The 72089-nt window shown below is 41.0% G+C and overlaps 2 protein-coding genes across 2 annotated transcripts in view; one reads left to right on the top strand and one right to left on the bottom strand.

Moving 5' to 3' along the window:
* Positions 1-14913: 14913 nt before the first annotated feature.
* iqub (IQ motif and ubiquitin domain containing) lies at positions 14914-22899 on the bottom strand. The gene is made up of 8 exons (XM_075469288.1): positions 22760-22899; positions 22253-22463; positions 21975-22150; positions 18701-18871; positions 18424-18600; positions 15662-15910; positions 15333-15518; positions 14914-15089 (listed from the first exon to the last, which is right to left on the bottom strand). The coding sequence occupies exons 1-8, from the start codon at positions 22859-22861 to the stop codon at positions 14988-14990; spliced, it is 1374 nt and encodes a 457-aa protein (XP_075325403.1). The 5' UTR covers positions 22862-22899; the 3' UTR covers positions 14914-14987.
* A 41704-nt stretch (positions 22900-64603) lies between these two features.
* Positions 64604-72089, top strand: part of asb15a (ankyrin repeat and SOCS box containing 15a) — an 11758-nt gene continuing 4272 nt past the window's right edge. Inside the window, exons 1-9 of the mRNA XM_075470884.1 lie at positions 64604-64673; positions 65627-65738; positions 65835-65887; positions 66229-66360; positions 66818-66982; positions 68636-68881; positions 69140-69311; positions 69732-70257; positions 70604-70757. Coding sequence (XP_075326999.1) covers positions 65632-65738; positions 65835-65887; positions 66229-66360; positions 66818-66982; positions 68636-68881; positions 69140-69311; positions 69732-70257; positions 70604-70757 — 1555 coding nt within the window. The 5' untranslated portion in view covers positions 64604-64673; positions 65627-65631. The remainder of the gene's footprint in view (positions 64674-65626; positions 65739-65834; positions 65888-66228; positions 66361-66817; positions 66983-68635; positions 68882-69139; positions 69312-69731; positions 70258-70603; positions 70758-72089) is intronic.

Raw genomic sequence — 72089 nt, 5'->3', positions numbered from 1 at the left:
CAGACACAAGTGGGAATCAGATGGATTCCAGAAAACTGTCCTTTCAGAACACAGTTACATCCCTGCTTCCACAAATGCCAGTTAATACTGAACATGCACTTCACTTCATTAAAGGTTTGTTACGGTTTTTTAATACAAAAAATACAAATTAATCACTGCCCTGTTGCATGGCATCTGTGGTGGATGCTCTTACCACCACCACATATCGTGTTAGTATTTATTTATTCTATATTTGCATTTTAGATAATTTGAATGATTTACTTACACTTGTTCTTTTGCTTTGAGGTGCTGCAAAGTGAGATCGACTGGAGGAGGAAGCCTGGAACATACCACTCTTTCTAAAAGACTGGGGAGGGGAACTTTATTTGTTAAATTTGGCCTTAGTTTCTTAATTTTGTCACTTTAACATTCACTTATTATTTGTGCTTAATTAAAGTTAGTTTTGCTTTATTGGTTTTATATTTTGCTGTAGGTAATTTTGTAACTTTTCCCTTTTATTATGCTCCCTCGTGTGGCAGATTTGGGTTACTCCGTCCCTATTTAAGCAGCCTTTGGTTCTTTGTTTGGAGGTCAGTTTTTGGTTGTGTTAGTGTTAAATTAGTTGACCTAATTTTAGTTGGGCCCAAATGTTTTTGTATGATTTAATTGTTATTCATATTTGACTTTTTTAGATTTATTCATTTTTTGTAACTTTTAAATTGAAATTGTTTCTCATTTTTTGAATACCTTTGTCCTTTATTAAGCATGGTCCCTCACAGCATCCCAACCATTCTGGAAGCAGGATTATATCAAAAGTACAAAAGTAAACAAAATACTATCATGAATTTGAATGAAGGTGGATTTTGATCAACATCTTAATTAGATATTAGTGTTACATAATGTCTAACACCATCTCAGTCCACAGCTCTTGCTTATGGAAAGGAAAAGTACTGTGTTTTGACTGTATGTGGAAAAAGATACACTTGTGGTTTACCTTTGGAATCTGCTATTCTGAAAGACTTAAATTGTTGTGTGCATAACTTCTATTATGCACATTGAGTTGCCTGTGGTATGAAATGCGCTATATAAATAAAGATTGATTGATTGATTGATTGATTGATTATGCACAGTTTTAGGCAGGTTTATGTTTTTTTTTTCACTCTAGAAAGTTTAGAAGTTATACATTTTCAAATGAGCTGTCACCTCCCCATGAGCTGTCACCTTACCGTGGTGGGGGGGTTTGCGTGCCCCAATGAGTCTGGGAGCTATGTTGTCTGGGGCTTTAAGCCCCTGGTAGGGTCACCCATGGCAAACAGATCCTAAATGAGGGACCAGACAAATAACAGGTCACAAGACCCTCTATGACGAAGAAAACAGTTGGACACCGTGTGCCCTTGCCCGGATGCGGGTCACCGGGGCCTCCCCCTGGAGCCAGGCCCAGGGGTGGGGCCCGCCGGCAAGCGCCTGGTGGCCGGGTCTGTGCCCGTGGGGCTCGGTCGGGCACAGCCCAAAGAAACGACACGGGTCCCCCTTCTGACGGGCTCACCACCCGTGGGAGGGGCCATGGGGGTCAGGTGCAGTGTGAGCTGGGCGGCAGCCGAAGGCAGAGACCTTGGCGGTCTGATCCTCGGCTACTGAAGCTGGCTCTTGGGACGTGGAACGTCACCTCTCTGCTGGGGAAGGAGCCTGAGCTGGTGCGCGAGGCTGAGCGGTTCCGGCAAGATATAGTTGGACTCACCTCGACGCATGGCTTGGGCTCCGGAACCAGCCTCCTCGAGAGGGGTTGGACTCTCTTCCACTCTGGAGTTGCCCGCGGTGAGAGGCGTAGAGCAGGTGTGGGCATACTTATTGGCCCCCGGCTGTGCGCCTGTACATTGGGGTTTACCCCGGTAGACGAGAGGGTAGCCTCCCTCCGCCTTAGGGTGGGGGGACGGGTCCTGACTGTCGTTTGTGCTTACGCACCGAACAGCAGTTCAGAGTACCCACCCTTTTTGGAGTCCCTGGAGGAGGCACTGGAGAGTGCTCCTCCGGGAGACTCCCTCGTCCTGCTGGGGGACTTCAATGCTCACGTGGGCAATGACAGTGAGACCTGGAGGGGCGTGATTGGGAGGAACGCCCCCCCCGATCTGAATCAGAGTGGTGTTTTGTTGTTGGACTTCTGTGCTCATCACGGACTGTCCATAACGAACACCATGTTCAGGCATTAGGGTGTCCATATGTGCACTTGGCACCAGGACACCCTAGGCCGCAGCTCGATGATCGACTTTGTGGTTGTATCGTCGGACTTGCGGCCGTACGTCCTGGACACTCGGGTGAAGAGAGGGGCGGAGCTGTCAACTGATCACCACCTGGTGGTGAGTTGGTTCCGCTGGTGGGGGAGGAAGCCGGTCAGACCTGGCAGGCCCAAACGTATTGTGAGGGTCTGTTGGGAACGGCTGGCGGAATCCCCTGTAAGGAGGAGTTTCAACTCCCACCTCCGGCAGAGCTTCAACCATGTCCCGGGGGAGGTGGGGGACATTGAGCCCGAATGGGCCATGTTCCGTGCCTCCATTGTTGAGGCGGCCGACCGGAGCTGTGGCCGTAAGGTGGTCGGTGCCTGTCGTGGGGGCAACCCCCAAACCCGCTGGTGGACCCCAGTGGTGAGGGAAGCCGTCAAGCTGAAGAAGGAGTCCTATCAGGCCTTTTTGGCCAGTGGGACTCTGGAAGCAGCTGATGGGTACCGACAGGCCAAGCGGAACACGGCCTCGGCGGTTGCTGAGGCAAAAACTCGGGCTTGGGAGGAGTTCGGGGAGGCCATGGAGAACGACTTCCGGACGGCCTCGAAGAGTTTCTGGTCCACCATCCGGCGCCTCAGGGGGGGAAGCGGTGCACCGTCAACACTGTGTATGGTGAGGGCGGGGCTCTGCTGACCTCAACTGGGGACGTCGTGAGTCGGTGGGGGGAATACTTCGAGGGCCTCCTCAATCCTACCGACACGCCTTCCGATGAGGAAGCAGAGTTGGGGAGCTCGGACATGGGGTCTCCCATTTCTGGGGCTGAGGTTGCCGAGGTGGTTAAAAAAACTCCTCGGTGGCAAGGCCCCGGGGGTGGATGAGGTCCGTCCTGAGTTCCTCAAGGCTCTGGATGTTGTAGGGCTGTCTTGGTTGACACGCCTCTGCAGCATCGCGTGGACATCGGGGGCAGTGCCTCTGGATTGGCAGATCGGGGTGGTGGTCCCCCTCTTTAAAAAGGGGGACCGGAGGGTGTGTTCCAACTATAGGGGGATCACTCTCCTCGGCCTCCCTGGTAAGGTCTATTCGGGGGTACTGGAGAGGAGGATCCGCCGGATAGTCGAATCTCGGATTCAGGAGGTGCAGTGTGGTTTTCGTCCTGGCCGTGGAACAGTGGACCAGCTCTATACCCTCGGCAGGATCCTGGAGGGTGCATGGGAGTTTGCCCAACCGGTCTACATGTGTTTTGTGGACTTGGAGAAGGCATTCGACCATGTCCCTCGGGGACTCTTGTGGGGGGTGCTCCGGGACTACGGAGTGCCGGACTCCTTGATATTGGCTGTTCGGTCTCTGTATGACCGGTGTCAGAGTTTGGTCCGCATTGCCGGCAGTAAGTCGGACATGTTTCCTGTGAGGGTTGGACTCCGTCAGGGCTGCCCTTTGTCACCGATTCTGTTCATAATTTTTATGGACAGAATTTCTAGGCACAGCCAGGGCGTTGAGGGGGTCTGTTTTGGCGACCTCAGAATCGGGTCTCTGCTTTTTGCGGACGATGCGGTTCTGTTGGCGTCGTCGGGCCGTGACCTTCAGCTCTCACTGGAGCGGTTCGCAGCCGAGTGTGAAGCGGCTGGGATGAGAATCAGCACCTCCAAATCTGAGACCATGGTCCTCAGCCGGAAAATGGTGGAATGCCCTCTCCGTGTCGGGAATGAGATCCTTCCCCAAGTGGAGGAGTTCAAGTATCTCTGGGTCTTGTTCACGAGTGAGGGAAGAATGGAACAGGAGATTGACAGGCGGATCGGTGCGGCGTCTGCAGTGATGCGGGCTCTGCACCGGCCCGTCGTGGTGAAGAAGGAGCTGAGCCAGAAGGCGAAGCTCTCGATTTACCGGTCAATCTATGTTCCTACCCTCACCTATGGTCACGAGCTGTGGGTAGTGACCGAAAGAACGAGATCGCGAATACAAGCGGCCGAAATGAGTTTCCTCCGCAGGGTGTCTGGGCTCTCCCTTAGAGATAGGGTGAGAAGCTCGGTCATCCGGGAGGGGCTCGGAGTAGAACCGCTGCTCCTCCGCATCGAGAGGAGTCAGATGAGGTGGCTTGGGCATCTGGTTAGGATGCCTCCTGGACGCCTCCCCGGTGAGGTGTTCCGGGCCCGTCCCACTGGGAGGAGGCCCCGGGGAAGACCCAGGACACGTTGGAGAGACTATGTGTCTCGGCTGGCCTGGGAACGCCTCGGGGTCCCCCCAGAAGAGCTGGAGGAAGTGGCCGGGGACAGGGACGTCTGGGTTTCTCTGCTCAAGCTGCTGCCCCCGCGACCCGATCCCTGGACAAGCGGCAGATAATGGATGGATGGATGGATGGACATTTTCAAATCCTTATCAAATTAGAATAACCACAACCACAAAAAAACCCACAAAAACCAAGTTATTGAGATCGTTTTGTAGTAAAACTTAACCAGTGTGTAAAGCCAGTGTCTTCATTTAAACATAACAAATGTAATGCACAATATCAAATCATTTTGAACAAATTATGTCATTAAAAACTATTTTAAAACAAATCAATCCACTTAATTAATACTTGATTGAGAATTCAGAATTTAAAACAATTAAGCCACAATATAAAATTATAATCCCAGGTGTCACTAATATTGCCAACATACATCCGTACACACACACACACACACACACACACACACACACACACACAGACACACCCACACACACAAAGTGATGGATCCCCCTGATTTGAACAGATAGGCTGATTCAAAGCTTTGAAGCTGCCGGTCAGCCTTGAATGCCAACCTGAATCTCAGAACTTCAAGGACCTGCCCCTGGAGCATATGAGTACATGTAAGTCTGACATATATGAAAAGATGGGGCCAGTCCAGTCAAACACATAGAGTCATAAGCTTTTGAAAAAAAAAAATCCTGCCATAAGAGGGTAGCCAGTGCAAGAAAGGCAGGGCAGACTTAATGTGTTTGTCTGAAGAAAAATCAGGCAGTTAAAAATGTATGTAAAAGTAGCTTTTTGAAATTTTAGGGTTCACTAAAGCTTTTTGAGCCAATTGCAACCTGTGGTTGGCCCATTCAAACATAAAATGAATTGCATTAGTCCAACCTAGAAACAGTTAAAATCCAAAACACCATCTCAGAGTTTGACATTAACTACATGTATTACGTAAGAAAAGCTGTCTTTGCCAACAGATTTAACAAAGAAAAAACTGATTACGAACATGGTTTTTTTTCATGATTTTCACATCTTAACCCCCCAAAAAAATCTGTCTTTTCGCAGTTGCAATTATATCAGCTAAACATGACATGAAATAGTAAATTTTCTAAATACAGACGGTATATTTAAGGACAGTATATTTACTGAAAAAAGAATGGGACCAAATATAGAAGCTTGCCAAATATGATAGGTTAGGGAACACTAAAAAGGGTAACCAGTGATGGGAAGTGATCCGTCAAAAAATAATAAAACCTGGCATACTGCGCTTAGGATGGGAGAATAGATTGCCTTAGTTCCCAGTGTCAAACATAGCTGTGAGGTCAAGACCACAACAAGAACAGCAAAGACAGTGGCATGAGCAGCTGGAGAATTTAGAAGAGTCTCAATTAGTCTGGAAAGATAGTTTAATAACATAAAAGAAAGTCCTTTTTAAAGCTAGAACTGTTTATTATTCATCATTGATAGAAGAGAATAAGAACAATCCCAGGTTTCTTTTCAGCACTGTAGCCAGTCTGACAAAGAGTCTGAGAAGATTGATGGAGTCCTTCCCACTATTATCAGTGATGTATCATCAAGTACAGCAGCTTTAGAGGTATCTTTAGAACCTGATTTGTATTTAGACGACTTCTGTTCTTGATCTCTCTGAGCTAACAACAACAATAGTCTCTTCTAAACCATCCACATGTATTTTAGATCCAATCCCAACCAGACTGTTCAAGGAGGTTTTTCCCTTAATTGCGTCATGTAGGGTCGTGAAAACAGGATAGCCAAAATAAAACTTGATTTAGCTGAGCCGGATTACAAAAACTAAACTGACTATGAAAAACTTGACAAAACAAAACCTGACTATAGCTGTGAAAACAAAAGGACAAACCTTGACTTTGACTTGATATGATATGATATGATATGATATGATATGATATGATATGATATGATATGATAACTACGACGTTCATGAGGGACGGTGTAGGATCTAGTGCTGGTGCATTGGAAACCTGAAAACTAAATACTGAGGGAGTGATTGGTGAGTACAACTGAGGGGAAAAACACAGGTGTTGTGAGTGAAGGTGATGGGAGGGCAACAGAAAGTGGAAAACATGGCAAAACTAAATATGAGACCTAAACTTGAAGACTAACAACACTAAGACATGAGAGAAAACTAAAACATGGCAAAACTAAAAACTAAACAGGAACTAAAAACATGACAAAAACCCATAGACATAACAAATTGACACTTCCATATTGGATTTGATCAATCTGTCTTTGTTGACAGGATATGTACCTCAGCCTTTTAAGGTTGCTGTAATTAAACCTTTACTTAAAAAACCTACTCTTGATTCAGAAGAGTTGGCTAATTATTGACCTATATCCAATCTCCCTTTTATGTCTAAAGTTCTTGAAAAAATAGTTGCAGCTCAACTTTGTGATCATTTACACAGAAATAATCTGTTTGAAGAGTTTCAGTCAGGATTCAGAGTGCATCATAGCACAGAAACAGCACTGCTGAAAGTTACCAATGATCTCCTCTTAAACTCTGATAGCGGACTTGCGTCTGTGCTTGTCCTGTTGGATCTCAGTGCTGCATTTGATATGGTCGATCACAGTATTTTATTACAGAGACTTGAACATGTTATTGGGATTAAAAGAACTGCATTAGGCTGCATTCAAGTCATATTTATCTGAACGATTTCAGTTTGTTCTTGTAAATGAAGAATCTTCCTCACACAAACCAGAGTCATGGAGCTCCTCAGGGTTCTGTACTTGGACTTCTTTTCACTTTATACATGCTTCCATTAAGTAACATTATTAGACAGCATGGCATCAATTTCCAGTGGTATGCTGATGATACTCACCTTTACTTATCTATGAAACCAGATGAACCCAATCGGTTGGTCAGACTACAAGCATGTCTTAAAGACATAAAGACCTGGATGACTCAGAACTGTCTGCTTCTAAATTCAGACAAAGCTGAAGTTGTTATCTTTGGACCTGAGCGCTTCAGGGAGAAATTGTTTAGCTATATAGTTAATCTAGATGGTATTTTCTTGGCTTCTAGTACTACAGTGAGGAACTTTGGAGTAATTTTTGACCAGAATTTATCATTTGACTCACATATAAAACAGGTTTCTAGGACTGCCTTCTTTCATCTTCGTAATATTGTTAAAATCAGGAAAATCTTGTCTCAGAGTGGTGCAGAAAAACTGCTCCATGCATCTGTTACTTCAGGATTGGACTACTGTAATTCTTTATTATTAGGCTGTCCCACATATTCTCTGAAAAGCCTTCAGTTGATCCAAAATACTGCAGCCAGAGTTCTGATGAGAACTAACAGGAGAGATCATATTTCTCCAGTTTTAGCTTCTCTTCATTGGCTCCCTGTTAAATTCAGAATAGAATTTAAGATTCTACTCCTCACATTAAGATTAAGATCAAATTTATTGTCATGCATACATGCATACGCACGAAATTTGTCCTCTGCTTTCACCTGTTGATACACACATGCACAGGGTCACACACTCACAGAGACAGATGCCATACACTGGTATGTTACCCCCGTGTAATCGGGGTTCAAATTCGGTGCTTAAAGACATGCATGTTAGGTTCATTGGTGTCTCTAAATTGACCCTAGGAGTTAGTGTTAGCATGCATGGTTGTCTGCCTCTGTGGGGCCCTGTGATGGGTGTAACCAGCCTTTCGCCCATTGACAGCTAGAATAGGCTCCAGCCCCCCGGCAACCCTGAGTTAGATGAAGCGAGTATAGACAATGGATGGATGGATGTCCTTTGTCTGGACCCGCCTTTTAAAGGGGATAGAGAATCAAAATCGTCTTTTTCACGTTTTTGGTGTTAGTTCTGAGTCTCCCCGCTGTGGGGAGTACACACAGTGCCAGCAAGTGTCAGAACCTCTGTTTCAAGTACTCCCCTTTTTTGAATATCCCCAAGAATATCCCCCAATCCGTTTTTGTGAAAAAGTGATGTCACTTTTTCAGCAATCGCCCCCCCCCCCGCACCCAAGTCCACAGCCACCCCGTTTCAGACACTCCCCTTCGGCGAGAAACAGGAACTGGTGTGCCTTCCAAGGCTGTGAAAGCGGACTACGATCGTTATATATTCTTCCCCCGGAAATGTTCGCGATCAATGGCTTTTATTTATTTTTAACAGCATCCCCAGTACATACAACCGCCGACTTTTCCTTTGCTCTGCGCATTTCACGGAGTACAGTTTCACAAAGCTTGCACGATTCCGAGCAGCTCAGTAGATGGTCAGTTCCGACAGGGACAGACACAGACTGCAGCGAGCTGTGCGCTCCGCTGAGAAGGTGATCGGCTGCACGTCTCCAGGACTATGGGGCGAGCAGGTCGGATCACAGCTGACCCTTCTCTAATTGCACCACTCCCCTCGGGCAGGAGGCTTCGGTCCCTTCAGACCAGAACCTCCCGTCACAAAAACAGTTTTTCCCCCTTGCAGTTGGACTTATGAACACTTCATAATCACCTCATAACCTGCCCCAGTCACTTTACCATCATTAAAATTGCACTAATGAAGCTGCACTGTTGTTGCTCTGTATATTGGATACTGTGTATTGTTGTACACACCTTGTACATTTTATATTCATATCTTTTTATTCTTTATTTTTATTATTATGTCCTATGTTACAAGTTTGCACCTTACGCCGCAGCAAATTCCTAGTTAGTGAACACGGTTCACTAACAATGGCAATAAAACGAATTCTGATTCTTATGAGCTTCCTTTTCAGTCAGTGTATTACTCTGTAGCTCTGTTTTCAGTGAGAGCAAGGGCAACCAATCAAGCAACGGCAACCGAATAGCGCCAACACCTACCTGCATTTCATAATGAGGTTGCCAGATAAGCTCTGAAACGACGCCAATAAGGGAAAAAGACGCATTCTAAACCCAGCATAGTAACAGTTGTTTCAGAGAGCCTTTTAGGGAGGTTCTGAGCCATTACAGACCCAACCAATTTTTTTTGGGCTACATATCACATCACAGAACAAGGATTAATACCCCATTCAACCATTCTCTATCACCTTTAAAAGTGGTGTTTGGAAGGGACCAACCAAACACTAGCTGGCTGGTAACATCATAGATTACCACCATTTGAAAATGTAGAATAGAGTAGGAATGGTTAGTTTAGTTTAGGTTAGTAGCAATAGTTTTTTGTATAGAGGGGTATAGAGGGAGAAAAGAGAGGGGACAGAAACATAAAACAGACAACCAGCTGCTGCATCTGTAATGGTAAAAGAAAACCCACAGCAACTACGAGCAGGACCATCGGGAGCACCTGCAAAGAGACAAATGAAGAATAACACGAACAAAAAGAAAGAAACAAACGACAACAACATCACCAGCAACACAGAGCACAAATAACACACCCGATGACTACATGCATGGCGTTTGGTTTTGTGAACCTGTACAAAAATTCTGGCTTGAGGTATGTGAAGACTTATCAATGGCTCAAGTGTAGAATTCCTGTTTGCCCCACACTATGCATACTAGGTCATCTGGGGGACATCAGCATGGAAATTAACTTGGGACATATGGTCCTCATTACCTATTGTAAAGAAAATCATTCTCATGAATTGGAAACAAAGAAATAATCTATGTATTTATCAGTTTAGAAATCTTCTATCCTACCACAACAGTAATGAGATAATGGGGGAATCAAGTCCAATTGGAGTGCAACCTGGAACTAGTACTTTGTAGAGATGGTGCTCTTTGGTGACAGGCTTTGTTAAATCCAAAAGTTGTAGAATACCAAGGCACTCATCTTCTTTGTAGTTAAAATGCCTTTATTTTGTGGGCAAAACATGATTAAAGTAATACTATGTAACATTTCTACCTTGAAATAACTGCTTGAAAAAAATTGTGCGGCTAGAATGAGTTTTAATATTACGATTGGCCTGTCTCCTATGCCCTTCGGGGGTCTGAGTTGGAATAACTGCGCTATGTAACTTTGCTGGACCAACCCGGGAGCTGAGCGGAAGTACTTCGACTTGCTTTCTGGCACACCTACTGCAAAAACAAATAGACCCCTCTCACGTTCCCATTTCCATTTGATTACTCTTACCTTATCGGTTGACATAGCTTGCACCTTCTGACTCCTCACCGGTTCGTCAACAAACGTGAAACGTGAAAGCGAAAGGGTGTTGTATTTACGACAGTGAAACCGTACATTACCTCCAAGCCTGTAGGGGGAGCTCCATAATGGGCTTTTTGAGAAGTTACATTGTATTGCTTTAAAACACTTCGACGCATTTCGGCATGAAGCCTTCGTGAGGAAGTGAATAGTTTCTTGTGTGGCAAAACTGAATTAAAAGACATCCGTTCCATGAGTGTTCTCAGGTGTGTGAGTGGGACTAATTACCCAATGGCAAACCACTTATTTACAAAGGTAACCACAAAAAACAGAAAAACAAACAGAGATATCAATGGTGGTCAGCAGGGGGCCTCATTCTACAGTCTCTACAAATATAACAAAGTATTAGATAACATCAAAAAACAGACATGTAATACACATATAAAAATAATAAACATTTGTGCTTACAGAAAATGACAATATTCCAACTCATCATTTAAACCCGGATATAAAGTAGCTTTTAATTTAAAGATCCAGTAGCTTTCTCGCTGGTTTAATTGTTTCAATGTATCGCCCCCTCTCATTGTTTGTGGTATATGATCAATACCTAAAGCTTTTAAAATAGCAGGGTTGCTATTATGCTGGTCTTTGAAATGACGAGCCATTGGATAGTTCTCATTTTTTGTTTTAATCGCATACTTGTGTTCTGAGACTCTATCTTGTAACCTGCGTTTGGTTCTGCCGATGTAAAAAACATTACAGAGGGGACATTCCAGTTTATAAATCACAAATGTTGTTTTACAATTAATAAAATGGTGTATCTCATATGTTCTTTGACTATGTGTATCTTCGAAAGTTTTACCTTGAACTATAGTAGGGCAGTGATTGCAATGACCACATTTGAAGCTACCTTGCGGTCTCTTTGACAGCCAAGTGTTTTTAGAGGGTGGTGGTAAATAGCTATGGACAAGTTTGTCATTTAGGGTAGGAGCCCTTTTAAAGCTGAAAATAGGAGGCTCTTGAAAAACATTTGTCAGAGAAGTATCACAGTGTAATAAATTCCATTTTTTTCTGATCATGTTTTTAATGTGATTTGCTTCAGTGCTGAACCTTGTGGAAAAGAAAACTCTCCCAGAACTTTGTCTGGACTTCCCGCTTGTTAACAGGGATTGTCGGTCTAGGTTCTTAGCTCTGTCTTTGGCACTCTGGATGGTTTTCTTTTTGTAACCTCTTTTAATAAATCTATTTTCCATTTCATTTGCCTTTACCTCAAAAGAATACGTTTCATCACAAATTCTTTTCAATCTCTGGAATTGACCATAGGGTATGTTATCCTTTAAATGTCTGGGGTGGAAGCTTTTTGCATGTAAAATAGTGTTGCGAGAGGTAGGTTTTCTATAGATGGTGGAATGCAAGAAACTTTCCTTGTCTTTGTATATTTCCAAATCTAGAAAGCAAATGCTTTGTTTGTCGAACTCCAGAGACAGTTTGATGTTTTCATTAATGCCATTGAGATAAGCATGGAAAGCCAATAGTTCAGTTTCAGATCCATCCCAAAGTAGAAGTATATCATCAATATATCTCCCATAATAGATTATTTTATTCAAATAAGAATTTTTAGTAGAGTTAAACACAAAATCGTGTTCCCATTTACCCATGTATAACCCTGCATAGGAGGGACTGTAGCAAGCTCCCATTGCACATCCTTTAGCTTGCTTGAAAAGGCGATCTTGAAAAATAAAGATATTATTATTTAATGTCCATTTTGTTAACTTTATAAGAAAATGCGCAGGGGGAGTTTCTGTTTGTAGCTGGTCCTGTAGAAAAAACTCAAGTGCTGCTAGCCCTTCTTCATGTACAATTGAGGTGTAAAGTGACTCAACATCCATAGTTGCTAATAAAGTATCTTGTCCAATATTCCCTAGTTCCTGGATCTTATTAAGGACAGCTGTGGTGTCTTGTATATATGCTGGGAGCAGAGGTAAAATGGGCTTAATGAAATAATCTATGTATTTTGAAATAGGTTCAGTAAGGCTGTCATTCCCAGAAATTACTGGTCTTCCTGGGGGATTTTCTAAGTTTTTGTGTATCTTAGGGAGAAGGTAAAAAGATGCCACTTTAGGATGCTCATTGAAAAGAAATTTACATTCACCATCAGAAATCCAGTCTTTTTCTTTAGCTTCAGTCGGTATGTTTTTCAACTCCATTTTCAAGACCTCTGTAGGGTTGTGTTTCAAAACCTCATAGTATTCAGGATCATTCAGTTGTCTATTTGCCTCTTTTATGTATTTATCTTTTCCCCAAACAACCACAGCTCCTCCCTTATCAGCTCTTTTAATTATCAAATCATCATCTTTCATCATCTGTTCAAGTGCACAACGCTCATTTTATCTACTTCAAAATCCACTTTCTTGGTAAAAGTACTCAGAGTAGCACTTACAGTGACCGGGCAAAAGGTAGATTTAGGTTTAAAGGGAGTTCCTTGTGGAGTAGTGCGAACAGAGTCAATATGAGTCTTTGAAGTTTGACTGTTCATAATGTACCAGGCTTTAAGGTGCAAGTTTCTATAGAACCTGTAGAGGTCAATCTTGGTGTCAAATTCTCTGGATGAGTAGGTTGGAGCAAAAGACAAGCCCTTTGATAGCACATCGGTGCAGTTTTCTGAAAGAGGTTTTCCTGATATGTTGATTACTGTGTCCCTTTGTAACTCCTCGTAGGCCGTCTGGCGGTGTTTCTTTTTTCTTCCTCTTCTTGCTGGTTTCTTTTTGCATGTTGGGGTTTTCGTCCTGATTTGGTGGTGGTGGTGGCCTTCTGTTGTTGTTGCTTCTGCCTCTGGTCTAAAAAAGAGCCCCTTTCTTCAGTTTTTGAGTTTGTGCTCAAATGTGCTTCATCATCACTGCTGGTGATGTTAAAGGAGACTGTCCTTGGTCTTCTACGAGGCTGAGCGGAGTCCCTGTGTTTGTAGGTTTGATTTTTCCATATATAAACATTTCCCTTCTTGTAATCCATATCATCTCTTTTGAACTTTCTAAATTTTTCTTGTTTGAGTTTTTGTGTGAATTGCTGTAAATCTTCTTTCATTTTCTGCTCCAGGTGTGTGAAATGTTCCCTGTCTTCATATTGGGCAACAATCTTTGTAAGATTTCACTCTTGAGGACTTCTCTGTCTTTTTTTGGTCTCTTCTATGAGTAACAACATTAGGTCAAATGAACACTTGTTCAAGATAGCTTCCCACTTGTTCTTAAAGTCAGTATCGTCTGTTCCTCCATAAGCTGGAAATTTTCTTAGTCTTAGGCCTCTTGGAATTAGGTTTTTCCTCCAGTAGTCTGAGAGTGTGATTCCATGTAGATCTAGTTTGATATCCTTGATCATCAGGTTCTTGAGGTCTATGAAATTCTTCTCAATGTCTGGGTCAGGAGAGGCTGTAGAGTCCAGTTCTTCAAGGAGGGGGGAAGTACTGATGATCTGTCGGTCTTCTTCTGGGGTGTAGGAGAAAATAGTCGACATATTTGGTCCCAAAAAAGTATAAAAAGAAGGCTTCATGCCGAAACGCGTCGAAGTGTTTTAATCATGTTTTGCCCATAAAATAAAGGCATTTTAACTACAAAGAAGATGAGTGCCTTGGTATTCTACAACTTTTGGAAGTAATGACATAATGTCTGGTTACTCAAAACATAATTTGGCTGGAGTAAATTATCTCTGGCCCTCCTTTATTAGTTCCATCACTTAGTTGGGGCAAGGGGTTGTGATCTTACTGCTCTGGGGGGTTGGGTAGGTTCTGGGGATGTGGGTTTCTTGTGGTCTCTAGGGGAGGGGGTTGGGGGTGCTTGACTGGTGATTGTGGGGGAGCTTTGTGTCTGACCTGGCGGCGGGCAGGGTTGCCGTGAGGAATGGCAGGTGGTGGCCGCAGGGCCGGGTAGAAGGGTGGCTCTAGGGCTCTAGGTCAAGGTGTGGGGTCTGCGTCCTGGTGTCTTTTCTTCCACAGATGCAGCAGCTGGTTGTCTGTTTTATGGTTCTATCTCCATTATTTTTCCCCTCACTCTCCCTCTTTCTTTCATTCTTCCTTTCAATTAAAATTTAAACAAATAAATTAATTAATTAAAATAAAATAAAAGCTCACAAATAAAAGATTCACAATGGTGCTGCAAAAAATTATGAGAACACTGGCTGTGTGGGCTTCAGCTTTGCTGATGCCTGTGCCTCTGAGTATAGCGAAACAAAACAAAACATAAATGAATGTGAGTCAGACTCATGAGCCTAATCATTATGAACTGTCTTTTATATTTTTTCTCAGAATGTTTAAAAAAATTAAAGACTACATGAGCGTTGAAGGAAAACAAAAAGCAGTGACAAAAACACACAAAACATACACAGTGTTTTTAATGAGTTGAGGCTGGTATGCTGCCTGTCATGCTTGTCAGTCGCCATGGGGATGGGCTTGGAGACAAACTGGTTGCCCTGGGCAGCAGATGGCTAAGAATCCAGATACTTAACCATAACAGGGATCTGGCTGAAGTGCTGGCGAGCTATCGTGTGTTTGTGTTCTACCCAGCGGATAAATGTTGTCTCGTATGCCTGAATACAAACAGAAGGGGATACTAAGTCAGTGGAACAGCTGATTCTGGAGGACTGGACAGAATATTTTAAACTCATACAAAATTAGTGTAACAAAATTAATCTGTGTGCAGTCCCACCACTTTAGTTATGAACACCTTCTTCAGGGGTTCTTTCAAACTGCTGACTGAGAACTAGAGACTGTGAGCCAATAATACTAGAGGGTTCCTTGTGCTAAAAGCAGAAGTATTTACATGGACAAACCTTGTCGATGTCCTCCACTTCTAAGTGAGCTGAAGTCTCTTCTTTTGAGAGCAGGATGCAGTTCCAGGGGCTCCAGTCCTTCTGACGCACCCAGCGAACAAAGACCAGGTTGTAGAGGTCCACACTGCCATTAATAGCTGAGCGGGATGCCCATAATACTTCTACCAGATACTGCATGTCCTCCACCTGAGGATGTAGATGTGAATGTTTGCGTATGTGCATTATAAACATATAAAATCAAACTGTGAAGGAGAATTCACTTAAGGCACCTAGAGCATAGAGTGAAATCAATCAAAATTACAAAGACGCAGAGTGAAACCAGTGTTTACCTGCAGCAAAAATGGGATCTTAGCTTCCTTGTTCAGCCCCTGCTCATTGACTTGCAACCTCCTCAGGATGTTTTTGTACAAAGAGAATTCATCACGGGATCTAGCTATGTTGTTGAGTGTGGAGCAATGCTGGCACCGATCATTTCGACCGCCACTGGCAGACACAGTGAAGTCAGCAGAGCGCAGGTAATGATGACAGCTGCGGCAGAGGAACATGTCATTCCTCAGCTGGTTGGGATTCTGAGGAACCTAGGATAGATTATCAGTCGTAGTGAGACCTTGTTCACACATACATGGCATGCTTTTCTTTAAACATACCTTTTCTATGCACTATTAAATCTGGTCTAAAACGCACGCTACACTACTTGCAGAGAGAAAATGATCATAAACTGAGTTTGTAGTGTTGACATTCACACCAAGTATGCACATTCGCTGCCCAAAGGGTTCTTATCAGTCACTATGGGTACATTTTTGAATCGTCACATGCCTATTACAACTGAGTTATTGATTCTTTACTTCCTGTTAATATATGGATTCCAAGTGTGTTTTTATGAAAAAGCCATTGTTTTTAAAATGGTGCCAAACTGCTTTTCTGAACGAAGATACCTTTCACTTATAAAATATTGTAAAAAATATACAACCCCAATTAGAAAATAAAATGTTTGATGCAGTGTAAAATATCAAAAAAGGAGGAAAAAACAGAATGCAATGATGGTAAATCTCATAAACCAAAATTTCTTTCAAAATACAGCTTAGAAAATATATTCAATGTTGAAAGTAGACATTTCACTGTTTCATGATAAATATTAGCTGTCAAGATGGACAGAGGTTAAGTAATCTGCAAAAAAAACTGTGTCCACTAATTGTGGAGCAATTTCAAAAGAATATTCCTTTCATGTAAAACTGTGAAGACTTTGAAAGTTCCATCGTCTACACCACAAAGAGAAACCAGAAACGTCTCTGTGTGGATGGGACATGGCTGAAATCAATACTAGATGAATACTCTGGTAAGGTACTCAGTTGGCACTTCATAAAATAAAGACAACACAAAAACAGGCATCATTCTGTCAGGTTCAGGAACACTTATTAAATTATTGTCTGTGAACACAGTTATCCACAAATCCACACATCCACAAATGCAGCTCTAAGATAACAGAAATAAGCCATATGTGAAATGATCCATAGAAGCTGCTGTCTTCTCAGGGCCAAAACCCATTTAAAATGCTCTCTGTCTAATTAGAAACTGCCCAGTGGTTAGACAAATTGAAATTCAAAATTGTTTTTAGAAATCATGGACCATGCATCCTGTGAACAAAAGAGGAGAGACCATACTGCTTGTTATCAGTGCTAAGGTCAACAGCCAGCATCTCCAATGATGTGGGGATGCATTAGAGCCTATGGAACTGGTAACTTGTGGAGAGGCACCATCAATGCAGAAAGTATACTTAGATTCAGGAGCAACATATGTTCCCAGCCAGATGGCTTATTTTAAAGAGAATGCCTTGCCTCATCAAGGCAATGCTGAACTACCATAAATTCCGGACTATAAGCCGCTACTTTTTTCCCAGGCTTTGAGCACCGCGGCTTATCATACGATGCGTCTAATATATATTTTTTTTCTTTTTTTCCATTGCCTCGTAACATTAGACCAATAAAATAAATGAATAGTTCACAGTGGTCCAATGAAACTGTACGATAAATCAAACACACTTGCACTACTAAATTATTGTAAATCTGTCATTTGTACTCGCCCTCAACATGAAAAACAAACGAAGAAATCTCCCTCTGTTCAAGTTTTAACTCAAAACCCATCAGTTCAAGTGTGCTTACCTCCAGTGATTGCTCCGTTCCGTGTATTTTTAATATGGTATGATGTTTTAATTCCTGTGTTTTTATCTAATATATTGTTTGTACAATGTCCTTGACTGTTTTGAAAGGAGCTTTCAATAATTTGTATTATTAACATTATTACCTGTTTCCCATTTTTCTGAGTCTGGTCCTACGTGGGTGTAGATCGGATGTTTGTTAGGTATTGATTAGTTTTAATGAATACCATGTTCTTTCTCATTTAATTTCATGTTCAATACGTGTGTATAGTTGCGTTTCTTTAGTTGCACTGGCACCAACTGATTGATTTTTCGAGACAGTGAAAGTGGTGATATGATAACCAGTTTTTGTTTAGTTTTTTATACAAGACATGATTTGCGGGAGCGCAGAGTTCTAGATGGACATTTCTTTCGGGAGTCTGTTTCAGACGGTCGGACATTCTTTGAGACGCAGCTAAGCTAAGCTTCAACTTTAGCCTGCCCAGGAGCAGGCTAGTTCAGCGGCATAAGTTACCATGGTTACTCAGTGGGCATTCAAATAAGCCACGTTCGTGGAACAGAACTCTCTCTAAGATTAGCCAGAATTATCGAGAAAAGCCAGGCTAAACCAGCTTCGTGGAACACCCCTCAGGTTTCCAGGAGGTCCGGGGCAGAGTCTCGATTGCTCCTGCCACACACCTGTTCCTCGTTTGTTCTCATCAAGACATGAGCTAATATTTTTCATGAAATAGTAAAATGTCTCACTTTCAACATTTAAAATTTTCTATCATGTTTGATATTTTTTATGTTATTGTAAGTAAAATACCAGTTTGAGATTTGCTAATATGTTTGTTTGTTGTTGTTGTTTTTTTACTTGTGTGTGGACTGGACTTGAGATATTGATATTCAAGAGTATCCTAAGCATGAGACGTCAGACCAGTTTGAGTCTAAGCTTACTTTGAGATACTTGGCCACGCTAGGGTTAAATGCTGGTGTTTTGATGTACTGCAGGAACAGAGTACAGATTCTCTTCCTCAGACCCTCTAGACGGTGTGCCTTTACTCCTCGAGCCATCAGGTCCACTTCCCTGTCAATCAAATCCATGATATCTCGAGTCAGCTGACACTCATAGTCCTGTCCGAAAAAAATAGATGAATAAGTTACCAATAAAAAAGGACACGGTCTCTGTGCAGTCATAATATAGGAGTTGTTTGTGTATATTGTTGTGTAGTACCTTGACAGTGTTTTTAAGTGTCATCAGGAAATGGATTCTCTGCTCCTTGCCAGGGGTGGATAGGCTGATATTGTTGTAGAGATCTCGCTGCTCTTTGGCTCTGATGGTGTGCTGAGTGTCCATCTCGATGAGACGACCGTCAGCTGCTCGCCACTGATGAGGTGCAGCAGTCTGGGACAGATACACCAAATTGTCATTAGTGCTGAGTTGTTTCAGGATCACCTGAGCCATCCCTAACTATAAGCTTTATCAAAAAGGAAAGTTTTAAGCCTGATCTTAAAGGTAGAGAGGGTGTCTGCTTCCCAGACATTTACTGGCAGCTTATTCCACAAGAGAGGGGACTGATAACTGAAGGTTCTGCCTCCCATTCTACTTTTAAAAACTCTAGCAACCACAAGTAAACCTGCAGTTTGGGAGCGATGTGCTCTGCTGGTAAAATATCTTATAATAAGATCTTTAAGATGTGATGGAGCTCAGCCATTAAGAGCTTTATATGTGAGGAGAAGAATCTTAAATTCTATTCTGAATTTAACAGGGAGCCAATGAAGAGAAGCTAAAACTGGAGAAATATGATCTCTGCTGTTAGTTCTCATCAAAACTCTGGCTGCAGCATTTTGAAACAACTGAAGGCTTTTCAGAGAATATGTGGGACAGCCCAATAATAAAGAATTCAATAGTCCAATCTTGAAGTAACAAATGCATGGAGCAGTTTTTTTATGTGAGTCAAATGATAAATTCTGGTCAAAAATAACTCCAAAGTTCCTCACTGTAGTACTAGAAGCCAAGAAAATACCATCTAAAGTAACTATATAGCTAGACAATTTCTCCCCGAAGCGCTCAGGTCCAAAGATAACAACTTCAGTTTGTCTGAATTTAGAAGCAGACAGTTCTGAGTCATCCAGGTCTTTATGTCTTTAAGACATGCTTGTAGTCTGACCAACCTATTGGGTTCATCTGGTTTTATAGATAAGTACAGCTGAGTATCATCAGCATAGCAATGGAACTTTATGCCATGGTGTCTAATAATGTTACTTAATGGAAGCATGTATAAAGTGAAAAGAATCGGTCTAAGTACAGAACCCTGAGGAATTCCATGACTTACTCTGGTGTGTGAGGAAGATTCTTCATTCATTTACAAGAACAAACTGGAATCTTTCAGATAAATATGATTTAAACCAGCCTAATGCAGTTCCTTTAATCCCAATAACATGTTCAAGTCTGTGTAATAAGATACTGTGATCGACCGTATCAAATGCAGCACTGAGATCCAACAGGACAAGCACAGACACAAGTCCGCTATCAGAGGCTAAGAGGAGATCATTGGTAACTTTCAGCAGTGCAGTTTCTGTGCTATGATGCACTCTGAATCCTGACTGAAACTCTTCAAACAGATTATTTCTGTGTAAGTGATCACAAAGCTGAGCTGCAACTATTTTTTCAAGAACTTTAGACATAAAAGGGAGATTGGATGTAGGTCGATAATTAGCTAACACTTCTGAATCAAGAGTAGGTTTTTTTAAGTAAAGGTTCAATTACAGCAACCTTAAAAGTCTGAGGTACATATCCTGTCAACAAAGACAGATTGATCAAATCCAATATGGAAGTGTCAATTAAGGAGAAAACCTCCCTGAACAGTCTGGTTGGGATTGGGTCTAAAATACAAGTTGATGGTTTAGAAGAGACCATTGCTGTTGTTAGTTCAGAGAGATCAACTGGGCAGAAGCCGTCCAAATACAAATCAGGTTCTAAAGATACTTCTAAAGATACTTCTAAAGCTGCTGTACTTCACTGATAATAGTGGGAGGGACTCCATCGATCTTCTCTCTGATAGAAACAATTTTATCGATAAAGAAGCTCATGAAATCATCACTGCTGAGAGTTAAATCAATACCTGGCTCAGCAGAGCTCGGACTCTTAGTCAGACTGGCTACAGTGCTGGAAAGGAACCTGGGATTGTTCTTATTCTCTTTTATCAATGATGAATAATAAGCAGTTCTAGCTTGACGAAGGGCTTTCTTATACATTATTAAACTATCTTTCCAGACTAATTGAGACTCTTCCAAATTAGAGAAACACCACTGTCTCTCCAGCTTTCTTACAGTCTGCTTTAAAGCACGCAGCTGTGAATTATACCAAGGAGCCAACCTCTTCTGACTGATTACCTTCCTTTTCAGAGGGGCAACATTGTCCAAAGTTGTACGCACTGAAACTGTAGTGCTGTCAAGAGTCAAGTATTGCTGGAGTAAAAGTTAGGTAGCCGTCCTCTGTCATATCTGCACATGGCAGTGAAGAAAAGGATGATGGAATTAACTCTTTAAATCTGGTTACAGCATCCTCTGATAGACACCTTCTATATGTAAATTTCTTCTCAGAAACTGTATAGTCAAGTAATGTAAACTCAAAGGTTATCAGAAAATAATCAGATAAGACAGGGTTATGAGGGAACACTGTTAACTGTTCACTCTCAATGCCTTAAGTCAGAACAAGATCAAGGGTGTGATTAAGGCAGTGAGTCGGTCTGTGAACACTCTGAGAAAATTCAATAGAATTTAATATAGAATAAAACTTTATTTAGGCTGTCATTTTCAACATCTACATGAATATTAAAGTCGCCCACTACAATGACTTTATCTGTACTCATCTGTACACTACTCTATCAGACATCATGAAGAATTATGGAAAACTATTTGGAATCAGAAGACCTCCACTTACCAATGAACAACATTAAAACACAAAAATTCTGACACATGAAAGACGAAAGAAAAATTTCAGAATCTGAGCTTTTTTCTAAAAAACAACAAACAAATTGAAGCCTGCAAAATTTCATAATTTTTTACAAAATGTGAGAATTCCTTTGTGCTGTATTTTCTTAGTAAAGCAAGATTTACAGAAGTTGAGGTGGATTTGAATGAAGCAAATTGCAGCCATTGTTTACCTGTTACAGATATTGGATGAGTTTCCAGGAGAACTTTGCTGTTTAAAAAAATCATTTTTAATCTTGATACACAATTGATAATATAATAATTGATAATTTATTAAATTAAGAATGCAAGACTCCAGTCAGAAGAACTACTGTCAAGAAACAACTTTCTAGTAACAGTCTAAGAGTACAAGTAACACCAGGAAGGAGAAGAATCAAGGCAAAGTGCTTGGGATGACTACTATGTTTTTCCCTGCATAATGACCGCTGAGGAAAGACAGTTTGTACAAGATTGGAATGACTGTAGCACATTAGACTGAGAGAGCTGCAATTAGAGAAGAAGTGACTTATGACCTTGTCCAAGAAGTCCTTAATGACTTTTTCATCGTTGCTGGTCTTGATGGCGATACGATGGCACCCAATGGCAGCTATGAGCTGTGTCTCCTGCGCTAGCAATGAGTACAAGGCTTCCTTCCTCTCAGCACCTCGCAGGGACATGTTTATCTGCTGCTCCTCCTCATTCCTCCATCCTAAAACAAGTATCTATGGTTAAAAAAATATACTCTAAGCACCATTATCAGATTAACAACAGAGTGGGACTTGTAGCCCTTTCTTCTCAGTCTTAAACCTACTCTCCAGAGCGTGGTATAGCAGGTTGAAGTCCTCTTTACTCTGTGGGTTCATCCAGCGCTGGCGGCGGTCCCTCAGCTGCTCTTCCTTCTCCTCCTTCCTTCTCCTCTCCTGCAGCTCAAGCCAGGCCAGGCGCCGGCTTCGCTCCTTCCTCAGCCGGTCTACCACCTGCTGGGCCAGCCAGCGCCGTGCAAACGATTGCAGGCAGATCACCTGAGTGGATAGCGATACAGACATGGATATGTAAACTGAATTGAACTTCTATTGATATCTATACTTAAAGTAAATTATGGTATATTTTCTATTTACACATTTAATTTATCCACTTTTATACAGGATATACAGTATAAGTGGGGATATTCTTTAACCAAGATGTAAATGCAAAATGGGACTTTTTTTCATACATATATGGATTTACGAACTTATTTAATGACATTTTTTACACTGGAGGTTGAAATTAAGAAAAAACCATAATGCATTCCCATAACTAATACTCAGTGTTTACTTACAGCTTTCAGCCTCCTGTCATGGTACTCATCAGCAGTAATGTATTTCCCAGGGGTGACAAGCTTGTCATTCACACAAGAGATGTAGCAGCCAATGCCAGTCATCTGGGTGGAGATGTTGACTGGACACTGTTGAATCTGAGACTTCAGCTCGACTGTCTGTTTGAAGAACATAAACACAAAGACACAGACTTGAATAAGGAAAAGCAAATTTGGAAAACTACAAACAGTGTATAAGAAACATGTATGAGAACTTACCAATTTTGAAACTTTGTTGCCCATCTTAAAATGGACTCAATTTACTTTCCACAAACTACATTCCACTCTTCACAAAAACAAATCCAAAACCACATTTGACAAGAGCACCTTTGGCAGCAGCAACAGCCTTGTATCTCCTTAGCGATGATCCTAAGAGCTAGGTACACCTTTGCCTTGAAAGATTTCTCATTGCTCTCAGTGAAACCTTTCCAGCTCTGATTTGATGGGGAGTACAAGTGTTGAGAGCTGCTCTGTCAGGTTCAGGTCTAGACTCTTGACTGAGCCACAACAGCGTATTCGGGGCTTTCCTGAGATAGTCCTGTGTTTTCTTGGTGGTTCTTCAGGTTTATTCAAACGCAAACCTTCACCTCAGCCTGGGATCCTGAGCAGTCTGGAAAAAGTTTTCACTTAGGGCTGCTTCATATTCTTCTGCATCCATCTTTCCCTCTTTATTTTTCCTAGTCCCTTCCACAGACACAAACATCTCCACAGAATGATACAGAGCACCATGTTTGACTGAATGAACAGTATTGTGTTTATGCTCAGTGTTTTCAGCTAGTTTTCTTCAAATATGCTAGTAATTGTTGGCTAATCTTTGTTTTATCGGATCAGATTTGTGTAGTTCTGTTTTCCGGTTTAAAACACAGAAGAAACCTGGTTCACTTTGCTGTTGATAATGGCCACAGGAGAATGAACGCGTACTATTGCACTATTAGTTCAAAGCTGCCGTGTTGCTGTTATTGGGGGCTATCGGGGGCTTTCTACACACACGTCTAGTGGCCCCCAATAACAACAAACGGCAGCTCTGACCCAACAGTGCAATAGTACGTGTTAATTCATTCATTCGTCTTAAAGTATTGGTAAAATAAAGACAGATAATGCCTTATCTGCTCTTCATTTTGACAGAGTCAAAATGGACAATCTCACTTCAAGGACTATTTCAGTGAGCACAGGATCTCCTCAACGCTGTCTCCTGAGCCCTCCCTTCTCATTCATGACTGCACCGCCACATTTATTACCAACTACACTATCAAGTTTGCTGACGACATGACAGTGGGGGGTTGGGAGTACAGAAAGGAGATGGAGAAGCGTGTACTGTTGTGTGGTGCACATAATCTCCATCTTAATGTGGACAAAACAAAGGAGATGATGATCAACCTCAGAAGGGATGCTAAGAGCCGCTATCTGCCTCTGACAATAGGGGGCACCACAGTGGAGAGGATTCAGTTCAATCAAGTTCCTGGGAGTTCACCTGGCAGATGACCTTATCTTTAGTACCAACACCACAGCCACTGGTTAAAAAGGCTCACATGTGGCTCCACTCCCTCCGCCGCTTGAAAAAGACAGCACCTTACCACCCTCTACAGAGGCGCTATGGAATCAGTCCTGACAAACAGCCTCACCTCATGGTTCCGGGAAATGTAAGGCAGTGGAGAAGTACCAGCTCAGCGGGATAATAAAAACTGATAGTAAGATCGTTGGTGCCCCCCTCCCCTCCCCTCCCTGGAGGAGATCTTCAACCATTACTGCACGGCTGTCAGCACAACCTGTTCTCCCGACTACCATCAAGAACTTTTGCAAAAGGAATCAAAACTTTCTCACTAAACAAATAAGGAATAATGCTGGAAGACTGTGGACAGCACATACCAAATGGATGTCTTTGGTCTGTGCTGCCTTCACATTTAAGACAAACTGCTCCATTCCTACAAGCAGCAGGAGGAAAATACAACTCATATATGAGCTTTTCTACATCAGAGCAGATGTCATTCTCACGTCTTCATTTAAAAAGCTACAAAGTCCTGTTATGGTAAATTCTGTCTCTTAGAAATGCTTTAGAAACCCCCACAACAAACTTTCCAATCCACATCCCCATTTGCCTCATGCCGAGACACACTAATTGTGTTTCAGAGAAGTGAGACACACCCCAACCCGCCCCTTTCTCAGGTATAAAGTATTTTGATTCCCTTTGTCCTGGGTCTTTCTTCCACCATAAACGCTGTGTGGTGTTGACTGACCTCTTTTGCAGAAGAAAATAAACACGTGGCCGGCCGGCAGAAAAATAGAAAGGTCTCTATTTCATTTCTCATCAGATGTAATAGGAAGGTAAGCAAAACTTAATAGGAAGTTCAGAAAAACTTCCACCACAGTCCTCATAAGGAGGAAGAGGAGGTGGTGGTTGGCACTGTTTCAACCTTGGATTTTCATGAGATGTGAGGGTTAGGTATTCACTCACCCATCCAAACAATTAAATTCAGCTGTTCCAATCACTTCCATGGCCACAGGTTAATAAATTCAAGCACCTCAGCATGCAGACTGCTTCAACAAGCATTTGTGAAAGAATGGGTCGCTTTAAGGAGCTCAGTGAATTCCAGTGTGGTCCCGTAACAAGATGCCACTGTTCAGTCGTTAAATTTCCTCGCTACTAAATGTTTCCACAGTCAACTGTCAGAGATATTATAACAAAGCAATTGGGAATGACAGCAGCTCAGCCACAAAGTGGTCGGCCAGGTAAAATGACAGAGCGTGGTCAGCGGATGCTGAGGCTCATAGTGCGCAGAGGTCGCCAACTTTCTACAGGGTCAATGGCTACAGACCTCCAAACTTCATGTGGCCTTCAGATTAGCTCAACAGTGGTTTCCATGGCCGAGCAGCTGCATCCAAGTGAAATGCAAAGCGTCATTACATTGGTATAAAGCACGCCGCCGCTGGACTCAGAGCAGTGGAGTTCTCTGGAGGGACCAATCACGCTTCTTCATCTGGCAATCTGATGGAGGAGTCTGGGTTTGGCGGTTGCCAGGGGAACAATACTTGTCTGACTGCAATGTGCCAAGTTTAAAGTTTGGTGGAGGGGGAATTATGGTGTGGGGTTGTTTTTCAGGATCTGGGCTTGGCCCCTTAGTTCCAGTGAAAGGAACTCTGAATGCTTCAGCATACCAAGAGATTTTGGACCATTTCATGCTCCCAACTTTGTGGAAACAGTTTGAGGATGGCCCCTTCCTGTTCCAACATTACTGTGCACCAGTGAACAAAGCAAGGTCCATAAAGACATGGATGAGCCAGTTTGGTGTAAAAGAACGTGACTGGCCTGCACAGAGTCCCGACCTCAACCCGATAGAACACCTTTGGGATGAATTAGAGCGGAGACTGCGAGCCAGGCCTTCTCGTCCAACATCACTTTATACATATGTGTATAAAGGCAGAAGAGTGAAAACTTTTGGTAATATAGTGTATGTACTGTGAAGTGATTGGTTATCACTGGGACCAACAAACGGATATGGAGGTCTCATGTCTGATAAGCCAACAACTAAAGTAGAGAGAGGTATTTGAGTCTGACTAACTTGGATTTAAATCTAGCTGCAAAGACCAGCTATGTTTGATGCACAGAAATACCAGCAGGGGGATGAATTATTTCCTAATTTCAGATTAATACATATTTGAGGTAGTGCAATATTTAAAGTGAATGGAAAAAGCTATATTGAGCTATAAAACTTGTAGTCACCATGCTTTTAGTTCAAAGATGGCTGTTACTTCACCATCATAGGAATCAGCAAATGGCTGCACAGTTTCATTTGTGGAGCCGCATAATTCTTAAATTAACATGGTTGAAATCCAACACTGTTAGATAAGATAAGATAAGATAAGATAAGAACATTATCATGGTACTTGAAGAGAGGAACATTAGTTAAGAGTTAAACATGAAACGAACACCTGTTTACAGGTGAAATACATTTTCCCATGAGATATGAAAATCAACACCCTTTAAGATGAGATACCATGTTTCTTCTGTAAAGATGACCCAATGTATGTTTCTCCTCTTACCGACAGTGAAGCTAAACTTTATGAAACCATCCTGCCTTATGTCTGCAGTCCAGACTGATAACGATGTTGCAGCAGCATCAAAATTGTATTCTTGACATAGCTTTCTTTTCTTTTCTAAATAACAGACAATTATGGTCAGAATGTCACAGCTTATATAGAAAATATATTTCTTACCAAGTGCCAGCCACAATTTTCCCATCCTCTAAAGGAAACTATAAGGATGAGGTTATGCTGAAAATTCCATGATTTTTCAAACTGGGGCAATGTTTCTTTAAATACCTGTAATGTATTAACAACGAACAATCATGTGTACCAGAATAAAAGTTCTTTATATTTGCAACAGAGAGGATTAGGTGGTTATTGTATCAATTCAATTCAATTCAATTCATTTTTATTGGGAGAAGGATGTCATGACATGCTCATGACTTCTGGCCTAGTTACATCCTGGGCCTTGTTGACTGGTTCATATGAATATTGTTGATAGTTAGAATGAGCGTGTTTATGATAAACTGCGAAAGCTAGGCGCCTCCAGAGAGGGCCACGTACACTTGTTATGATAAAACGGTATAAAAGGGTGTCACAAAATGAGCTCGTCGGACATTTTGTACATTCTGTATGCATATTTGCTGTGACGGTTTGTTCAATAAACTCCCCAATGGACGGCTGACCAACGCGGGATTCGACTCTAATTTCTCCACAACATAATGGTGACCCCGAATTCGTGAGAGTTTGCATCTGGATCCCGGCGGAGCGTGTCCTCTGTGCCCCGACAACCGACATCAGCTGTAACAAGCCGGCAGGTGGGATTTTGTTCCTACCATTACGCAGTTGATCTCTGTTGGTGGAGGACGGCTGACGGCTTCTCCCGGCTTCCCCAAATTTAAAAGAACACAGGAGAGAGACGGATCCTGCATTCGGTAAGCATTTCATTGTGACCTCTGCGCAGGGGGGCTGCTGAAATTGTAATTGTTGAAATTTTGGGCCAAGAGGTGCCATATGTGTGAATTGGGATAAAATTGGGTAAACAGCAGCTTGTGAGAGTTGTAAAGCAGACAGCTGTGAGCAGTTGGTCTGGCTTGTGTTGTTGTATTTTTGTGGTAATTAAGAAGGACTATAGTCGCTGCGCTCCGGCAAATTGTGAATCGGGTGAATTCAAACTGGATTAATGAATAAGCTTTGAAGAAGCGGGCAGGTTGTTGAGCAATCGTCAATAGTACCTCTTGCATCTTATCAGCCATCCTTCAATGCATTGGGGGGAGGAATACTGACGGGAGTACGGGGTACACTAGACTCATTAAACATACGTGAAAATTATTTTCACTAGTCAAGGAGTAAAACGAATACTGATAATTGATTGACTGGCGAACATTAAAGTTCAACGATTGAATCAATCAGGCTTTCAAAAAAAACTCTGAAATGAAAAAATCCAGTTCTATGAGGAGCACATTTTAAGTATATATGTTTATATCATTTTATATATCTGCTTAGAACTCTTTGGAGTTATCCGAGACCTCAGTATAAAGACATTTTGAGAAGAAAATTCAAATTTGTTTATGTATTGACCACAGGAGATTATATTAAGAGGTCACAGCGAGGCTGGTAAAGTACACGTCAGCATCTGTTGCTTTGGTCAAGAAACCATATCACAAGGCTTGTAGGGAAAACACATTTTGTATTCCATATATTGCCGACACCAACATCTCCTGAAAAATTAAAAGTCTAAATGAAAGAAATTGATCATTTAAAACTGTGAAGATTTGAACGGTGACTGACAAAACTTTGATCGACTGACTTGGTGTGAGTGTGTGGGTCCGGTCTCTGTTTGTCTGTCAATGTGTGTGAAATCCTGCTGTTTTATGTGAATCTAAAAAAAGAAGAAAAGGAAAAGTTCTAACTCATCTCATCCCTTGACTTTTGAGTAGTCATAGTATTTTAAGTTACACTCAGATTTGCTTCATTGTTATAATTTGCTTCATTGTCATAATTTGCTTCAATGTTATAATTTGCTTAATTGTTATAGTTGCCACGTTAATAACTTGGGGAAATAAGGTGTTGTTACAGTAATGAGCTGTGATTTTTAAACGCTGTGTGCTGATTCCTTTAATATTGTGCATTGTAATAAGATTTGTGATTTGTGTGGAGGTTCTAAAGTTTTCAGAAGGGAGGACAGCAAGGTGCTGCGCGGGCACGCTGCTCGTGTGGAGGCGCGCCGCTCTGTCCTTGAGATTCCTGTGCTGTCTGTACACTGACAGATGTTCGTGCGTAATCACATTTTCTTTCCTTGTGTCTTCCAGGGGCACTTTATGGTTGAACTGTAATAATTATTAGTTTTCTTTAGGTAATGTGCTAATTGCAGAGTTGTTATCAGTCGAGTAAATGTTGGTTTCGCAATTCCTAAGGGAGAGTTTCTGTCCTTAGGCCATTGATTCATCACGTCGTTCGACGTGAATGTGACATTCCTGATAAAGAAAGTTTTTCGCTTATGCATTGTTTTTGTATCTTTTGATTTGTAGTTTCCCTGTCCACAGCGTGTTAAATTGTATTTCTTTTTCTTTCTTAACAAATGCCATTTTGAGGTGAAGAATAGTGCAACTGTTATTTCTGTGTTGTTTGGTTTGTATTTTTTTCTCTGTCCAGCTGGAAAGTTTGTATTTCCTCCTCTTTCTTAACTTGTAACAAAAAGTGTGACAAACGCCATTTTGAGTTGAGGTGTGGTTCAATTGTTATGTCTGGTTCAATTGTTATGCTTGGGAGGAGTTAGGAACAGCCTGGGAAGTAGACTTAGTGGTGTGTTCATATTTTATTTGGTTAGAAGTTACGTGTCCCAGACATGTTTCATTGGAGATAGATTTAGAGGTGTGTTCAGATTTCATTGGTCAAAAAATAAATAAATAAATAAATAAATAAATAAATAAATAATTTTTTATTTCATTGGTCAGAATTGACGTAGCTGTGACGTGCATTGTATCATCTGGATTGGTGGAGGACATTGTGTGTGGATTGGATCGGAAACATCCGGATGTGAGCAAAGGTTGGGGCAACGCCTTGAGCCTGAGTCACTTCAAACAGAGTAAGCATTAACTGAGCTTTCGATTAGCAATAAATTAACATTGGGTAGCATTAGTAATACAGCAAGTATTGATTAGCAATAATTAGTATTGATTAGCAAGAACTAGCATTGTTTAGCATTGATTAGCGTTGGTTAGCAATCAATAGTATCGATTAGCAATCACTAGCATTGAATAGCATAATTAGCATTGAATAGCATAATTAGCATTCAATTAGCATTGGTCAACAAGGAAGCTAGTATGGATTAGCAATAAGTAGCATTGATTAGCAATAGTTAGCATTGGTTAGCATTAGTAGCATTTGTTAGCATTTCGTTAGCCATAATTAGCATTGATCAGAAATACAATTAGCATTGATTAGCAATAGCAATAAGGCAAATATTGGTTTAAATCTTAATTAGCAATAGATTAGCATTTATTAGCAACAGCTAGGAAGCTAACAGCAATTGGCATTGGTTAGCAAACATCAACATTAGCAATAATAGTAACCAAACTCCAAACTAGAAGTCAAAAAGCTAAATTAGCCTAACATTGAATTAACATTGGTTTAATTTTAAAAAACAACCTAGAGCATAAGCTTTCAAAGCTAACATAAGCTAACCTTAACATTAGCATTGACAATATCCAATCCAATAATTAGCTGCATCTAAGCTAAATTTAGCCGAGCATAAATTAGCATTGATTAGAGTTAGTTTAATTTAAATTGACTTTCAAAAAAAAAAAAAAAAAGGGGGAATAAGAATAATAAATAAGGAAAATTTAGAAAATAAATAAGTAAAGAAAAAGTCAAAAGTCAATAGAAGGGAACTAACTAGTTGAAACAATGGATGTAACACCAACAATAATCATCAGCGCCAAACATCCTGAACATTCCAAAGATATTAAAAAGATATCTCTAAAATGGGAAAAACGAACAAAAAATAACGTCTCACCCTGGCCAAAAGGTGGCACTTTTAATGGAGCTACCTGTAAGATAATGGAACAAAGGATTAAAGCTTACAAACCAAAGGACAAAAGCAAAAAGAGACAGGAAAAAAGAGAGCTTGAATTAGAAGTTTTACATTTCTTTGAAAATGCAGAGCTATATCCAACACTGCCAGGAGCAGTAAACATACAAGGAGATTCTGAAATAAAAGATCACAAAATATCTCATGAACGTCCAGAACTACAAATAGCTACATCAAGCAGTGATGGAGCTCCTGAGCCAGACGCCATCTGTAATTCAGATCAGCCAAGGGGACAGCTCCCACAATACCAAAGATCACCAGAACTGGCACCACCAGTTCAAAAGGCATCTTCTGAAGAACATAAGAGTCCAACAGCGTCAGCACCGAGTTTGATAGAAATGACGCAGGGACAGTATGTGCCGTGGCAGACGCTCGACCTAGGGGGGCTGGTTGCCAGACTGCCGGACATTCACACAGGTGCAAGTAGATGGATAAGAGCTTTTGAACAAGAGACTGTGCATAAACTGTTGTCTGTTGGACACATTAAGGCAGTGTGGGCACTGTGTTTTGGAACTTCTACCATGGAGGGCATTTTGAGACACAGTGAGAATGACTGGATGTTGAGCCACCGAGCTGATGGAACTGACTTTAATGCATATCGAGCTGCACTCTGGAGAGCGTTACGAGCTGAGTTTCCTGTGGGAGTGGACCTCGAAGCATTAAAGGGGGAGCCACTGTCAGGAACAGAGAGTCCAGCTGTGTACATTGCACAACAATTGAAGAAATGGAGACAAGCGTCTGAGGGAGAAATCGAGAAGAGCCCAGCTTGGGTGACATTGTTCAGAGTTTCCATCAAAGAGGCTCTGCCTGCCCCAGTTCAGGGGAGGCTGGAGGATGTGGTGGGGTTGAATTCAATGTCACATGGACAATTCCGAGACCACGTGGTGCATGCAGTAAACAAATACAGAAAAGAACTGAAACGGAAGGAGCAGGAGAAGGATATGCAAAGGGAACTTGCACGGTTGCAGTTAGAAGAACTGCAAGCGAAGCAAGAAGTACGAGATGAGGCCATGACAGCGGGGGCCGCTGAACAGCCATCACAGGGGCAAGTCCATCGTCGACCCCGTCAAAGGTCAAGAAGAGGTGCACCTGGAGGACGAAGGTCCTCGGGGGCATGTTGGGCCTGTGGCGAGAGGGGACACTTTGTTTACAGCTGTCCGAGAGCACCGAGAAACCCGAGTGTTCAGCAGGACCGTGGCCAGTCCCTGGGGGGCGGAGCAAATGGCCCGACAGGTCCAAGGCGTTCCTCTGGCAGAGGAATCCCAGTATTTGTTTGCATTGACATATAGAGGTAAGAAGTACACTTACACCAGACGTACTCAAGGGTTTAAAAACCGCCCTCAGGTGTGTCATTATTACAAAACAAAACAAAGTTTTTAAGTTAAATGTGTCACGACTACTAAGTTTCTAAAACTTGAATTTAAATAGGTCACTGTTACTAGGACAGAACAAAACAAAGTTTCTGAATTTAAAATTTAAATGTGCCACTATTACGAAGTTCTAAAATTTGAACGGAACAAAGTTTCTAATTTAAATTTTAGCATTGATAGCCTAAATTAGAGTATCTATTTAGCCCATAGGAAATTACTGATATCTCTCCATCCCACTTGGAGGGAGTAAGAAAAGCGCCATGTCCAAAATAAATAAATAAATAACTAATGAATAAATAAGTAAAATTAAAATAAAACAAGTATGATCTTCTTTTGGGAGGATTATGCAATAAAATGCGCTTCCTCTGGAAGGAATCATGAAAAATCCAAAGATCAAAGGTTGAAAGCACAACTGGAGAGGACAACCGAGGCTAAGTTAGCCTTTGGAAATTTGAAACAGAATTAGCAAGAGTCATCCGAAACGGGCAACATTAGTCTATGAGAAGCCATTTTTCTTATATGTCTCCACTAGACACCATAAGATTTCAGAACTAATAAATCAGAGTAGGTATGTTGTGACTCAGGCGGGATGTTTGCAGGTTGTGCATCTTTTGACACGTCCAGATGTGAGAATACAGAAGTGTACTACATCGGGATCTGCGGATGTCATTCCACGTGAGTTTGAAGGAGAACCACATGAGCGTGTGTCAGAAGCTGTGAGATACATTAAACTGAGACCTGACTTAGGAGCAACTTCACTTGTGCAGGCTGATGTCACTTATGTTGTGCATGGTTCATGTTGTGAGATCATTTGGGTGGTCATGAGGTTTTGCAGTTGTGAAACAGGAAGGTGGAAAACTTTGTGACGGTGAAAGCTGAGAAGTGTGAAAGGCCATGTTCGGCAGAGTTGGCTGAACTGAAGGCACTAACGGAAGCATGTTGACTGGTGAAAGGTGAGGTTACGAATGTGTACACAGATTCTGTATATGCTCATGATATTTGCTATTTGTTTGAAGCAGTTTGGAAGCAGAGAGGGGTCAGGAGGTCAGACGGAAGTCCAGTGCGACAGGAGGTCCAAATGAAGGAGCGGATTGCAGTCAGGAAAATGGAAAATTGGCAGTGATACAGTGTCAAATAATCGTAAAGGTAACAAAATGGTTGGTAAAGGTAATATCGCGGCTGATGAAGCAGCAAAAGTAGCATCAAAGTGCCAGCTTGCTGTTTTGGCACCAATGGTGTTACTGGAGCCAGAGGTCGCGCCATCACAAGGATATTGGTCATACATATTGGATAAATAGTCGTAATTTTTTTTTGGTAAGAGAATTGATTCATCTGTTTGTCATTCCATCAGAGATTAGCTCAAATAATGGTTAAGTGTTTGTTTAGAAAAGTGCAAGAGGCATTCTGCAGCAGCTGCGAATCAAGCAGCGCTGTGGGGCCGTTTATCATCCACAGAGTCAAGGGATGGTTGAGAGGATCAAAGGTACCTGGAAAGTGAAATTGAATTGAATCTGTGCTTCAACTAAACTAACTAGATGCTTTGCTGCTTGCACTAATGAGCTATCGGATGCAGACTCACAGAGTCACGCACTAACACCGCATAAATGCTAACGGGTCGACCCATGCCGGCACCTCAGTTGAGAGGTCCCTTTAAAGGGCCCCCACTCGAGCAGCTGCAAACAGAGTTGAAAGCTTACATGAGGCAACTGACTGCAATCCACAGAACAATCTATCTACAGGAAAAGTCCAGAGACGTGAGTCTCGAACAGCCGGTTGAGAGACCAGTGGTGCCGGGCGACCAGGTGTACATCAAAGTATTCCGAAGGAAGTGGCACGAGCCAAGACGAGAAGGTCCGTACGCAGTGGTGCGAGCAACGCCGACGGCAGTTCAAGTGGAAGGTAGCAACACATGGTACCATTTGAATCACTGCACTAAGGTTCGGACTAAAGACACAGACGGAGTTAAGTCCGAGGGAAAGGATGAACAAAAGGAAGAGGTTAAGATTTCTGACACTGTGAGCATCCAGGTGTGGGTGTTGGCCGACAGCATGGGCTCAGGAGAACGAAGCCTGGAGATGTTGGACGGGATCCCGCAGACTGGAGAGGCTGGAAGGGTCCCGTGATGAAGCCACCCCGCAGGGAAGTAGCCAGCCTGGGTCAGATGAGTATGATGCAACAATACACACCCACTCAGACCATGCCACGCCACAAACTTTGCCAGCAATACACACAAGAGCTAGTCGTGAAGAGGTATCTGCTAAGCTTGAATTTAAGTTCATGGAATAAACGATTTGAGGAAGTGTGGATCATGGGTCCGGAGGAGGAGACGACCAAATCACCGCCTCTGGACGCCACAACAAAGGGGCAATCTGGTAAGATCATGTCAGATTGGGTCAGAAGAAGTTGTTCACAATGGTTGTAAGAACAGAAAGAGTTCTCGTGGAAGTCTAGGGGGATTTGATACCATTAGCACTACAGGACAGAATAATCATGTTAACCCAAGAACAGACGGAGTGTACATGCACAGGTAAAGTCAGGAAAACAGTGTAACTGTGGAAATGGGTTAAGGCAGCACAGAATATGTGGTATAGATGGGCATGGTACACTACGAGAGGACTGACAGCGACAGAGTGTCTCATATGCGCAGACGCTCCAGGAGCATTGCCTGTTGTTGTTCCAGAGCCACACACCTTCAGAGACGGTGCGGTGGTCCAGCAACGGGAATGCAGAGAAGGTAGGTTCACATCGGCAGAGGATAAATGGTTATTGTTTCCTATGTGTGGTATTAAGTGCAGATTGATGTTTGGGCCAAATAAAGTACATAGTTATTTTCAAAATAAGGGAGGGCCACAAATTGGAGTCTTCTTGTGCTGAATTTAATCTGAGTACATCACAGGATGGGCCTCCCACTGATGATAGAGTAGATTACGATGGTGAGTTTGAATGCTTTTGGAACTCGCGTAGGTAATACTACTGTTAAATGAAACCAATATTTATTGGGATTTATTTATTTGGATCAAATTGTGAAAATATAGAAATGATCATTTTAACTCTATATCTTTTTGGGGATCAGACACACCTGATAGCTGAGACTTACTGGATGTGTGGAGATCATGTTTTGTTAAATGTGCTACCCAACAGGGAGATAGGTCTTTGGGCACTGGTGAGGAGGAACACATCAGTTGTGGTAGTGTATGACAAGGTAAACGAGATGCGAGGTTTGGATGTGGAAAAAGGGAGAGTTAAAACATATAGTGGTAACTACATCATGGATAAGCACGTTTACTTGGATGCAATAGGGCAGCCGAGAGGGATTCCTTTTGAGCTCAAAGCACGCAGGGAGATTGCAGCTGGATTTGAGTCTATTTTGCCGTGGATCATATTTAACAAAATGGGGAATGGACTAATTACATATAATACAACCAACAGGGAATTCTTAGCTACACGAGTGAAGGGTTTGCAGGCTTTGGAGAACAACTACATGAGACGAGTATGATGGCTTGGTAGAACAGACAAGTTTTAGAATGGATATTAGAAGGGAAAATGGTGTGTGCCAGATGGTTGGGGAAAATGTTGTACATTTATACCCGGGAACACTGCAGCTGATAGAACGTTTACAACGGCCGTGAAGAAGATCAGAGAACGGAGAGAGGAGCTGACGTGTGATGCTGGTGGAGGTGAATGGTAGTGGACTGGTCTGTTTGGGATTTTGGGAGAAGGGGGAGCGATGGCAGTTAAGGCGGGAATAGCAATATTGTTGATAGTGAGGATGGTTTCCCTATTGGTGTGTTGCATTATACCCATTCTGAGAAGGTGTTTGCTGCAAGTGATGTTCAAACGAACAGTGGAAGGAATCAGGAGGCAGATGACCATGCGAGACCAGGTCTGAGGACCAACGCATGGGAGAGCGGGTCAACGAATGAAGGTTATCAACGGACGGTTCACAAGTTTCTTTCCTCGAGGATGGAACCAAGGTTAGTCTAATAGGGAGAAGAGATGCTGAAGATCTCTTTGATTGGGAGTGACGTACTGGTGACCTCTCCTCCCAGAGTTAGCTTAGCAGTTCCAGACCCAGCCGGACGGATGTTCGGCCAGGAGCAGACGACACCAGAGTACAGGAGATGGGACGGGACTGGAAGAGCTGCATTACATTGCATTTTATTACTATTGTTGTGTGAGAATCCATAATTTTATGTATTGTACTTGATACAAAACGGTGATTAACTGATTTGAAGGTGATGTATTCAGTCTATGTGTATTATCAATCAGAACTGATCACTAATATGTGCATTGCCAGTTGTGTTAGTCAACTGTTCGGAGTGCGACCTTGGTAAAGTGGTCGGTCGCCAGTGGAGTGGGGCCGTAGGTGAGTTTTCCCAAGATAAGAACATGAGTTACGAAAGTAGCAGCCGGTGGGTTTTTCGCACCTATGCACTGCGAACAGTGGACAGGTGTGATGGCAATGTAAAACTTGTAGTGTTGTTGAATTCAATATCGTTTAATTTAATTTAATCATTTAATCATTTAATGTGATTCGGGTACATATATATATATTCCTTTTCATTTATTCAAAATGGTCCCGTTGATTGATATTGTAGAATTATTAGAATAATTTAGTGTTGATTATGTTAATTAATTCTTAATTAACTATGTGGGATGATTTTCTTTCATTTTAGATTATTTCTTTATTAAATCACTGATAAGTGATTTCAGGGGGGACTATGTGGGAGAAGGATGTCATGACATGCTCATGACTTCTGGCCTAGTTACATCCTGGGCCTTGTTGACTGGTTCATATGAATATTGTTGATAGTTAGAATGAGCGTGTTTATGATAAACTGCGAAAGCTAGGCGCCTCCAGAGAGGGCCACGTACACTTGTTATGATAAAACGGTATAAAAGGGTGTCACAAGATGAGCTCGTCGGACATTTTGTACATTCTGTATGCATATTTGCTGTGACGGTTTGTTCAATAAACTACCCAATGGACGGCTGACCAACGCGTGATTCGACTCATTTTCTCCACAACAATAGCGCCAAATACAACAAATGTCATCTCAAGGCACTTAGATAGTAAGTCCAATTCAAGCCAATTGGAATTCAATTAATTAATAATAATCATAATTCATAAAATAATCCAATTCGTTCATATAGAGCCAATTCAAAAACAATTTCCTAGCTAAGAAAACCAACAGATTGCACTGAAAACTTTTTGTTTTTCGGTCCAATCTCCTGGCCTGAGCGTGCCTGAGGCGACTGTGGAGAGAAACGACTCCCTTTTAAGAGGAAGAAACCTCTGGCAGAACCAGACTCAGGAAGGGTGGCCATCCACCTCGACCAGCTGGGGTTTGAGAAGACAGAAAGGGGGGGAGGGGGCCGCGGCGGCACTGTAACACCATTCAAAGGATATCTGTTGGAACAGGGAAACACGAGTTAATGACCACAATAATATCACATATACAGTACATAAAGAGAGTAAAGTGAGGAAAGGTGTGACAGATGAGGCCCCCCAGGAGTCTAGGCATAGCAGCTTAACTATGGGATGTTTCAGGATTACCTGAGCCATCCCTATTCAAGGTAAACACAAGAAACTTGTGCTAACGAAAAAATAAATAATAAAATAAAGGACCAGACTCAGTGAGTAATTCCCTATACTCCCTATATAGATCTGCTCCTCACACCACAACAACCATCTTTTTACAGCCACAAGCTACCTCAGCCTCTCACCAACTGCACACCAGTCACAGCGGGGTGGGGATGCAAACCTTGGTTCGGGTAGGGAGAGAAATAAAAGAGGTAAGATAAGCGGGAATGGGATTCATACCCTGGTTCGGGTAGGGGGTAATGAAAGTATAGAGGGTGCCAGAGGTGGAGGCAGGACAAGACACACTAGCAGACACACTATCAGATTCAACAGACCTAACTATAAGCTTTATAAAAAAGGAAAGTTTTAAGCCTGGTCTTAAAAGTGGAAAGGGTGTCTGCTTCCCGGACATTTACTGGCAGCTTATTCCACAATAGAGGGGCCTGATAACTGAAGGCTCTGCCTCCCATTCTACTTTTAGAAACTCTGGGAACCTCAAGTAAACCTGCAGTTTGGGAACGAAGTGCTCTGTTAGGAAAATATCTTACAATGAGATCTTTAAGATCGGTCATTAAGAGCTTTATATGTAAGGAGAAGAATCTTAAATTCTATTCTGAATTTAACAGGGAGCCAATGAAGAGAAGCTAAAACTGGAGAAATATGATCTCTCCTGTTAGTTCTCATCAAAACTCTGGCTGCAGCATTTTGGATCAACTGAAGGCTTTTCAGAGAATATGTGGGACAGCCCAATAATATAGAATTACAGTAGTCCAATCTTAGTAACAAATGCATGGACTAGTTTTTCTGCATCACTCTGAGACAAGATGTTCCTGATTTTAACAATATTACGAAGATGAAAGAAGGCAGTCCTAGAAACCTGTTTTATATGCGAGTCAAATGATAAATTCTGGTCAAAAATAACTCCAAAGTTCCTCACTGTAGAACTAGAAGCCAAGGAAATACCATCTAGAGTAACTATATAGCTAGACAATTTCTCCCTGAAACGCTCAGGTCCAAAGATAACGACTTCAGTTTTGTCTGAATTTAGAAGCAGACAGTTCTGAGTCATCCAGGTCTTTATGTCTTTAAGACATGCTTGTAGTCTGACCAACCTATTGGGTTCATCTGGTTTTGTAGATAAGTACAACTGGGTATCATCAGCATAGCAATGGAAATTTATGCCATGCTGTCTAATAATGTTACCTAATGGAAGCATGTATAAAGTGAAAAGAATCGTTCCAAGCACAGAACCCTGGGGAACTCCATGACTTACTCTGGTGTGTGAGGAAGATTCTTCATTTACAAGAACAAACTGAAATCTATCAGATAAATATGACTTAAACCAGCCTAATGCAGTTCCTTTAATCCGAATAACATGTTCAAGTCTCTGTAATAAGATACTGTGATCGACCGTATCAAATGCAGCACTGAGATCCAACAGGACAAGCACAGACACAAGTCCGCTATCAGAGGCTAAGAGGAGATCATTGGTAACTTTCAGCAGTGCAGTTTCTGTGCTATGATGCACTCTGAATCCTGACTGAAACTCTTCAAACTGATTATTTCTGTGTAAGTGATCACAAAGCTGAGCTGCAACTATTTCTTTAAGAACTTTAGACATATAAGGGAGATTGGATATAGGTCTATAATGAGCCAACACTTCTGAATCAAGAGTAGGTTTTTTAAGTAAAGGTTTAATTACAGCAACCTTAAAAGTCTGAGGTACATATCCTGTCAACAAAGACAGATTGATCAAATCCAATATGGAAGTGTCAATTAATGGGAAAACCTCCTTGAACAGTCTGGTTGGGATTGGGTCTAAAACACAAGTTGATGGTTTAGAAGAGACTATTGCTGTTGTTAGTTCAGAGAGATCAACTGGGCAGAGGCCGTCTAAATATAAATCAGGTTCTAAAGATACTTCTAAAGCTGCTGTACTTGATGATACATCACTGATAATAGTGTGAAGGACTCCATCAATCTTCTCTCTGATAGAAACAATTTTATTAATAAAGAAGCTCATGAAATCATCACTGCTGAGAGTTAAAGGAATAACTGGCTCAGCAGAGCTCGGACTCTTAGTCAGACTGGCTACAGTGCTGAAAAGAAATCTGGGATTGTTCTTATTCTCTTCTATCAATGATGAATAATAAGCAGTTCTAGCTTTACGAAGGGCTTTCTTATACGTTATTAAACTATCTTTCCAGACTAACTGAGACTCTTCTAAATTAGAGGAACGCCACTGTCTCTCCAGCTTTCTTGCAGTCTGCTTTAAAGCACGCAGCTGTGAATTATACCAAGGAGCCAACCTCTTCTGGCTGATTACCTTCCTTTTCAGAGGGGCAACATTGTCCAGTGCTGTACGCATTGAAACTATAGTGCTGTCAACAAGAGAGTCAAGTGTTGCTGGAGTAAAGTTTAGGTAGTCGTCCTCCGTCAAAGTATCAGCTGATTCTATGAAAAGGACCTGTACTGAAGTTGATGCCTCAAGGAAGTTCTGCCGTGAAATCTTATGAGAGGTGAGTTGCTGCAGCAAGGTGACGTTACCTTGCAGTTTGTGTACCTTTCTAAAAAAAACATTTGCTTTTTTTTCAAACTTTGACAAACAAAACAAACAAAAAAAAAGAATGTCCTCCCAAAGCTAAGAGATTTTAAACTAAGGGACTGCCTCTCTCCTTCACTACTGTAATTCATTCAGAACCCCGGCATCAGTCAGGGCTCCCTCCGTCATCTCCAACTGATTCAAAATGCTGCAGCAAGACTCAATACAAGGACAAAAAGGAACGCAAACATCAGCCCTGTTATTCTCTACTTGCACTAGTTCTTTGTATTGATTTCAAAATCTTACTGCTAACCTTCAATGCCTTGCATGGCTATGGTCCCAAATACTTATCTGACTTATTGACAAATGGGCCTATACTGCAAAGTAGTAAACTGGAATAATTGAAGTTATGAGACAATTTTCTAACATAATGTTAGAGCCTGCAAAAAAAAAAAAGAAAATGGCTGTTTAGAGCTTTTCTAGTCTATCTGAAAACTCAAAGTGCCTTCACACTACATGACACATTCACTTACACACTCAAACTAATACAGCACACTATACTGTGCTTTTGTTCTAAGCAGTCACACAAATTCATACACCGATTGACCCATCAGCAGGTAACATTTTATTCTGAAGAAAATGATGGACTTCATATATAACATAGATTATTCAGGATTCGGGATTTTAAGTTGCACAAATATAAGGTAAAGGTGATGGCTATGGTGTCTGGGGTAACATGTGTTACAACTTTGATTATCATTGTGATTATCAAATAACAAATGTCAGAATGACACAAAACACTATTACAAATAAATAGATAATAAAAAAAAACTAAAAAATGAATCTTATTAAGGATAGCTAAAGTCAGGGTCCCCTGCCACATTTGTTTTAACCAACCAGTGTTAAGTTTTATTGAAAGCTTCCTTCTTAATTTTAATTTAACTGCCTTTACTGAACTGGCGGCTTGTCCAGGGTGTACCCCACTCCCCGCCCGATGACCACTGGGATAGGCTCCAGCCCCCCCGCGACCCGACCGACGGATACAGTGGGTATAGAAAATGGATGGATGCCTTTACTGACAATAATATTTATTTCGTCTTTCTTATGGAAAATTAATCTCTTTCAATTCTGCTAATATTAACAGGACTAGGGAGCTTTGGGAAAAGGACTTAACTTATTGCAGAGGCATGGTCAGATGCTTTCATATCTGCAAAGAAGGTATTCACATCCGATAGACTCCGGGAGAGTAAATATAGAATTTTACACAGGCTGCAGCGCACCCCTCACTTTCTACACAACATAGATACCCAGATCTCCACCCTCTGTATAAAGTGTAAAAAAGAAGTTGGAACTTACTACCACTGTATCTGGCAGTGTCCATTAATATTGAGATATTGGAAAAATGTTGCTAAAGAGCTTAGGTCTATATTTCACAAAACAGTAACATTAGATTCAGTATTGTTTCTTCTTACCATAACTACGAGACAGCTCTCTTTATCTACAGGACAGCTCACTTTAATGTGTAAACTCCTGCTCTTAGCAAGGCGATGTGTTCTGTTCCAGTGGATTCAGGAGAAGCCTCCAGTGGGACAGAGAACATTTAAGGTTCAGTGCCATTTTAAAAGATAACAACAATGCCTTCTATGATATATGGAAACCCTTTCTTGATTGTCTTCCCAGTGATCTGGTTCAATTATTGCAGAAAGGGAAACCACCCCTTGACTTTACAAATAAAACAAAGATTGGCAAATCCTTTGACATGACCACAATGTAAACAACATAATTATGATCCGAATGTGTTTTGATGTAGCCCATGTGCATTATTATTATCATTATTATTATTATTTTGTAACTTTGCAAGGGCTGTGCTGTCTGGTTCTTTGTTTGTTTGTTAATGAAAAACCAATACAATTTTGTTGGGAAAAAATATTACACATATTAAATAAATAAATATTGCACAACATTAAAAACACAGTGTGTTTCTGTCTGTGGGGTAAAAACTGATCAGGAATCGTTTGGTGTTTTTATGGATCTGTATCTCTTACCAGATGGCAAGAGTTCTAAAAGGTTGTGGGCAGGGTGGAAAGGGTTTTTGAGGATGTTATGTGACTTCTGTAAACAGCGAGAGGAGAAGATGTCATTCAAGGCTGTTAGGTGGAAGTTGTGAATGCCTTGTGCAGTTCCTATAATCCTCTGCCAAGCCTTCCTGTCAGCTGCAGAGCTGCTCCGTACCACACCAGGATACCATAGTTCAGGACACTCTCTATGGTGCAGTTGTAGTAGGACACCAGCAGGTGCAGTGAGAGGTTAATCTTCCTTCCACAGAAAGGCCCCAGCCGGGAGTTGAACCTGGAACCCTCTTGCTGTGAGGCAACAGTGCTAACCACCACACGACCATGCTGTCTTATAATCATATTTGTAAAATCCTACAGTAATTTTAATCACCAGCAATATCAGGCCACACACTAAAACACTGGTTTATAAGGAACTGTTTTCTAAGTTTAAGTCAATTTTGTCCATTAAATCTCTACATTAAAGTTACAAAAATCAGGGTTTTATGTTAGGGTTTGTAGATTTTTGGACTTTGTTTTTTCTTGTCTTGATTTTGCTGTGTTCAGTTTTTGGTATGTCCTTTAGTCATAGGTCATCTTTCAGATTTATTATGATTGTTGCTTAGTCTTGATTTGTCTTTGTTCTTGGATTGCTCCTTGGTTGCTTTCTGTTCTTGTTCTTGGTTGTGTTTTGTTTTAGCTCAGTTTGTGTTTGTAACTGAGTTATTGGTTATCGGGACTTCTTCAGTTTTGTCTGTTTGACATTTCTCATGTTTTTGTTTTTATTAGGTTTTCTTTGATCAGTTCATCTTGACTTCTGTTTCTTGCTCCACCTTCCCTCTCGGTTATCCTCAGTTCCCTTCTACTTGCTCACGAGTTCCCCTGTCTCACCTGTGTTCACTTATCCTCAGCCGCACTCATTCACCCATTACTCTCCCCACAGTATTTAGTCTTTAGTAATTTTCATTACTATTAAAGTCTTTAGTAGTATTCAGTTTCCCTGCATTTGTCAGATCCCCACTCTTACAACCTCTTGTTCAGTCACTACTTTCTTGTTTCATTAAAGTTTCTGGTTAGCATCGTCTTTTCTAATTTTTTCAGTATTTTGGTTTTAGCGTAATTCCGGATCTGCCGCGCTTTTTGTTTGTTAAGCAATAAATGAGTTCAGGTCACTTCCAGCCTCTTGTCATCACCTGATAACCTGCTGTTCTGCATTTGGGTCCTTCATTAAAGGGACACTATGTAATTTCTTCCCCCATCTAGTGGTGCTATTTTATTTTGCAAAGTCGAATGAATTTGCTCTCTAGCGCCTCGCGTTTTCAAATGTGCGTTGCAACTTCTTGAACTACGGCAGGCGGTATGTGTCAAGATTCAAGAAGCTATAGCTTCAGACTCAAGGTCCATACAAACAAAAAGACATCAAGACACACAGTACAAAGGATTACATAACACAGATACAATAACACTATAAATACATATGACAGATAACATAAGTTGACATCGCCTTTGGTGTGCAAGCAATGCAATTAGTCATATTCCGGGAGTTACCGGAAGTGACGTCGACGCAGCGGTAGCGTTAGCAGCAGTGTGTAGTTGCTATCTGGAAAGTGTTCTTTTAAATAAACTCCCGGTAAACTTACAAACTTTTTAATGCCTAGTTTTGTGAGTTAAGAGCCTATGTGTACTACGGCAGAAGTTTGGTAACAATCAATGCATAATTAGTGGGATAATTTACGAGATAAAATCTATTTACCATTAGCGCCAGTAATAAGCCATTTGGCGGACGTGACGTCAAAATGACGTCATTTCCGCTTGCAGGCCTGGTGTTGGGGAAAACGCAATTCGAAGTGCTTTATGTCCCTCTCGGCACTTCATCGTTTTTCATAGACCGGAAGGACATGGCAGCCTCCATAGAGCTTGCCCGCTCTATGTAGATACAGACAAGTTATTCTTCACTCAGGAGGATAAGTGAGATTGTTGACAGAGATAATTTTACACCAATGAGGACTAATTTATGAATGAATATGTTGATTTGAGCTAATAGATGACTTAATTTATTACATAGTGTCCCTTTAATACTCTTCACATCAAACTGTAACATTTTTATTCAAACTGTTTCAGAGAGGAGTTTATGGTCATGTTAGAGGAATTACTTTGTGTTGCTGTTAACTCGACCTTGTTAGTTATACTTGTTCTCCCTTTCTGTATTTAGATAGTATATTTTGTGCATGGTGTCATGTTCTGTTTTGTGCCTGAATAAGAATGATGCAGTGTAATAATAAGTAGCTTTTAAAAAATCAGTTGGTTGCACGCTTTGTGGTTTTGTGCATTTTACGGAGCTTTTTAACCATTATTTACTATCTAAAACATTTTTACTGTATGTTAAGAAATCATGTTAGAGGCATACATATGTCTCAGCCGTATTTTTGGAGCTTTATACCTGAGAGCCACAGCTGAAAGTGACCACACCTCTGTCCGGTCTCTTCTTTTGCAGGGTTTGGACAGCAGCATGATGGTACTCTACCCCCGTCAGTTTGTGCTTATAGCCACCCAGGAAGGTCTTCTGATGGTGGGAGCACTCAATCTCCACCACAACCTCTTGGAACATCCCCTCATCTGGAAATCAGAAAGACGATAACTGAACATGAGTGCAAGCCACAGCAGACATAGGGGAAAAAAAAAAAAAAAAAGAAGTTATATTTGTTTTAAAAAAAAACATACAATATTGAAAGTGAGATATTTTGCTGAAATTAAAATGTAAAATGAATTTAAGTCATGACAAATATTAGATCATCCTGAATTTGATGGCAACAACACTTCTTTTAACAAGTCTGTAAACATCTGGGAACTGTGGAGAGGAAGGTTGTCCCATTCTTGTCCTCTATAGGATTCTGGCTGCTCAAAAGTCCTCCATTTTTATTATTATTTTTTTTTTAATTACTCAAAATGTTTCATGATGTGCAAAATGTTTTCAGTATGTGAAAGGTCTGGACAGCAGGCAGGCCAGTCCGGCACCTGAACTCTTCTACCCTGAAGCCATGCTGTTGTAATTGATGCAGTATGTTTAACATTGTCTTGCTGAAATATGCAATGCCTTCCCTGAGAAAGGTGTTGCCTGAATGGGTGCACATGTTGCTGTAAAGCCTCTGTATACCTTCCAGCTTGGATGTGCTTTTGCAGATGTGCAAGTTACCACTTCCATAGGCACTAATGCACCCAAATACCATCAGAGATGCAGACTTTTGAACTGAGTTCTGATAACTACTAGGACGGTTCTTTTCCTCTTTAGTCTGGGGGAAGTAGTGTCTATGATTTTCAAAAAGAATTTCAGATTTTGTTTAATTTGACTTCATCAGTTTCAACTTTAACTCAGTTCTTTTTAAATGAGTTTTGGCCCAGAGAAGACATCTGTTTCTGTCCACAAACAGCTTATTCCTTACATGATAGAGCTTTAACCCGCATTTGTGGACAGTATGGTGAACTGTGTTCACAAACGATTTCTGGAAATGTTCCTTAGTCCATGCAGTGATTTCCACATCAGAATTATTCCTCTATGTCCTTAATGCACTCCCACCTAAGGCCAGAAGATCACAAGCGTCCAACACTGACTGTTAAGCATGTCCCTTGAGCACAGATATTAAATTCAAAAATACTTTATTTATCCCAGAGGGAAATTAAATGTTGATGTAACTCAATTAAATCAAGGAGTTATTATAGATGCTGATGGCTGTGGGCAGGAATGATTTCCTGTAGCGGTCCGTTTTGCATCCAAACTGAAGAAGCCTTTGACTGAAGAGACTCTGTTTTCCGATAACAGTCTCATGGAGAGGATGTTCAGGGTTGTCCATAATTCTCTTGATTTTATGCAAAATCCTTCTTTGCATTATTGTCTCCAGAGGTTCCACATATGTTACCTGATTCTCTGATTCTCTTTTTATTATACAGTATTATGTACTGTAGATGAGGAAATATTCAGTGCCCATCACAAAAAATAACTTCTGAGAGGCTAACTCTCTAAGGTGCTTTTAAATACCCAATTGTGTCACTGAACCGTTGCCTTTTAACTTAATTAGGTGCAACATGATCCGCCAGCGTGTTTTCATGTTCTTCCTGTGCATGTGTGGGTTCTCTGAGTACTCTTGCTTCCTCCCACCATCCAAAAACACGCATGCAAGGTCAATCAGTGACCCTAAATTGACTCTGGGAGTGAGTGTGAGAGTGTATGGTTGTTTGTGTTAACCGGAGAACCTTTGCCGCAGCTGGGATGTGCTCAAGCCCCTTCAACGATTCTGAATTGGATTATGCGGGTATAGAAAATTAATTGATGAATGGAAGGATCCTATAGCTGTTTCTTTTTAGTACCAGTTACTTTTCTTGCCTTTTGTTAGAAAAGATTAGCTAATATTTTAGTCCATTTCTTGCTTTCAAAATTCTATGTGTTTTTCTATGCTGAAAACAAAGTAGTGGTTTATGCGATTTGGAAATCATTGCATTTCTATTACGGGAGTGTGATGAAGCAGTGGTGGCAGGGACCCAAATGCAAGCTAACAGGTGGGACACAAGCAGGTGGAGTAAACAGTTTTATTCAATCAAAAACAAAAAAAAATGCTGCAGCACCAGGCAATTCAAAACTAAAGACAACTTAACGGAAACTAGCAGCAGCCGATCACTTCATCCTTTCATTCCAACTCTGTACACACACGATACAATGTGCAACAAATGCACATCTGGCTTCAAAAGGCATATCTGAAAGAGGCTAGTTACTGAAACCCTGATGTAAAATAAGAATGGGAACTAATCTCAACAGATCTCTAATCTCAAAACGTGAAAAAATGGGTAAATCAAAAAAGAAAGGATGAAAGTCAAATCAAATTAGCAGTCCCTGGCAAGAAATTCCAGAGCATCACAGTATGTTTTTTTTTCTCCAACATTTGACGTAGTTTTTGTTTTTTTGGAATGCTTTTTGCGGATGATGTGGTTCTGTTGGCGTCGTCGGGCCATGACCTTCAGCTCTCACTGGAGCGGTTCGCAGCCGAGTGTGAAGCGGCTGGGATGAGAATCAGCACCTCCAAATCTGAGACCATGGTCTTCGGCCGGAAAAAGGGTGGAATGCTCTCTCCGGGTCGGGAATGAGATCCTTCCCCAAGTGGAAGAGTTCAAGTATCTCGGGGTTTTGTTCACGCGTGAGGGACAAATGGAGCAGGAGATTGACAGGCGGATCGGTGCGGCGTCTGCAGTGATGCGGGCTCTGCACCGGCCCGTCGTGGTGAAGAAGGAGCTGAGCCAGAAGGCCAAGCTCTCGATTTACCGGTCAATCTATGTTCCTACCCTCACCTATGGTCACGAGCTGTGGGTAGTGACCGAAAGAATGAGATTGCAAATACAAGCGGCCGAAATGAGTTTCCTCCGCAGGGTGTCTGGGCTCTCCCTTAGAGATAGGGTGAGAAGCTCGGTCATCCGGGAGGGGCTCGGAGTGGAACCGCTGCTCCTCCGCATCCAGAGGAGTCAGATGAGGTGGCTCGGGCATCTGGTTAGGATGCCTCCTGGACACCTCCCCGGTGAGGTGTTCCGGGCCCGTCCCACTGGGAGGAGGCCCCGGGGAAGACCCAGGACACGTTGGAGAGACTATGTCTCTCGGCTGGCCTGGGAACGCCTCGGGGTCCCCCCAGAAGAGCTGGAGGAAGTGGCCGGGGACAGGAACATCTGGGTCTCTTTGCTCAAGCTGCTGCCCCCGCGACCCGATCCCCGGAGAAGCGGAAGATAATGGATGGATGGATGGATGGATGGAATTGGAATTGTATTCACTGTGATTTACACCAGCAATACAATCAGCATCAGCAATGTAAGCAAATGTTTGAGTTTAGTCTGTTGTTTGGTTTTTATGATTCATGATTCATGCTCCACCAAACTCAATTTACCATTTTAATAGATTTTTTTTCTTTCCTTTCTTAAAAACATACCACAAATGACAGAAATAACTCAAAACAAGTTTTGCTTTTATGTTGATCATCCCCTCTGGCAATTTACCTTCATCTAAAGTGCAACTAAACACAAGCTTTGAAACATGCTTGTAAAACAATATGACTGGCACTGCCATTGTCAACAAAATTGAAAATATAACTTTGCAATACGACAGTTACACTAAATATTTGATTTCTAATAGATCAATGATGATACGAAAGTCGAAAATCATTGCCCATTCGTAATTACAAGTTGTATTGTATGACAACAAAACTGATGGCCAGCACTGTGTATCAAGCTCCAGTGTGGAATTAATTTACCTTAAACCTTTGGAAGACACAAAAAATCCTGTGGGGGATCTTTTTCTGGGTAAGGACCAGATGTGGGAAGTCTACACAAAGGAAAGGGACTGAAATCGCCTAATTTACAACCACCTTCGGCCTATGAAAGCCTTTGGGAGTGGATTTAGCAACAGACATTTGCCATAAACTTGAGGGATGCAATGACAACTTAAACTGAACAAACAAAGAACCCTTTTTGGAGAAATGGGAGACTAACCCATTCCCTATCTTATCTGGACCAATAAATCAAGGTTGATATTTTGCCCTCATCCCCCCCAGATAGGAGAACCAGATGCCTAAATAGAGCTGGAAATTACTTTACTTAGATTCACTTTTAGCCAAATCTTAAAACTGTTTTAAATGTGTTTGATATCTTTTTACAAATTCTTTCAGGTTCTCAGCGAAATCACGAGTTGCATTTAAAGACTATTTCCATGATTATAACTGAAAGTATGACGAAGAAATAATCTTGTTGGAAAATTGACTAACCCGCCTATGGAACCACATTGCCCCCTAGTGGTTTGTAGGGATGAATAGTTGGATCCAAACGGAGTCAGTAAACTGGACAAGTTATATGCAGTAATGCAACTGTTAAACAATGACCCTTCTGTATCTTTTTGTACTCCATTGTTAACACAGGAAAATGACATTGTTTGGTTCGCTATTCATATGTCATAACTTTACAGATATTTATCTGAGTTTTGAGACTCATAATCATCAACTATGTCATGTTATGTGTATTTGATGTCTTTATATCATAAGTCTATGTTATATCTTTAATCTGCATAGCTTAACAAGTTGTGGTGTTTTCAGAATCATCGAGACAAATGTTTTATGAGATGGGGAAATACAGTTTCTTGATTATTAATTGAAATATTAACTTAACATACCAGAATTGTAAGATTCTGTGTTGTTCCTTCTTTGAAGGTGGTGCCCCTACATACAAGGTTAAATAAGGTTTATTAAGACAGTGAGAACTTCTGGTAAATCCTTATATTTTATCAAGTAACGCCACTACTGATAAATCCCCACTTCCATTCCATTAAACAGTGGCTTCTACATCAAGCTGCCACTCACACAAAATGTGCAGAGTACACTACAAAGGGCTGGGTGTTCATACCTGTTTCAACTTTGACAGTGATAACGTCTGGCATGTTGTGTTCTGGAGGATGAGGAGGGCGGAGCGGGTGGGAGCTTGGGTCGGTTGAACTCATCTCCATGCGGATGGAGCTGTGAGGCCGAACCCCAAGCTCCATCAGGCTTTGCTGCTCCTCCACCACTCTGTCTAAACAAATACGTAATGACATGAAAAAGAAAACTGGAGAAAAATCTTTTTTTCACATGCTGTTCTTCTAACCTATGTACTATAATCATTCCACACCAAGAATGACTCAGCTACATGTGGAAGTACTGTAAAAGTACAGCATTTTTTTTTTTATCTAAGTGTAAGTGCGTCTTTAATCAGTGGTACACAATGTCAGTAAGCAGATGAGTGTTGATAGCATCTGGAAGTGACTGATTCTAGTAAGATGATTCTAGTTATGTGTGGTTTGAGTTGAACTTAATACTACTTTATTAATAGCAAAGAGGGAATCATATATGTTCTGAAGCTTCAATAAAGGACATTAATCCTTGGTAATTGTAAAAAAAAATAATTGTGTAGAGTTTGACAAATAATGCAAGGCAGTGATAACTGGTTAACACACTGTGAGTGATTTCTTTTACAATTTTGTAAAAACCTGAAGAAAAAGACTCACTGTTCAAGCAGAGCTGTAGCACCTCCATGTGGACTCTCAGCTCTGAGGCGAGGTAGCGCTTCAGCTCCTGAATACTTAGCCCGATGGCGAAAGCCACAGTCATCACATGACCCTCTGGCACCAGCACCACTTTCACTGCAAGGGCACAGAGAGATAGTCTGTTGTGTCGGTTTGCTTTAATGTTTTCCATTGTAAGCTGTGGCCATTTTTTAGCCACTCTTCCATGAAGTCTAGCTTTGTGGAATGTGCTGCTTAAAGCTATGTTACTAACAATGAGCGCAGAGTCGGTTGAAGGAATGCTGGATCATTTTAACTTGAAAATTTTTAATGTAATGGAAGCTGTTGCACCGATAAGAATCAAGAGCACCTTGATCAAACAGAAAACTCCATGGAGAAACACCACTACGGTCAAAAACCTGAAAAGAGAATGCAGGAAAGCTGAACGTAAATGGAGGAAAACAAAGCTTCAGATTCACTATGAGCTGTACAAAGAAAGCCTGCGTAGTTATAACAATGAGCTGTGCAAGGCCAGACAGCTGCATTTATCTGAAATGATTAATAAGAATGTCAACAAGTCTCGAACTCTGTTTGCTATGGTTGAAAAACTCACAAATCCTCCTAAACAGTCAAACCCAGACCTCCTCTCCACTGAGAAATGCAATGAATTTGCCAACTTTTTTAGCCAAAAAATCAAAACAATTAGACAAAACATTAACGCAACAAAGACAAACAAGAAAACTAATCTGTGTCTAAAACCTAGAAATAACTCTGACGTTATGTCACAATTTAATATTATTAATTTAAAAATCCTAGAGGAAACAGTTCGGCAGCTGAAATCAACAACTTGTTCTCTGGACATAATACCATCCGACTTTTTAAAAACTGTTTTTACCTCAGTAGAAAGTGATCTCCTACAAATAGTTAACAGCTCACTGGCATCAGGCATTTTTCCCAAGTCACTAAAGACAGCTACCATTAAGCCACTCCTAAAGAAGAGAACTCTAGATGCCTCTATGATGAACAACTACAGACCTGTCTCTGACCTCTCTTTTATATCTAAGATTATTGAGAAAGTTGTATTTAACCAGCTCAACGACTTTCTGAATGAAAGTGGAAGTCTTGATAAGTTTCAATCAGGCTTCAGACGTCATCACAGCACTGAAACAGCTCTGGTCAAAGTGTTAAACGACATTAGGTTGAATACTGATTCTGGTAATGTTTCAGTCCTGGTTCTGTTGGACCTCAGCGCTGCGTTTGATACTGTAGATCACAGAATCCTGTTGCACAGGCTGGAAAACTGGGTTGGACTTTCTGGAGCGGTCCTTAACTGGTTCAGGTCCTACTTAGAAGGCCAGAGTTATTTTGTTACTATTGGCAGCTATGAATCTGAGCGAGTGGCCATGACTTGTGGAGTCCCCGGGGGTCACTTCTTTGACCTCTTCTGTTTAACTTGTATATGCTCCCTTTGGGTCAGATATTGCAGAACTTTAACATCAATTATCACAGTTATGCAGACGATACACAACTTTATGTGTCTCTGTCACCGGATGACTGCAGCCCAGCAGACGTACTGTGTCAGTGTCTGGAGGAAGTAAACACCTGGATGAGAGATAATTTTCTACAATTAAATGAAGACAAAACTGAGATCATTCTGTTTGGTAGCAAAGAGAAGAGGGTCAGCGTTGGTAAATATCTTGAGACTCGGGACCTTACAATCACTGACCAAGTTGGTAACCTCTGAGTGTTGATAGACTCAGATCTGACTTTCAGCAGCCACATCAAAGCTGTCACCAAGGCAGCTTTTTACCATCTCAGAAACATCAACAGAATTAAAGGTTTCCTCTCCCAAAAAGACCAGGAGAAACTCATCCATGCATTCATCTCCAGTAGACTCGATTACTGTAACGCTCTTTTAACTGGACTTCCCAAAAGGAGCATTAAACATCTGCAGCTCATCCAGAACGCTGCTGCTAGAGTTTTAACCCGGACTAAGAGATCTGAACACATCACACCAGTTTTAAAATCTTTACACTGGCTTCCAGTCAGTCACAGAATAGATTTTAAAAGCCTGCTGATGGTTTACAAATCCCAGAACGGTTTAGGCCCAAAATACATCTGTGATATGTTCAGAGAATATAAACCCAGCAGAGCACTTAGATCCAAAGACTCAGGTCAGCTGGTCCAGTCCAGATTAAACATGGAGAAGCAGCATTTAGCTGTTATGCTGCAAATAAGTGGAACAAACTGCCAGTGGAGATTAAACTTTCACCAAATGTAGACATTTTTAAATCCAGGTTAAAGACATTTCTTTTCTCATGTGTCTATGCATGAAATCTGCACGATATCTTTTAACTTATCTAGACTGTTGCCTGATTTTAAATTCATTTAAATGATTTTATTTGTTTCTCTTTATATTATTTTATGTATTTTTAATGCTTCTTGCACTCCCTGCTGCAATGCTTTTATTTTATGTAAAGCACTTTGAACTGTTTGTACATGAAATGTGCTATACAAATAAATTTGATTTGAGTTGATTTGATTTGATTTGATTTGATTAAAGTTATCCCATGAACTGTCACTCTAATTTGTGTTGTATAGCTTTGCATCAGTTTTGAATTCATTTTCAACTTTGCATTAGGCTTGTATTTGGACTGTTTTTCACCAAAGCAGTTCCAGTTGTGGTGCTGAGTCAGTGTCTAACTCGGAACCATTCCTTCCTGAAAAACTGGTGCTACAGCAGCACCAACTCTTTGTTGGGCCAGAAGAAGAAAGAAATGCTTACCTCAGGGTCTGAGGACAGGGTTATGTAACAATGCACTGCACAGAGCAGCATTTACAGATTCAAACTTATAAACTGCATTTGCAGCCACATAAAGAATCATTCAGGTGTTGTACTATTGCCAGCTGGTTTTTATAGATCTCACTTGAAACAACCATTTATAAGTCCAATTTACAGCTCTGTGATACGTAACAGTCAGTGTTTGTTTCCATATTTTGCAAAGATCATTCAAAAATCCAAACTGCTGATATCAAGACAGCAGTTTGCAGGAGAAAGCCTGCACTGTGGTTATTTACAGAAATTAAGAATATTATCTAACAATAACACTAACAATTATAGAGAGAACACTATCAATGATAGAGGGAGGTTCAGACGTGTATTTTTAGAGGTATTTAAATCATGACGTGTCTAAATTACATGTCTCATGTGATGCTTAGATTGCACACAGGTGGACTTAATTTAACTTTAAGCTTTGGATTTCTATACCTTAACTGGCATCTATTGTTACCCTCCTCCCGCCCGCCTGTTCCACAAACCTGCCTGCTTACCCTGCCACCGACCTCTGCACCACAGCCAGCACCCTCCCCTCCACTTTGGATTCCCTCCTGGATCAAGTAAGGACAAACATACCCATTGTCTGGACAAATTTCTTATTCGAAACCTCACTGATCATCTCCCTCCTCTGAGTTCCACGTCTACCCGGATCATCCCTTTGGCTTTCAGTGCCCACCACTTGTAAATAAACTCTTTTCTAATTCTGATTCTCCCTGAGTCCTGTGTCTGCTTATGAGTCTGTATGAGTCATGTCACCTAGCTGTGACATGAGACTTCTGAAGGTCAAATGGCAACATGTCTATGCACATACTTTCAGTTCTGTTTACTGGATTTCTTTTTTTTAAATTCTATCTTTACAATTTCAACTATTTTTGTGTAGGTCCTTTACATAAAATCCTAAAACCTATGAATTCAAAGATGACATGCCCAATAATGCCCCCTTTTTTTCTTTTTTTTTTTAAATCTGACAATTTTCTGAGGTCTTACTGAGATGTATGAGACAGCCTTTGGTCATGATATATTGTTTTAAGCACAACGGCTTTTCTCTCCGCCTTGTTTTCTTAGCTGTCTGTTAAGACAGCTAAGACTCTGTTGTTTGACTTAACAAGTGCTCAACCCTGCCCACCCTCCATACTTTTGATCTGATTGCTCCAATAGGGAAATAGTTTAACGGTTTAGCAGGTGCTAGTAAAAGGTCTGTTGAAAAGTGGTTGCTCCACATACACAGTCTTTAGCTAACTCTGCTGGAACATTACCCTGAAATATCTTTTATCCACAAGGCTCTTATATCCTCTAAGTCTGCTGGTAGATTTAAGATACATGCTCCTAGTCACAGCAGTAAAACAGAACTTTTTCAAGCAAAGCTGTCCTCATTGGTCTAGCAGGGTGGATACAAGCGGGTGGGACTGAAAGATTGAGGCCTAGCGGAGGAGGCGGAGTGAACTTGATGAGTGATATAATTTTAAAATTAAAATAAGAATGGTTAATTAAATTAGGAACTTTCAAACAAAGGGGCACTAAAAAGAATGCCATAGTTGTGTTTTTGGTGACATATGCTCCAAAGAACAAAACAAAAAGTGATGATTTTTTTTTCCCGGAACATGTCACCATGGAAGAGAAACCTTCATAGGGTCATGCAGTGGTTAGCGCTACTGCTTTCCTTATTCAAACCTGGAGTGGAGCCTGTCTGTGTGAATTTAGTATATTCTCCCTGTGCCTGCGTGGATTTTCTGAAGACATTCCAGAGGCCTGCATGCTGTTTTAACCGGTAACTCTAAAACTCTTGCTTCATGTCAGCTCTTCTGCGACCCTGACTTGGCTAATACAGAAGGGCTGAGTCCTTTTCAATACCTGGAATTGTATTCCTTTTCATAACTTTAATAACAAAATAAGAACGGTTTTGTGTAGTAGTAAGGAATTTCATTATATTGGGATTTCTAATCTGTTTTCATTTCTCTAAAAATCCAGGCAAATTCTCAGAGCATGTGTGAATTATAAATCTCAATTTCCTATCAGCCGCTTTAGCATTGGGTGGTCGATTTAATATCTTTAAAACTGCCATCTTGGTCACAGCTATCTGGTTACCTAGAAACAGCACAGCACATCTGGGGTACTTTACTGCCTACACTTACTCTATGAATCGTTTGACAATCCCCCAATCCCCATGTATGTTTGTTTCATGTCTCCATATTTTATCATGCAAATTCAAACAGACTGTTTGACACTGTAAACAGAGCTGTCTGAGGGCGCCAAAACTGGGTGTTATATTTATGAAGGGGGTACATCACCATAAGCAAACAGATCACATAACATCATAAAAACAAAAACTGGCAGGAGAAAATTTTTCAAAAAATAACTACTGCATCGTCTCTGTTCTTGTAGGAGCGTTGACTTTTTCTGTATATCATGCATGGGGTTATATTGTTTCATGTACATGACTAATAACAATTGATAAAGTTTTTCATTTAGAATCTTATCAGTACGAGACACGTGATTTGCCTGGCTCCAGACCCTTGAATCAGTCACTTCACCACATTGCTGGAAATTGATGCATTTGGCATGAAACATAAGTCTTTGAGTTCAAAACGTTATACTGATCAGCCACAACATCAAACCGCCGACAGGTGAAGTGAATAACATTTATCGTATTATTACACTTGAATGTTTTGTTGAGACATCCTGGGTCTTGCCTCTCATGTAGATGTTGTCCCACATACCACCCACCTAGAGATTGTAGCAGACCAAGCATACAGAGACAATTTGAAGCAAAATTCCAAAGTTTTTTGACCAAGGCAAATGCCTCCAAACTTGCTATGCCAAATCACAAAGTATATCCTCAGAGGCAGGAAGCTTCAATGTTGTGGCTCATCAGTGCATCTTCTTTAAGACTTACCTGAAGCTGTTGAGTTTCCAATGTTTTCTGTTTTCTTTTCAAGCTCCTCAGCCTCATCTAGCAAGTCATCTTGAGCTTCTTCCACGGTTTTTAGTAGAGCTGTATAGTCCAGAAAATTCTCTGTAAAGTGTCCTTTTACATTTCTTGTGAACTATCGCTGTATGAATAAACTGAACATAGTTGCATTGTTTATACAGTGTAGCCTATGTTAAACATGAATGTTGGAGAATATATGCATAACATGTAGAGCTTTATGAAAAAGAAAGGTATATTAAACAATTTGAAATATTTGGATTAATCATCGGGTACAAATTCTTTAGGATTTTTTTCAACTGAATTGAACTGAATTGAGTCTCACCAGTTTCTACTGATTTTTCAATATTTTCTGTTTTTTGAGGTTCTTGAAGCTTAACCGTATCACAGGGAAGATCAGGTTGAGTTTCAGCTTCTTCAGTGTCCTCCAACACATCTGCATAGTATAGGAGGAAATATCACAAAATAAATATCATGAAATAAACTGAGGCATTATGCTTTACTATTTCTATATTGTAATAGAATGAGAAGATACACATAGAGCATCCCTGTGTTATTTTCGGTCAAATTGTAATGTATAATAGAAATATTTTACATCAATCATAGAAATATATTTTATATTTTTTATTCATTTTTATTCATATTTCATATTTAATTTTAATCATCTTTTTATTGGTAGCAGGACAAGCACATTGTACTGTGTATGATTGTGTATGTGACAAATAAAACTATCTTGAATCTTGAATCTTGAAATCTAAAAGACTTTCAGAACCACCCTGAGCTCACCTGACGGTGGTCTTCCTGTCCGCTCATCCTCTCCAGCACTTTCCGTCTCTCTGTCACCCCCTTTTGTCTCCCCTACAGTGCTTCCACCCGGTTGAGGGTTTGCTTTGGTGTTTTCGTTCTCCTCTTCTTTCTCATTAAGCTGTACGTTTTCTCCTTGCACCGACATGTTAAAGTGAAGCGCTAAATCTAAATTGCTAAACTAAGGCTGACGACACTGAAGTGAACAAACGTGCCATATACGACAGAAGCAATAAGGTGAAAACGGCCAGTCCTTTACGATTTTCATTTAAAACCTCGAACTGTTTTTCCTTCTCTAATAGAATATTGAGATTTAAAAGAGCAGTAAACCCATTTTCCTAACGTTATCGTGGTAGGCAACGGCAAAGTTTACACGTTGCCATAGTAACGATATGTTTCCTTTACTGTGACGTCAGAGACAGAAAGTAAAGCTTTGAGGTCAGATTATCGTATAAAATTTTCTATATATATATATACAGTATATATTTTTTTTACTAACCCTTAATCAAACTACTTAACCTAAAAGATCATTAGTAACAAATTATATTTACTTATGAAATATATGGATTTTTATTGTATCATAATTTGATATAAACACCATGTAACTAAATTAATTTATACTAACAATGCCTTTATTTCATACTCACGCCATGTGCACATCCCTATATCTGTGTGTGTGTGTGTATAACATACAATTTAACAAATTGGTTATAAACATATTCAATCAATTTGGGATTTAAATTAGATTTGCAAATGTCAGAAAAAAAAAACTATTGTAGGACAAATGAATATGTAAATGTAAATTTACTTTATTTATACAGCCCTTTACAGACAATCCTTACGGTGTACCAAAGTGCTTTACAGAAGATAATAAATAAAGATAAGAATAAGTAAAAGCAAATAAAAACAATAAAAGAACAGTGAAAGCAATAAAATACAACAAAATCAAATAAGATAAAATAGGATAAAAGTGTCATCATACTACTGGGTATTAAAAGCCATCCTAAATAAGTAGGTTTTCAGCCTAGATTTGAAGAGGCCCATGTCGAAATAAGACGCAGCTGGACGGGGAGCTTATTCCAGAGCCTGGGGGCAGCTTTGGGAGAAGGCTCGGTCACCCCAGGGTTTGTATTCTGACCTGGGCACTTCCAGCAGAAACTGATCTGTTGACCTCAGAGCTCTACCAGGATTGTGGACTGTTAAAAGCTCAGATAAATATGATGGGGCGAGGCCGTTAAGAGCTTTAAAAACAAACATTAAAAGTTTTAAAATCAATTCTATAAAGGACAGGAAGCCAATGGAGAGAGTTAAGAACAGGAGTGATGTGCACACGTCTGTTGGTGTTGGTTAAAAGTCGGGCAGCAGCGTTCTGCACAAGTTGAAGGCTGAGAGAAGACGCCGACATAAGGTGCATTGCAATAGTCTGACCTTGAACTTATTAGGGCATGGATGGCTTTCTCAAGGTCATGACGACTTAAAAACATTTTAACTTTGGCCAGGAGACGCAGCTGGAAAAAACTAGTCCTGACAACATTGTTAATTTGTTGGTCCAACGTCAGATGACTGTCAAAGGTCACTCCCAGATTTCTGACAGTTGAACTAAGCTTTGAAGACAAGGTGCCAAAGCCAGCCGTCACAGTATCCCCAAACACAATGCATTCAGTTTAGTCATCATTTAAATGAAGAAACCACTGCTTAATATCAGCAATACAATTAAACAAAGAACATTGTGCACTGTTACTATTTGGCTTCAATGGTAGATACTGTACATTTGTAAATCATCTGCATAACAGTGGAAAGAAAGGTTGTGCCTGGCTATAATTGACCCAAGTGGTAGAATACAATGAAAAGAATATGAACACAAGAACACTACAATTTAATGTGCAAAGATACAGTATCCCTCACCACTGAAAATCATGTCAAAATTTATTCTTGAATTTCCTCTTGAACTTGAACTTGTAAAGAAAGCTGGCTGTGTGGGGGTGAACAATGGTCTTATCCATTCTGTACAGTGACACTGTGGAAGCTTTACGGTAGGCTCAAGCTATTTTAGTTTTAGAGATGTGGAGGCAACATAGTGACCCCTAAAAAAACTCCTCTTATCTGCTGCTGGACATCTGCTTACTCCCCAGAGGCCCCATATGATGAGGAGGAGTGGAGGGACTGAGGCCCATGTGTAAACCGAGAATACATTGTTTATCCAGGATTAAGATGTCACACACGGAAATTTAAGCAGCTTTGAGGTAAGTTTAAACAAAGAATTTGTTCCTAATTTGACATACAGTTATACTTGTTTGATTTGTTGCATATTAAAATTATCAACAGTATTTATATGATGTTATCTGCTTTTCCAACCAAATTTAATTATGTTAAGGATTGTTTTCAACCTGAAATGTGAAGAATATTTTGACATTTTTTAGCTGCCCCTCTTTCTTCACCATTACCCCAATGAGCATATTGTACATTTCAGAAACAATATTCTATTATATAATTTGATGAGTAATTTTCTTAATTTCTCCCATAATATGTATGTTGCATAAACATAACACAGAATGTATTTGCCTACCAGGAACACATAGTGGAAGACGGGATTCTCTACATGCTACATATGCTTATTTAGATGGGCCTGGTTCATATATGAGTCATGTTCGTTGACTTCTCCAGTGTCTTCAACACCATAGGGCCTCCCATACTGAGAGACAAGCTTCTGGGTATGGGTGTGGCCCCCTCCCTGACATTCTGGATTATAGACTATCTGACCACTGCTCAAATCTGGATGGGATTATTCTAAAGAGGGTATAGAGTCTTTAAAACACATGTTATGTCATTTATTATTATTATTATTAGTAGTAGTAGAAGTAGTCTTTTTATTAGTGTTGTTATTGTTGTTGTTGTTGATATACAATCATTGTAAATATTTATAATTTTTTGAGCTATTTGACTAATTTGAATTTCCCCCATTGAGGGATGAATAAAGTATTTTTCTATTTCTATTTCTAAACACCCACTCCACAGCATCCTGACAGGACAGAGGAGCAGCTGCAGGACTGAGAAGTTCAGGATGTCCTCTGTACCCACAGCTATAAGGCTTTTTAAGTGACTGCTGACATATTTTCTTTCAGATTTATTTATTCATTATTATTTTTGTTCTAATATACAATCAATGTAAATATTTTAATTGAGCTACATGACAATTTGAATTTCCCCTACAGGGGATGTATAAAGTTTTTTTCTATTTTTTCTATCGTGGAGCGGTCTTTTCCGGACTCCCTAGTTATAATCCTCGGAGATTTTAACAAAGGGAATCTCAGTCATGAACTACCAAAGTACAAACAGTTTGTCACATGCCCGACCAGAGAGGGGAACACGTTGGATCACTGTTACACTACAGTGAGGGGTGCTTATCGTGCTGTGCCCCGCGCAGCTTTGGGACTCTCAGACCACGTCATGGTCCACCTGATCCCCGCGTACAGGCAGAGACTCAAGCTCTCAAAGCCTGTAGTGAGGACTTCTAAAAAGTGGACCAGTGAAGCTGTGGAGGAGCTACGCACGTGCTTGGACACCACAGACTGGGACATGTTCAAGGCCTCTACAGACAGCTTAGACGAATACACGGACACCGTGATGTCATATATATACTTCTGTGAAGACAGCATCATCCCATCACGCTCCAGAGTCTTCTTCAACAATGATAAACCCTGGTTCACACCAAAACTCAGACAGCTCCGTCGACAGAAGGAGGTTGCTTTCAGAGAGGGAGACAGAGACAGCTACAGAGGTGCGAAGTATGGATTTAGCAGGGAGATGTCGAAGGCTAGATCCAGGTACAATGCACGTCTGGAGCAGCGGTTCTCTGCTAACGACTCTGCCACTGTATGGAGGGGGCTGAAAGAGATCACCAACTACAAGTCCAGAGCACTTCATTCCTCAGACGATCTGAAACTGGCCAACGACCTGAACGACTTCTACTCACGCTTTGAAGTCATGGACTCACCCCTCCCCACCCCCCACACCACTCCGATCTCAACCACTTTGGATTGCCCCCCTGCCCCCTCTGCCCTCTCACCCCTCCCCACCCCTTACACCACCCTGAACTCATCCACCTTGGATTGCCCCCCTCCCCCCTCTGCCCTCTCAGTCCGAGAAGAGGACGTGAACAGGCTGTTCAGGAGGCTGAATCCACACAAGGCTGCGGGCCCTGACTCTGTGTCTCCCTCCACCTTGAGACACTGTGCTGAGGAGCTGACCCCGGTCTTCACAGGGATCTTCAACTCTTCCCTGGAGTGATGCCACGTCCCAACCTGCTTCAAGTCCTCCATCATCGTCCCTGTCCCCAAGAAACCACGTGTCACAGGACTCAATGACTACAGGCCTGTGGCTCTTACGTCTGTAGTCATGAAGACTTTTGAACGTCTGGTTTTATCCCACCTCAAATCCATCATCAACCCTCTCCTGGACCCTCTGCAGTTTGCCTACAGAGCCAACAGGTCTGTGGACGACGCCATAAACCTGGCCCTGCACTTCATCCTGCAGCATCTGGACTCCCCAGGAACCTACGCCAGGATCCTGTTTGTGGATTTCAGCTCTGCATTCAACATGATTCTTCCCACTCTGCTCCAGGACAAGCTCTCTGTGCTCTCCGTGCCCGACTCCACCTGCAGGTGGATCACAGACTTCCTAACGGACCGGAGTCAGCGCGTGCGGCTGGGGAAGAGTGTCTCTGCAACTCGGACCTTAAGCACGGGATCTCCACAGGGCTGTGTACTTTCACCTCTACTCTTCTCCCTGTACACTAACTGTTGCACCTCCAGCCATGACTCTGTTAAGCTTATTAAGTTTGCGGATGACGCCACCCTCATCGGACTCATCTCGGGGGGCGATGAGACTGCCTACAGGAGGGAGGTGGATCGGCTGGTGACCTGGTGCAGCAGCAACAACCTGGAGCTCAACGCCCAGAAGACAGTGGAGATGGTCGTAGACTTCAGGAAATCCACAGCCCCCCTGCCCCCCCTCGCCCTCACTGACACCCCCATCACCACTGCGGACTGTCACCGGTTCCTTGGCACCACCATCACCCGGGACCTCAAGTGGGAGCCAACCATCAGCTCCCTCACCAGGAAGGCCCAGCAGAGGATGTACTTCCTGCGACAGCTGAGGAAGGCCAAGCTGCTGGCCCAGCTGATGGTGCAGTTCTACATGGCCATCATCGAGTCCATCCTCTGCTCCTCCATCACGGTGTGGTATCCCGGGGCCTCTGCCAGGGACAGACACAGACTGCAGCGAGTTGTGCGCTCCGCAGAGTAGGTGATCGGCTGCAGCCTCCCATCGATCCATGACCTGCACGTCTCCAGGACTATGGGGCGAGCAGGTCGGATCACAGCTGACCCTTCTCACCCAGCACATGGACTATTTGCACCACTCCCCTCGGGCAGGAGGCTTCGGTCCATTCGGACCAGAACCTCCCGTCACAAAAACAGTTTTTTCCCCCTTGCAGTCGGACTTATAAACACTTCATAATCACCTCATAACCTGCCCCAGTCACTTTACCATCATTAAAATTGCACTAATGAAGCTCCACTGTTGTTGCTCTGTATATTGGATACTGTGTATTGTTGTACACACCTTGTACATTTTATATTCATATATTTTTATTCTTTATTTTTTATTATTATATCCTATGTTACATGTTTGCACCTTACGCCGCAGCAAATTCCTAGTTAGTGAACACTGTTCACTAACAATGGCAATAAAACGAATTCTGATTCTGATTCTGATTCTGTAAGCTCTGTCATTTCGTAGTGACAGTTTTCAAAATAATTTTGTGTGAGTTTAAGTGCTTGAATGATCTGGCCCTGGCTTTTTTATCTGAACTCATTCTCTCTCTTAAGTTAGCTATTGAGCTGCTCTTGGTTGTACCCAAAACCATACTATACAGATACATTCTTTTAAATCTCATTGTAAGTAATCTCTTTTCTCTCCAGGGTTGACTTTTTCCAGGTTGACTTTTGCCTTGGTTTTAATCGTTTTACATCGGTTTTAAGCCTTTGAACTCTTGTTATCTATCTTTACCTGTTTTTACACAGCACTTTTTTACAGCGAGTGTTTATTTATTGTTTTAAATTTGTTTATTTTGTTCTTGTTGTGTTTAATGTTCCTGACGGAAACAGCCAGAACCATATTGATGAATTTGACCAATTTGGAGGGGTGACGGGTTTATAAAGACGCCTAGAAAGGTAGACTCGACTGACATTTAAGTGTACATGAATGTCTTGATTTTATATAACATTTGCAGAACCTGGAACAAATCTGTTACCAGGTTCTGGAATTTTTTTGCCACAATATGACTCCAGTTTCAAATTTTCAGAAAAAGGTACATATGAATATTGAAACTAAATAGTCTGTAATAAATACCATAAAATGAATATCATATTAATATTTAATCTGTCTGTTTCTTGTAGGCAATACAATACTTACATAAAGTTTTTTTCTTCAAAACTTAGTTGTCAGTCAGTGATGGAGGTCAGTGCATTCTAGTCCATCCGAAAATAGCAAATGGAAGTTCAAAACTTTTAACGTTCACAAGAATTTGAGATGATTAAATACAACATCCCGTCATAATACATGCACAATTGTGGTATTACAATCAGCAGGAAAGGAGCTGTCATTTTTGACTGGGAAAACCAAAACAGTTAACAAGAAATGGAAACTGTCACGCCCATGGGATTTTCCCCATGTTTTTAGTTTTATGTTTTATAATGTTTTAGGTTATGTTTTGGTTTTTGAGTTCATGTTTGCCATTGCTTTTCCCCTCACTTCACATATCAGATCATTAGTTGTCCTACCAACCCACCCCGTTGTGACAGAAACAACCAGAGGGTTAAACTGTGAGGCTCAAACGGAAAGCGCCATTAACATTTAGTTGAAGTAAAAAGCCAAAAATGCCTCTGCATTTCTATCATTTTTATCTGAAATATTTACAGCCTATGACCAACAGAAAGTCATGTGAACTGTGTTAAAAGAATTAAAAAAGAAGAAAATCAATATCAGGAAAAGTCAACAAAAAACAAAAAGACTCATAAACAGCTGTAAACAAAAACCAGAGCATTGAAAATTTGGTCAGGAAACAAGAATGTTTCATCAAAAGAATATTTAAAGCCTACATTGCAGAGATTTCTGTTGTTGCATAGTTGCTCAATTTTCCTGCAGCACTTGATTAGACTCGGCCAACAGGTTATGACACAGCGTGCATCTCATATTTCTTAGTCAAAGCAATAGGGAGAAAATAGACCTAACCATTTTGCTTTCCATGAAACCATAGACACTCAACCTCTTTACTGCAAGAATCCATTGCCTAAGCTTTAGAGGCTTGTGGGATCCTGAATGTGGGATTCCCACCAAACACGCAAAAGACCTGGCTTAGCTCACACAATAGCACATGTATATTTATATGAACCAGGTGTCCAGCACATGCCCCTTGTTGAACTTCAGCAGGCAGGGATGCAAGGCATTTGAAAGCAGGTCATGCGTTAAAATAAAAGGACTCTTTGCTGTTAGCAGACTTTACCCATCATTGTGTGTAGCTCACATACCTGATAGGTGAGAATTCTTTGCTTCATTTACAGACACATAGATATTTTAATATTTGAGGCTGAGAACAGTATATGCTTTGGGTTTTTGAGACTTGGCAGTGGTGAGTTGTGATGAATTTGTTATTTTTTGTTTGTGAAGTGCTGCACAAGCTACTTGTTTTTTTGTCATTTAGCATAACTGATTTTCTATAATTTTCATTGGATCTTAATTATGTATTTTTCTGACAATGTTTGATTGTCAAGGGATCTTTAAATCAAGTAACATTTAGCTTTTAAAATAAACATTTGTGCTATGACTCTGTAAATTGATAGAATCTAAAAAAAGGTAACTATTTTAAGAAAAAGGTTCAATTTAAGGCCATGAAAATTTAGTTGTGAAACAACTAAAATCCTGTACACTAGCACATTTCATTGTAATTGATAAAATCTATATTTCTTGATCTGTTTTTTTCCTTTGTTTCTGTAGCACCAAACAGTATAACCTGTTTCCAAAAAGCCTCACAGAAAAGTATTAGAGAGACTCTGAGGAAGTAAAACATTCAGGAAATTAAGCGTTTGATTTTGAAAACACTGCACATTATGATATATCTCAATGTCCATGTCCAATTTGAGGCAGGAATTCATGAGATTGTATTGAACTGATGTCTCTCTTTTTGTATATTGCTTCACCGATCTCTGGTCCAAATATCTTTACTGTCTCTGGTTTACTTACGGGATGCAGATTTGCAAATGTTGTGTATTTGATTGGAACTGACGAGAGCCCTGAAATTATTCCAGCAAAGCAGTTTTAGGAAAACATCAGTGAGCCACTGTAGACTAACTAGGCCCAACTAAGCAAGAGGATAATTAATATAGGACTCACAGTCCTATGGGGACTAAAAACTCAATTAATGCATCTTTAAGTATATCAGATTTGTAATGATGTACTAAAAACATGCAATCTTGTTTGTATTTCCTTAGGAGTGATGAACACTTATGAAGAATATGATGATGAAGAAGAACTCAACAACTACATTATACAGCAAAGTATTCAAGACTCCTGCCAAGATGCATTTTTGAAATCTGCAGCCAGGTATGAATTTCACATCCAAACTTTACACTCCTCCACAAAATACATTTATCAACAATCAGCTGACTGCAATGTGTCTCCTATGCCCTTGACTGTTAGTTTAGCAGCAGCAACAGATGAAAATCTCAAAGTCCTGGCAGCTATTGAGCAAGGTGAGTTGGACATCATGCTGGAAATACTTTGACCATTACCACAGACAGTAGTCTCTGTGTTCAATGTGTGGGCTTTTCTATGAAGCCAAAAAAAGAGAGTCATACGACCTGTAGTTTCAGATGAGGATTGCTAAACATTATGAGGTTGGCAACTGGACAAAGGGAGGGAAATAAATAAACACAGAGAGGGGAGAGGTGTAGTGAATGGAAAGGGAGGAGAGGAAGTGCAAGTACGAAGTATAGAAACTTGTCTCAGCTCCACTGAGTTCTAGATGTGTCTGATTCTTTTCTTTTCTTTTTCTAAAACTCCTGGGCTGTTGTCTCACTGTTATGGTGACCAGGTGATGTCTCTGTGCTCAAGGAAATGTTGAAGCACACTTTTGCTTTCAGTGAGTCAGACAGTCGTGGCTGGCTTCCCCTCCATCGGGCCGCTTCACAGCCAATCCTTGAGGTGCTGGAGACCATCATCAGATGTGAGTAGTCTGATATTTTCATAGATGGATAGATTAAATGCTGTCACAGTAAATGGACTGCAAAATCAAATCACTGCTTACAAACACCTGAGCTGCTTATGCATTTGGGTGACAACAGACCAGACAGAACAGAAACTACAGAGGGAAAAAAACTGTTGGTTATCCCCCCTTTAATGAATTTTAAAAAATGGTAGCAAAGATGAAGCACACAGGGAGATTATATGAAAGGTTATATCAGTTACGACTGTCTAAAACTGAGTCTTTCCAGCTGATGCCAGCAGTGCTCTTTGTCAAAAATAAAATCTGATGTCAATACCTTTCTATTTAGCGTGGAGGTCAGCCAGCAGTGAAGTGTCCATGGCTTACGGGCTCACCTGCCAGGTTAACACAGCTGACAGTTAGATATATGAAGTCCAGGAAAGTACACTGTGACGTCTCTGTGCTCTCTTTGTGTTAGTGGAGGCTCAGGGGTTCAGTCTGGAGGAGAGGACCATTACTGGTGGAGAGACACCGCTGACACTGGCAGTTAAGGCTGGACTTGGGCAGAATGTGAAAAGCCTGCTGGAGCATGGAGCATCACCTCACAACACAAACAGCAAAAATGAGACTCCGCTGCTACTGGGTAATACTGTAGAGCACAGAGTTAGTGAGTAAGAGGAACAGTGGTCCAACCTTGTGTCCTTGCAATTCATTCTCATTCAGGACATTCAAGAAATATAATGCACAGTACCTCTTTACATAGCAGAGTAGGGCAAACTCATAGACTTTCATACCCATACTCATAGACTTCGGTGTCTGAAATAATTCAATTCAATTCAATTCAATTAATTTTTATTTATATTGCGCCAAATACAACAAATGTCATCTCAAGGCACTTAGATAATAAAGTCTAATTCAAACCAATTGGAATTCAATTAATTGTAATCATAATTATTCATAAAATAATCCAATTCGTTCATATAGAGCCAATTCTAAAACAAGTTCCTAGCTAAGGAAACCAACAGATTGCACTGAAACTTATAAAACTTATTAAATACTGTGAAACAGAAGCCAAATACTCTTTGCTGATGACTTTACCTTTATGGGAATTGTCCCTGTGATAACCAAGATATAGAGAAGTTTGTTGAAGTAGGGAGAATGTGTGTTCTAACATAAGGTTTATTTAGTCATAGGGTACATTGTTACCCAACCCATGAAGCTTTCCTAAAGCAAACTGTGTAATTTAGTGCCTAAACCTAACCAAACTCCAAGTGGGAACAAAAATGTAACAATAAATGGACTCACACAGGATTTGAATTCACATCATGGGAACGTAAGATGAGTCTCTTGGCTGGATATTTTGAGTTTTTTTGCTTCACCATCACTTCCATCTTTAAATGTTGGAGAATTTACTATAATGTATGTTTAAAAAATTAAGCCAAAAACACATCCCATGTTTCAGTGTTAAAAGTCATCTTAAAGTGCCAACCTTCATACAATATTTTGTGTAAAATACAGAAGAAATTGAGTTTCCAAAGTGTATATTTCTCATCCAAACTGCTTAAGTCAGGGAAATAAAGACTGTTCTGTGAAGATTAGGTGAAAATATGTCAATAAAGGCTAAATTTATAAATTAATAGTCTATCGCAAGAGAACATATTTCTGACATGTTTGTCTTTGCTACAAAATAAATAATTACATTATCAGAAAATGTGATCTGATTGTAGCTATGTTCTCTTCAGTGGGTATTTGCCCAAGCAGTTTAACTGCAAATGTTAACTGGCCCAGTGAAGAAGAAATAGTCACCACCCATGAATAACAGTTGTATTGTTTGCTTAACACAGAAGTCTAAGTCCAATTTGAAAAATACAGAAACTAGATTCATTCAGGTGAGAATCTAAAATCGCAAGCAAACGAGCAAACTTGTCATTTCCAAACATAGAAAAGGATATTGGAAAGGAGTAAAATGAACAATACAGCTGATTATGCTACCCTCTGTTGCAATGACAGTAGATAATGCATGCTGAGGCAGATGATTATTCTCTGTGGTCACTGACCTTGGTGAGCAAGTGAAAGCTAAGCCAGCAGCTGTTGTCGTTGGTTGTCAGCCTCATTGAGCTGATGTCCAGCCAAGAATAGAGAATATGTGCTTTGAAGGCACTATTGTGAGATTTAATGTAAATAGGAGATGAAAACCATGTTTCTCTAAGCTTTATTTCTTCTGTAGATACAATCTTTTGTTTTGTTTAACCCTGCAATTCTGCTGATTAAAACCCATTTTCCGATCACTGTGCAGCGGTGAAAGCTGGCTCTTACGAGATGACACACACACTAGTCACTCATGGTGCTTGGGTGGAGCAAGGCTGCCAAAGAAGGTGGACAGCAATGCACGAGGCAGCCAAGGTTGGCAATGTAGACATCCTGATGATCCTGCTAAGAAATGGTGGTCGGATAAACCACAAGGATGGGATGGAAGTGACGCCTCTTGCTGTGGCTGCTGAGCACGGACACCTTCATATCACTGAGATTCTTCTTAATTGCGGTAAAATTGAAGATAAAGCTTTAACTGCAGGCTTTGTGATTCTAGAAACAGAACATTCTAAAAAAAAAAATGGTGTAAATGGTCCATGTTATAAAATATTACAATGACAACATGAAAAAAGATAGTAGCTACATTATTATTATTTAACATTATTTGCATGGAAAAAACTTATTATTTCAAAGAATTTGGCTAACCCTCACAGGGCTTTCTCCTTTACACATTAATACAAGTTTGTGCTTCTTTTCAAATCCTGCATAGGTAGTAAGGTAAACTCTCAGGCTCTAAATGGGGAAAGTGTCCTGATGGATGCGACCGGATCAGGAAACACGGACTGTATTCAGCTGCTGCTGGAGAATGGTGCCAACCCTAACCTGCCAAGCATTACAGGGCATCTGCCCATCCATAAGGCAGCGTATGCTGGACACTACGAGTGAGCCCCTTCTGTGAAACAGTTAAATTGGGAGCTGTTACAACCACTTCTGCCAGCAGGGATTGCTGTGCCAGTAAGGTTACATAGGCTGGATCACATAAGGAAGTAGCAAGCATTATTTCATTGCAGAAATGACTGAAATACGCCGTATTAGATACTTTGTGACATAGTGATAGTTTACAATGTTTGCATGCCAGCAAGTCACAGTAGCTTATTCCTGTCTTCTCTGTATTGGATTATATTCTGCCTCTGTTATATGTATTATTTTATAGCAATCTTGTTTATTCTTCAAATTTGATATTTTGCAAGTTCATTAAAGTTATCATGATTTTATTTACTTAGCCTCTCATGGTAAATTTGTGAATTTTTGACTTTTTTGTTTTTCATTTATTTCTCAATTCGTCTTTACTTTTTCCTCAGTGCTCTGAAAATGCTGATCCCACTAACAAGTAAGAGGGCCATTAAAGAGGCAGGCCAGAGCCCAGTCCACTCTGCTGCAGAGGGGGGGCATAGCCACTGTCTGGAGCTCCTGCTAGCCTCTGGCTTTGATGTCAACTATTGCATGAACACCAGGAACTCTGAAAACTACCGGGACATGAGGAGAAGTGCTTTGTACTTTACTGTCTCCAACAGGGATGTGGAGTGCACCAAAATCCTGCTGGCAGCAGGTGCGAAGACAGACTTGGACCCGCTGTGCTGCCTCTTGGTGGCAGTCAGGTCTGGCCATTATGAGATTGTGAAGCTGCTATTGGCGGCCAAGGCAGATGTGAACTGTTACTTCACAGTGGTGAATGACACAGCGTTTCCCACAGTGCTGCAGTACTGCCTTAAGGATGAAGTGATGATGCGGCTTCTGCTCAGTAACGGCTATGAGGTTGAGAGATGTTTTCACTGTCACCATGACAATGCACTCGATGCTGAAGATGAAATAAATGGGAAAATTCCAGTGAGTGTATTTCTCTTTTTCCTTGATTTTTTTTTTTCAGTTGTGTCAAGAAAGTTGCACATTTGAAAGCAAATTACAGCCTTACAACAACAACAACTTAATAACTTTGATTGTCAAGTCTGATGATTACTTCACACAAAAACTTGATTCCCCATTCATAAAGCTGGAAGTTTAAACTTCAAATGATTGTATTCATTATTGTATTTTATGATTATTTTCTGTATATTATTTAGTTTAATGATTATATCATTTTTTTCCTTGTCATGTCTTACTATATTTGAATGCTTTAAATTGCTTTCTATTCATGGAAATATGACTGACTCTTTTGTATCTGTCTTCTCTCCAGTTCTGTGAGTTCATGACTCTTTGCTGCCTCAAGCATCTGTCTGGGAGTGTGGTTCGCATTCTGCTGGATTATGTCAGCCATGTCCACATCTGCTCTAAACTCAGGTTCATCTTGGAAAAACAAAGAGAGTGGCCCGAAATATGTGAAATCCTCTGTGAGTTTATTCAAGATATACTCACAAATATAATGTTTTTCTTGCAAAGGTTTACCACCTCATATAAAATGAAGCCACCTGAAGAAGTGATCATACTTTTATGATATCCAAACTAACTTTCAGGTGAGACAAAGTACAGCCACAATACTCAGCAAAAAAGCTAAACACACAACTACCATGTTAAAAAAAAAATAAAATTTCAGTGAGGTCTGTGACAGGTAAAATGATAGACCCTATGTTTGCCTAATTATAATAAGTCCAGAGAAGTCGGTTTATGGAATTTTGTCCCTGTTAGTCACAATCACCATCTGCACCTCTGCATTTAATTTGGGAAAAAGCAAGCTACACTGTCACTTGATCATTGAAACTGTTTAAGATCATAAAATTTGTCATCTGCTTTTTTGGCACCTGTTGACACACACATGCAGGGTCACACACTCATAGAGACAGATGCCATACACTGGAGCGGTGGGCAGCCATTCACAGCGCCCGGGGAGCATGGGGGTACGGTGCTTTGCTCAAGGGCACCTCGGCCGTGACAAGGAGGTGGACTACCACCCCTCCAGCTGTCAGTTTCACCAATCTTTTTGAGTGACGAGAGTGGGAATTGAACCGCCAATTCCGGTTATGTTAGGGTGCATTTGTGCATTACAAAGACAGGTTTGTTGATAAATTAATCTTTTGGGTGAAAAAAACAAAGTATGAACGCAATTAAGATTAAACTACTATCAAATTGTTACTTATCTACACCTTCAGCAATTGTAGAAAACATATATCACTCTTTTCATTTAGGAAGGTGTCCAACTGACAAAGGCAAGTCCTTTACTCAGTGTGTCATTGCTTTCATTTCTGTTTACTGACTCCCAAGGGGGATGTGTAGCTCTTTAGCAACAACATTATCCACTATGTTCACCTGATCAGTCTAAAACTCTGATACTTTACATTTAATGTGTATAGGTTGATTCCATATTGGGTAGTTTTGCCCCCATCAACCTATTGAACCCTTGAAAACCTCAATTAGCAAAATAAGCTACTCAGTTTTTCATAACTTGATAACCTGGATTTCTGCTTAGAGTGGAGATGCCTGTGGAGGGCACTAGCAGCACGGTAAGAATTTGTCTATTTGAACACTGTATGAAGGTATTTTTTTTCTGCCTTTATTAGATAGGACAGTGTAGAGAGACAGGAAGCAGGGGGCAGAGAGAGGGGGAACAACATGCAGCAAAGGGCCATTCTAACCAGGGGCCCGTTGCACAAAAGTAGGATAAGAGATTAAGCTGGGATATGTTTGCTATCCTGGCTCAACTTATCCGTGATCCAGTTGCACAAAAG

This window comes from Odontesthes bonariensis, chromosome 7 (genome assembly GCF_027942865.1).
Source record: "Odontesthes bonariensis isolate fOdoBon6 chromosome 7, fOdoBon6.hap1, whole genome shotgun sequence".
In the NCBI taxonomy this organism is placed as follows: Eukaryota; Metazoa; Chordata; class Actinopteri; order Atheriniformes; family Atherinopsidae; genus Odontesthes; species Odontesthes bonariensis.
Note: the sequence above shows the minus strand (reverse complement) of the source record. Positions and strands in the feature narration are given on the sequence as shown.

Excerpts from the sequence above, each read along its gene's own strand:
- iqub (XM_075469288.1), bottom strand. The coding sequence starts at position 22,861 with ATGACTGGCATTGGCTGCTACATCTCTTGTGTGAATGACAAGCTTGTC. Across the intron at positions 22,464-22,759 it reads ATGACAGGAGGCTGAAAGCT|GTGATCTGCCTGCAATCGTT; the intron begins GTAAGTAAACAC and ends CTATCCACTCAG. Across the intron at positions 18,601-18,700 it reads CACTTAAAAACACTGTCAAG|GACTATGAGTGTCAGCTGAC; the intron begins GTACTACACAAC and ends TTTTTCGGACAG.